At 35.4% G+C, this 72,089-nt stretch overlaps 1 protein-coding gene and 2 pseudogenes across 1 annotated transcript; all 3 read left to right on the top strand.

Moving 5' to 3' along the window:
* The first annotated feature begins 22,312 nt into the window (after window positions 1-22,312).
* On the top strand, window positions 22,313-33,649 carry LOC138939555 (tigger transposable element-derived protein 6-like; annotated as a pseudogene).
* Window positions 33,650-39,630: 5,981 nt separating this feature from the next.
* Window positions 39,631-57,964, top strand: LOC138939479 (uncharacterized). Its single transcript, XM_070307310.1, has 4 exons — window positions 39,631-39,783; window positions 39,986-40,135; window positions 40,470-40,604; window positions 57,778-57,964. Exons 1-4 carry the CDS (start codon window positions 39,714-39,716, stop codon window positions 57,921-57,923), a joined length of 501 nt encoding a protein of 166 aa, XP_070163411.1. The 5' UTR covers window positions 39,631-39,713; the 3' UTR covers window positions 57,924-57,964.
* A 2,767-nt stretch (window positions 57,965-60,731) lies between these two features.
* LOC138939554 (uncharacterized) lies at window positions 60,732-64,068 on the top strand (annotated as a pseudogene).
* The last annotated feature ends 8,021 nt before the right edge of the window (window positions 64,069-72,089 follow it).

The raw sequence follows: 72,089 nt of genomic DNA, 5'->3' as shown, positions 1-72,089 counted from the left end.
GAATACAAGGGCTAAAATGTCTGGTTTATATAGATGACATTGTTATATATGGATCAAGCCTAAAGGACCACAACAGAAAAAAGAACAAAGTACTATAGATACTTCGAGAAGGTAATCTAAAATTACAGCTGGACAAATGCGAATTTTTACGCAAAAAAGTGATTTATTTAGGTCACACTATTTCGGAGAATGGAATATCTCCGGATCCGTCAAAATTAACGACAATAAAAAAATTTTTGATGCCGAAGAAAGTGAAGGATATGCTATCTTTTATAGGACTAGCCAGATATTACAGGAAGTTTATAGAAGACTTCTCAAGAATAGCCAAGCCACTGACTAAATTAACAAAGAAAACAGAAAAGTTCGAGTTGAAGATGGAACAGCAAAATGCTTTTGAAATATTAAAAGAAAAATTAATGACTGCGCCAGTGCTAACGTATCCAGATTTCAATCAAGAATTTATAGTGACCACTAATGCTTCCGACTATGCAATCGGAGCAGTATTGTCACAAGGAAAAGTAGGTAATGACCGACCAATTGCTTACGCCAGCAGAGTTTTATCGCGAGCGGAGCAGGATTATAATACAACAGAGAAAGAATTACTGGCAATTGTATGGGCTGTAAAACATTTTAGGCCATACATATACGGTACGAAATTTAAAATCGTAACCGACCACAAACCATTAATCTGGTTATTTAATGTAAACGATCCCGGATCGAGATTGATCCGATGGAGATTAAAACTCGAAGAATATTATTATGAAATCATTTATAAAGCGGACGAGCGAACGCGAACTGAGCCGCAATGTAAATAGAGACGCACATGAAACAGAAGAGGAGCGAGAAGTCCTCGCAATAGAAAAAGAAACGAACTCCGACAAAGAGAAAAAATATACGAAGGAAGAGAAGAAACAGATATTATACAAATATCACGACGCACCCATAGGAGGACATCAAAGAATCTAGCGAAAAATAAAAAGAATCCGCCTAAATCATAATTGGCATGGATTAACACAAGACGTCAAAAAATATATAGAAAAATACGAATTTTGTCAAAAAAATAAATTATCGCGAAAAAATAAAGTGCCCTTAATAATTACAGATACACCGACTAAACCTTTCGAAAAATGCGCGTTAGATATCGTAGGACCGCTAATGACCAACGGAAATAAATATCTATTAACATTTGAAGATAATTTATCAAAATTCAGTAAAGCGATACCGATTCCAAATCAAAAAGCGAACACGATCAATAAAGAATTCATTATAAAATTGTTCTCGAACATGGAATTCCGGAAAAAATTTTAATAGATCAAGGCACAAATTTCCTAAGCAAAATATTTAAAAATACATGCAAACTATTAAAAATAATTAAAATACAAACAACTGCCTATCATCTGGAAAGTAATGGCACGTTAGAACGGTCGCATTAGCTGAATATTTAAGACATGATATAAACGAAGATCAGACAAATTGAGATGAATGGATACCGTTCGTGATGTTTACGTATCACGACGTCACATATAGCTACGGGATATACACCCTTTAAATTAGTCTACGGGTACCAAGCGGATCTACCTACGTCACTGACGAGACCGCCTAAGCTGACATATAATTACGACGATCACGCGCAAGAATTAAAAGAAAGGCTACGGGCAACCAATCAGCTCGCAAAAAAGCATGTTAAAGAAGAAAAAATTAAAGCTAAACAACAATATGATAAAAATACTAGGGAAATAAAATTTAAAGTCGGCGACAAAGTATTAGTATACGACGAGACATTCCGACGCGGACGATCTAAAAAACTTGAATTTCTATGGATCGGACCATATACGATAATTGAAAAGAATTTAAACGTAAATTACACAATCAAAAAGGGAAGGAAAGCAATCCGCATGCACACAAATAAACTGGAGCAATTTATCGAAAATTAAAATAAACTTATCTTATTTATTGCGGAAACGACCGGAACATCTCATCCGCTCAAAGAAACGATGCAAGTTCTCCACACAGGCGCGATTCCGTCCTCCACAGCCGGGACTTCCAGGAAAATTCCCCGCCGTAAGTGACTTTTACCAACTAATGAACTCAGTAACCCACAGCCTCGAAGAATAAAGACTGCAGGTAAACGGAAATCCTCGAACTGACGACTGTCATAAAGGCGGTTAATGCCCAACTCCACTACCAAAGAACGCAAATCACTGCGCGGATAGGGCACCACTTTCTCCACTATACGATCACTATTTATAGTATCGTAGTAATACGGAGTAATACGGAACAAATTTGACTCCAAACTATAATACACGGCCGCGCAATCTCGGTCGAAAGGATCAAGAGGCAACTCCGGTCCGCAAACCGGGACTCGGCGATAATCACCAGACTCAGCCCACATAGTATAAAACGTTAATAAATTATCCTACACTGTCGACCGTATAGAAATCGTCAGAAGACTGAACGAAAACGCGACGGTCCGCCGAAAAACCTTTAGAAGAATCTCAGAATCGCAGCCTCAGAAAAGAATACTAACCAATAACAATGATACTCACGGGATCTAAAACTAAAGTATATAATATTACAGAATACTCGTCAGCTGGAACAGCCGACGGATTGCGGGTCTCACGGAGTCATATGAAAGGGACTCACAATATGAAATTCATAAATTTCAATACAACCCGGGCTACGTCAAGGAAACATGGAAATTAATAATCAAATTAGATTAACAATGTTAAACGACAGATACGAACAAATATTGAAGTATTTACAACAAAGAGAGACGATGTGTGATATAATGAGACTACAGAATCACTACCATCGAGACGCATGCAATAATTTTGATACTATAACAAATTCAGACAATATATAAACCACCAACTAAGAGATGCAGAGGATTGATAGACGGAAGGCTCGATAGCAAAAACATTATTCGGAACAATGGACGCGATGAAAAACACATTAACAATCAATTCAATTTATTATAAGCGAGAAAATAAGCGACAAACGCTACAATATATAGTCCGAACTCAAATAAAAGTAGTAAATAATACTATAGCATATTGAAAAATTAGAAAATATAATAGATCGAAATGAAAAACTTTTACAAAAACGGTATATACTGAACGCGCCGAAATAAATGAATATTTTATAATTGTTACGTTCTGGCAACTCCACGATTCCTTCCTTCCGCGAAGTTGCGGCAACGACAGTCGATCGGTGATAAAAATGAATCGTTCGATAAATAGAGCATCTTGCGCCACACATTTCTTTAAACATTTAGTCACTTGTCAATATCTACATATATCTATGAGTAACCGTGAGAAAGACGCGAGAGACCGGTAACAAAACCGCGCCGGAATGAAATTTCTATAACGAAATATTTAGTAAATACAGCTGCGTTAATATTGATAAAAATAATCATAAGGAAATAAGACCTTTCTTAATCGGATCACATGGGCAAGGAAAATCTAATGCTCAAGAGACTCTGAACTGATATCGAGATCACCAATCGACGATCACCACGGGTGAAAATTCGAAAAGTACGAGAAACACCCCGCCTAATGAGAACACTAGCACAATTTTTAATTCGTTACAATGAGGAATCCCCACTCCTGCACAATTCCAATTCGTTGAAGTTTTTGGAAGATTCCCACTCTTAAAATTAGAATACATCCCGAAAAGAAAGATATAAAAAGAGGACTCGAAGGGCTTACACACCTTTCTTTCCGGTCTTCAGCTTTCTGGTCGCAGTCTTACTCTGTGCTTTTGCACCACAATTCACGAGTTAGGCACTTGTGCCACCAGTGTCCTCACTTGGCTGGTTCTCATCTCCAGAGCAACCACGAATCGAACATCGGGTTGCCGACATGAGATGCAAAGCGGAACACCGTACGAATTCGCTATCCCTCCACCTCTGAATTACTATTTAAAAAATTAAATTTAATTCCATAATTTTTCTTTTTCTCCCTTTTGTCTTGTTTCTTATTTAAATCAAACTTTCCGAAAAATGTTTCATTCTTTTAAATCACCAACCCGTTCTGGCGATAAGTCATAGAAAAAATTAAATCCTGATTTTAATCTAGCACATATAGCAACCAATTTTATATTTCTGACCGTTCTTAACATATACACTTATTGACTTATATATATTGATTTTGATTTTCTTTTCTTTTTATCCTTTAATCAAATATATTTTTATATTGTATTAACCAATCAGAACTTAAATGTTAACAATAGAATCTTTCCCTTGCATTCTGATTGATGTTTTCCGTATTAATGAACTAAAACACACACACATACATACGCACGTACAATAATTTTTCTTTTCCTCCCTTTTGTCTTGTTTCTTATTTAAATCAAACTTTCCGAAGAATGTTCACCGAGAAATTTTAATCAACAATATTTTATTTTTATTTTTATATAATCATGTACATCTATCATTTATTTTAAAATATGAATAAATTTATACTTTGTTTATTTAAAATCAAAATAAACCTTTATTATCCCCCTCATTCCTAGTTGAAAGATTGCACTTGGTCCCATCCCGTGTAAAAGAGATTAAATTCTTTTACCGAAAAGGACCACCGAACAAACGTCTGAATAACTAGCGTAATAACGACTCAGTCGTTTACCTGCTTTTCAGATCTGTCAGTTTGTTCGACCCGATTCCAAACGTCACGAGACGTTTAAACTTCGGGATAATAAAAGATAGTTGTTGCGCCTTTCCGTCAACTCATCCTTTCCCGAGTCTGGACGTAACAATAATAATTACCGCAGTTATAACAGAATTAATACGCGACGCAGAAAATACAATCGAATATTTGATATATATACGCAAAGGAGCAATGCATCCGAAATTGCCGGAATACCGATAGAGACGATAATTATACATTTAAAAGAAGCGACACAACAATTACAACAAGGAATGTATTTCCCATTTAAAGTTCACGCGGAAGATTGGCTAGCGATAGAGGAATATACTACAATAAGCGCGTTTTACGATAAAAGAAATATTTATACCATATTGCGATTCCCATTAATTACATAACCGAGTTACGAAATGTAATTACATTTTCCGTACTGATGAATAATAACATATTTACTGTAACTGAAATAAATATTAAAATAATTGCAATAGATAAAGAAAAATTAACTTATCTTAGAATAACGGAAATCGAGTTAAAAAATTGTATAGAAATAAATTCAAAATATACGTTGTGACGTTGCCGTCTCGCGCGCGTCCGCCGGATACCTCTCCGATCGTGAAGCGCGGACTAAAAAGCCACGCCAATCGAATAATTGCAAGAACCGTACCGTTGTCTCCAGAGAGGCGTTATTAATTGAAATTTCGGGCTTTAAATTAATTTCGTTTATTATTTTTTTTTCGTACAATTATTTCTTGGGAGCCTCCTCGGCGCAGAAAGAGAGAGCGGAAGATCGCTAAAAAATGACAAAGAATACGACCATCAATCAAGGACGATCTTTGAGGGGCAAGAAGCCAGTAATCCGGGAATCCAAAATATCTAACGGCCAAATTAGCTACATCACGGCGGGATCAGGACCCGCACACGTGATGCGCAACGCACGGGACAGCGAGAGGATCCTCGCACAAAGACCCAGGCTCATGCAGATTCGGTCCCCGCGGAGAGGCTGCAATCATGCTCCCGATGGTGAGACTCAGCCCCAGGAAAGACGATCGAAAAGATTGCAGCGATATTTCCGACCAAGTCGTCCTAGACCTCGCGACGGCCCCGCGGAAAGGGCCTCAACGAATTATTGTTTAAAATACCGAGGGCGCGTGCACCTCCGATACGACCCGCCGCTCGCCGGCCACAGCGCGTGATAACACGCGATTGATCGCGATAATACGCACCCTGTGTGCGCAGCCCCAGCTGGCCCACAGGTATTGATTCTGGATCGTGACGATCCGGGATCAGACTGGCGCGGGCGTGCGTAAAGAGAGCAACCGTTTTGCGAAGACCATCACGTGTCAATTCGAGAGCCATTTCGAGAGCGGTGCTGCGTGAGCGAATTGAGAGGACCCCGGCGATCTCCAAGAGCGGACGAGCTGTGAACGAGAGGACGTCGTCCTCCCGAACCGTTCCGACGAGGGAAAAAGTACCGGTGAGGTTATCCTCCGCCAAATTAACCACGCGTCCTCGCGTCCGGAAATCATTTCGTTCTGTCGTCGTCGCCGTGAATTCGTATTTTGGTGTACGGGCTAAGCCCGATTCTTTAGTGTAGATTTTTGCGTCACGGCCACGTCGTCAAGCGATTCAAGCCCCGGAGCCTCGAGAGTATCGGTTCCCGCGGATTGAGACATTACCTCGCGTTTTAATAACCGTGTGTCATCTCTCTGGAGATTCGGATTCCGTATATCGTATTTGCGTTGGTTCTCACACGTTTAACGTTTAAGTCTCGATTATGTTATATGTCGGTCGTCCGAGTGTGTGTGTCGGTTGCATAAGGATGTCGTTCTCTTTGTATGTCGTTTACGAATCTTTGCGTCTAAACTTTGCGTGCACGTCTAGTGCGAATTTCTTTTGTGATTATTGTACGCGTTGCACAAGAGTGTGAGTCGCGTAAATTCGATGTGTTATGTCGGTTGTGAAGAATTGCGTTTCAGAATTGTGAGCGCGTTTTGTACGAATTCCCTCGATTCTTGCGTGAAGTGTGCGCGTGTGTGTTGAGTGTTCGATATTGCATATCACATCTGTCCGCAATCTAAACCTGTTCGCGTTGCGTTAAATGACTGTTAGTTCTAAGTTACGTGTTAATTTTGAAATGATAATAGCGGGCGGTACGGTCGCCTTTGGGAGATTTGATACCGAGAATCGGATAGGTTCTCACCCGAATTCTATTGCGAAATTAATTATTTGTTAACTTCGCGGTGCGAGGCGTATATAACGCCGAGAACAAATTACGGCCGATTTAATGGGCCGACATCGGCGTACACTCTTCGGGGTTTTCGTGCCCCATTTCTAATATCTAGTCTCGTCCCGCGTTTCTTTTACCGTCGCCGAATATCCGTGCGGTTCATCATTATTATTCTCAAGGAGCTTCGGCTCCCGCTATCATACTAAATTTGTTATTTCTTTGTCTAATTATCAAGTTTATTTTCAGTTGTGTTTGTCGCTCCTAGTTGTATATGTCGCCTCTTGCACAAATTATCGTGTTAGATCAACACTCGCCCTGCCCCTCTACAGTTAGGCGAGCTAGTCAGCCCGTGGCGAATTTCGACGATTGCTTTCGCGTCTATTTCGCGTTTATTTTGTGTGTTTTGCGAATTGATGCGTGAAAGACCGTATTTCTCTGGCGCTCAAGATCGATTTTCGCGATTATCTCTCGGATATCGTCACGGTACGCGAGGAACACCTAACATTCCCACTCGGCACGTGGATCTTTTTTTCCATTTTCCCGTTTTTGTCCATGACACTCCGGCGTTTTCCGTTCGGCGAACTAGCTCCTTTTCGTCGGCGCAACTTACATCCGCGCAACGGGAAGATCGAAACGGCAGACGCGTCTATCGTTCGGCCGCGAGACGGAGATAAAAGTCGTCGCAACGTGTGAAAATACGATATCAATATATCATTTGAAACAAAACGTGCAAAATACAAATGTATACACTATCACAACAACACAATTATAACACACAACTTATAAGCTCGAAAAATGGACAATACAACAGCCGCACACTCGGTTATATGCAACTGCGGCCGACTAACAGATAACGATACAATGCGTTAATCGACACGAGCACAAAAGAATAATTAAAAATATAGGAAAAATCACATTAAAAGGAAAATGTAAATTAACAACAACAGATATGACGATACAGTCAATAAAAACAGTATATGAAACAAACTGAGAAACCTACTTACCAGAAATAAATATCACGTTTCTATAGATATACAAGACGCATGATAACGACACACTAGAAAACATAACCAAACAGAACTAATAAAATTAAAAAATAAACTAGAAAAATTAAATAATAATCTACAAAACAACGAACAAAATTTCGGTAAATATAGCGAAAAAGGGACCCGCCCCAATGACCTTGACCTTGATATATGCTGTCAAAGACATAATTTTGAGTAACTTTTCCTTCTAATTTAATCGTCGCTCGTTGTTTAATAAAAAGATATTAACAAAAAAGTTTGAAATATATCAAAGTACATGCATGGATAGGAAGCACGTGCGTGCACACACAGGGGGAGGGGTGCAAGGGGGGCCGAAGGCCCTCGCATGCGTGCGTGCGTGCGCGTGTGTGTGTGTGTGTGTGTGTGCTTTCTGTTCGTCCATGTACTTTGGTCAATTTAAAGCTTTTTTTGTTAATAACTTTGTAATAAGCAATGAGCGACGATTAAATTAGAAGAAAAAGTTACTCAGAATTATGTCTTTGACAACATATATCAAGATCAAGGTCATTGGGGCTGGATCCCCTTTTCGCTATATTTATCTTCGTTAGAATAAGAAAGGATATAACTAAGAGAAATAAGTTGTACCCCCGTTTTTCTTTTTTCAACGGGGAGGGATGTTATAGCCCAAAATAGCTATAAACAAATTAGTATAATTATTAATTATTAAATATTATTTAATATACGTTTTCCGATTGTAACTCGAAGCCGAGGAAGATGTATAGAGTTACGAGCGCAATCGCTGACAAAGCGAGCCACGCGCGGAGGTCACGCGATCGCAAGACTTGATGAACGACACTCCGGAAATACAAGCAAAGAAACTTTACTTTGAATTGACGTAGGTTGCATCTAGGTTTTTTCCATCCAAACGAGCGACACGAACGCCTATGGTCCTGCCGTTAAACTATTTCCTTTGAAAATTAATCAAACAGCAGGTGATGAAACTATCCTCGAACAAGCGCCAGGCAGTTCTAATCGTAAAATTACACGAAACAGTCATAATCATATAATTATATCCAGCAGTCATTCTTAACAAAAGCAACCACGAGACGGACAATTGTAGTCGTTTTAATAATAAAGAACGTCCCAGCTGACCTCGCGACGGCAGCCGCGATATCAGGTACGCAAAGCAACTCTATATCGTGATAAGCTGAGTTGAAGTGCGAAAAAGAAAAGAAGGGATAATAACTGAATAAATGATTTTTATTCTATTCAAACTACATATTAAATTCAATGGCGAGACGACCCAACATGATCCTGAACTCCATAGTTCCTAGTGGCCCACAATCCCAGTAAAAAATCTCATACCTCCACCGTGGGGCACAACAATATTATCACAAAATTAAAAAATAAAATACTATTTATTCCGAGTCAGATTCCAGTTCTAGCATAATGGTACTAATCCTGATACGAGCGATTTTTTGCTTTTTCTTCGACATATTCTTCAATTGACTGTACGTACTCATGCAAAAGTTTTAGGCAATATCATCGTATTTGTCAACAGATTCACATAGTCTTTTCACACTCTGTAATCTTTCAGAAACAACTTGTAAAACATCATCTTCGGTACTTGCAGTAGTTTTTACAGTTCTTTTTGTTTTGTTATTTACAATGTCTATATGTGTTTTGAGAGCTGAAGTCTTGGCATTCAGTAAATTGGCATTATTTTCATCCAATAGTTCTATTTTTACTTTTAATAAATCGCCTTTCGATTCTTAGAGCTCATTTTCTATTTGCGTTTCAAGTTTACTTTTGTTATTCTCTATACTTTTTAGATATTTGATCACATCTGGATCGTCGGTCTCTAGCGTATTCTACATAGCATGTTCTTCAGATAGTGACAAGCTTCTTTTTAAAACATTTCCATGTGTCCTGGAATAATAGGAAAATACTTTTTTTCACGTGCGTATTTACCGTATGTGGTATATATAATGTTTAATACATCATACCTTGATAGTATAATCGACTATCTCTAATTAAGAAATATACAGATGCAGATAAAAGCTTCTATTCGCATCTGTATGTTTCTGTTAGGCATTTTAATTATACGGATGAGTTAATTTTCAGCGGACTGTAGTGTATAAGATAAATATAAATACATAATATAATAAATTTCGTGAAGATACTTGAATGGATAATAAATTACATACCTTCTACTTCGAATATGAGGTTCTAAGAATTGCAAAGCTTTATACAGATCACTAGGAGTTGATTGTCTTGAGGATCCCGAGCTGGATGGAAGCCCTGCTTTTAAAAATCGTCTCTCACGAGTGAAACGTTCTCGCAATTGGCCCCATCGGTGTTCACAATCAGCAGCTGCATAAAAATATGTATGATTTAATTATATTATACTATACAGGGTGTCTTTTTAATCTTAACAGGCAAACATCTCAAAACCTGTAAATTTTAGAAGAAAAGTTTTTAGACAAAAGTTGTTTGGTTCTAAGAGGCAAAAAAGATAAGAATATTTTTATTAGTTATACCTTAGGTGGCATTATTAAGGTCATATCAAGTTCACATTAAATTTTTTAATCCACAACCTCTATTTTTTATTGCATATTCTTGTAGCTTATCTCGAGAGCTTTTCAAAACACTATTATAAAGTATTTTTTTATTAAGTACTTTATTTTATATCTTAATCTCACATATCTTGATATAAAAAGTAAAATATCTCGAAAAATATTTAGTTTTCGATAATCTTACCGTAATACTTTTATGTAGAAAATAATGAGAAAAATCAATTAGTATAAAAAAATAATTTTTTAAAGAAAAAATATGTAATTATTTACAATGTAATTTTTTTAAATTATTTGTTTTTTTTACACTAATTGATTTATCTCATTATTCTGTAAAAGTACATAAAAGTATTATGGTAAGATTATCAAAAACTAAGTATTTTACGAGATATTTTATTTTTTATATCAAAATATGTCAAAATAAGATATAAAATAACTCAAAAAGTATTTAATGAAAAAATACTTTATTATAGTGTTTTGAAAAGCTCTTGAGATAAGCTACAAGAATGTATAATAAAAAATATAAGTTGTAGATTAAAAAATTTAATGTGAACTTGATATGACCTCAATAATGCCACCCAAGGTATAACTAATATTCTTATTTTCTTTCTCTCTCAGAACCAAACAATTTTTGTCTAAAAACTTTCTTTCTAAAACTTACAGGTTTTGAGATATTTGCCTGTTAAGATTAAAAGGACTCACCCTGTATAGTGTATTGTAGTATAATTAAATCGTACATATTATTATGCAGCTACTGATTGTGAATACCTATGGGGCCAATTGCGAGAACGTTTCATTCGTAAGAGATGATTTTTAAAAGCAGGGCTTCAGCTCAGAATCCTCAACAATCAACTCCTAGTGATCTGTATAAAGTTTTACAATTCTTAGAACCTCATATTCTAAGTAAAAGGTATGTAATTTAATAGCCATTCAAGTATCTTCACGAAATTTATTATACTATGTATTTATATTTATCTTATGCACTACAGTTTGCTGAAAATTGACTCATATAGTTAAAATGCCTAACAGAAACATATAGATGCGAATAGAAGCTTTTATCTGCATCTGTATATTTCTTAATTAGAGATAGTCGATTATGCTATCAAGGCATGATGTATTAAACATACATACTTATACATACTTATACATACCACATACGATAAATACGCATATGAAAAAAAGTATTTTCCTATTAATCCAGGACATGTGGGAATGTTTTAAAAAGAAGCTTGTCACCATCTGATGAATCTGCTATGTGGGATACGCTAAAGACCGACGATCCATGTGATCGAATATCTGAAAAGTATAGAGTAACAAAAATAAATTTATATAAAACGCAAATAAAAAGCGAGGTCTACGAATCGGAAGGCAATTTATTGAAAGTAAAAATAGAATCGTCGGATGAAAATAATACCAATTTACTGAATGCCACGACTTCAGCTATCAGTAAAACACATATAAACATTGTAAATAATAAAACAAAAAGCACTGTAAAAACTGCTGCAAGTGCCGAAGATGATGCTTACAAGTTGTTTCTGAAACATTATAGAGTGTGAAAAAACTATGTGAATTTGCTGACAAGTGCGATAATATTGCCTATAACTTTTGCTATAGACAACATCATCGAATACGTACAGTCAATTGAAGAACATATCGAAGAAAAAGCAAAAATTGTTTGTACTAGGATTAGTAGCATTATGCCAGAACTGACAGAATAAACAGTATTTTATTTTTTAATTTTGTGATAGTATCCAAAAAAGTTAGTTTTGTTTTCTATGCTATTGCAATATATTTTACACAAAAAAAATAACTATGTTAAGTTTTAAACATACATATATTATATTGTTAGATCCATCGACTGCCTGAAAGGATTACTTTCTTATAGGTATAAGCTGCAAGAAATATACTATTTATATGTAGATAAGATATATATAAATCCAAGCTTTGCAATTAGAATGGTGCTTTTAAAAAAATTAATGAATGTGATTTTATCCAAAGAAGTAATAAGTTTTAATTTTATAATTATTGAAGTACTATTATACATTGTAACGATACGTTACCAGCCTCGCGGGCCGACCAGCCGCCCGCAATTTTGAGGCTCGGCGCCTATGGCGCCCCTAAACTTCCACACCCGTGTCGCGGCCCCACCGTGGGGCCGCCCCACCACGCGCTCCCACCACGCGCCGACTCGCGTGAGTGGGAGGTGGGAGGCCGGCCGCCGGTATATAAGGCGCTCCGGCGAGCGTAGCGTTACCAGTGTGACCAGAAACAGGTCCCGCGGCTCACGGCTCAGCAATGGAGGGGATAACGCACACAAGCGCGAATCGCGTACATGTGCGCTCTGCGCTTCGGTTAGTTTCGGAGAGTAGAGAAGAACAGACATATGTTTCCGTCTTCTTCTCACTTTCTACCGAGCTGGCAACGATGGTTGCGTTCCGATATTCACTGCCAGTACTGAAAATCTATAGTCCACGTCACGTGCACTATAGATTTTCAGTACTGGCAGTGAATATTGGAACGCAGCCGAAAGCAATGTTGATTGCTTGGCTTATTGCATACGATAGCGTTAAATGTTTTTCTGACTCGTGAACTTTTTATTATGCATATATGTATATATATATATATATATATATATATATATATATATATAAAATATTTTTTTGTTATGCTATATTAGTATAGCATTGGCTATAGTTTATAAGTTTTATTGTGATATAGTAAAAGTAATATATTTACATATAAGGACATATGCAATTTTTTAATTACTTTATATTACTTTAATAATTACTTTATTAATTATTTACATAAATATGTGTTTGTGTAAGATTATAAATATTACAATAATATAAGAACAAAGAGTGAATGGACTTTCATACCACCCATGAGGTTCCACTAATGGCGCGTTAGATTTTTTTATTACATGGATCTTTGCCTGGAGCCCTATTGTACCACATTTTATTCATGTCTTATATAGAAATAATATATTTTACATATCTACTTTATCTTATACCTTATGTGATATCTTTTACGGACAAGATTCGCGGATGATAAAATTTATGGAACTATTCCAATTGTAAGTCTCAAATTTATTTATATTTTTATCTGTTATATTTATATATTTATATTACATTCTTCATTGTATTTATTCATTATATTTATTCATTATATTTATTCATTGTATTTATTCATTATATCTATATATATATGTATATATATATATATATATATATATTTCATTCTTAGAGTCTTTGTTGTTGACAATTCTATATAGAAATGTGTGATACATTAAAAAAGAAACCTAAGCGAAGCTTTTCAGAAGCTTGGCTTAGTGATGATCGATTTAAATTTTGGATACGCAAAGTATCATTTGACGATAGCCTTTTCCATTGTATTATATGTAATAAAAATTTTTCGTGCGGTTTATCGCACGTTATAAGACATGCGGATTCTGCGTGTTATAAAGAAAATGCATCATTATTAAATAATAACAATATAAGTTCAAATACAATAATACGAAAACGTTTTAAACAACAATGGTTAGAGATCGATTTGTTTAAGCCATGGCTACGCGAAGTATCAGATGACGTTAACTCATTTTTCTGCGCGTTTTGTAATATATCTGTTATTGGTGGTTTGTCTCAAATCTATCGTCACGCAGAATCCAAGCAACATATTATAAAATGTAAAGAAAATGAAACAAACAAATCCAGTGAAGATATGAATGTGAACGAATCACTTTTGTCATTTGAAGAGCGAAAGAAATCAGCAGAAATTCGCTATGCCGCATTAATTGCTGATATGAATATTTCGCATCGAACGGCAAAAGATATTCTTACTCTTTTTCAAGAAATAGGAAAAGATTTTAATTTTTTGAAAAATATGAGTATGGGCCAAACAAAATATACAAGTATAATTTCAAATGTGTTATGTCCGATTGAGACGGATCGTATAGTTAACAGCATTCAAAACACTAAATTTTCAATTTTTATTGATGAAACATCTGATATTTCAAATGAAAAATGGATGACGTTTCTTGTTCGGTATGTTGATTCGAAAACATTACACATTCGCTCGCAATTAGTAAAATTAATTAATATTGATGCGAGAGACTGCAGCGCAGAAAAATTGTTTAATGCTTTTAAAGCTGAAATGTGGAAATTGAATATTCCATTTTTAAATATTGTTGCTTTATCATGTGACAATGCATCCGTAATGACGGGAAAACATCTTTCATTTAAAAAAAAGCTGAAAGAGATGTGTAAAAATTTAATTACACTTCCATGTCCTTGTCATTCCACTGCATTAGTTGCGCATGCCGCATGCGCTAAAATACCGGATTATTGCGAGGAATTTTTTAAAAAAATCGTGAATTTTATTAACGGTAGTCCAAAACGTTCGGCAATTTATCAAGAGTTCTGTGAATGTTTTCAGCAAATAAACCTAAAAATTTTAAAGTTGTCTGATACACGGTGGCTTTCTCATCATTCATGTGTTGAAAGACTTCTTGAGTCTTGGGATACTATCAAGTTATTTCTGAATGAAATTACCATAAGCGAAAGAACAAAGTCTGGAACATATTTATTATCTATGATGCAAAATCTAGATATAAAAGCCTATTTCTTATTTTTACAGCATATTTTAAATTTTTTTAAATTCATTTAATGCATTTTTCCAAGCTGTAGAAACTAGAATACATTTATTGCAGCCAAAGTCAGTAGAACTTTTAACCACAGTTTGCAAACATTTTTTAAAGTCAGAGCATTTGAATAATTTATGTGATAATATTAAATTTGATGAAAAGGAGAATCAAAAATTGTTAGAAGAAGTTTCTTTAGGATCTGAATGTGAAGACTACCTCGATGAATTAATGAAGGAAGAACATGCAGATATAGTTGCAAATATTCGAAAGAATTGTTTGCAATTTTATGTAACTGCCGCCGAGGAAATTTATAAAAGATTACCAATTAATGATAAATTTTTATCAAAATTAAAAGTTTTCGAACATAACCTAGTATTATTAGATATTGATAGAGAAACATCATTCAATGATGTTTCTTTTATCGCTGAAACTCTTGGCGGGTTTGACGAAAACAGTTTGAAGAAAGAATGGCTTACTTTACATCTAGATTTTACAATAACAGAAAAGGAAAAGCTATTAAAATTAAGCTTTGATGATATGTGGAAACAAATTTTACAAAGTCAGTATTCCACTAATATTGATAAATATCCCAATCTCAAACGTCTTTTGAATGCTGTTAGATCACTTCCAAATTCGAATGCCGATCCAGAAAGAATGTTTTCTGTTTTAACAGATTTAAAAACAAAAAAACGAAATAAACTTTTGTCTTCCTCTATAAATGCTATTTGTGTTTTGAAATCAGCATTGAAAGCAAGAAAAGAAACCATTCTAAACATGGAGATTGATGAGAAGCATTTATCTCTCATGTCGTCGGACAAATTATATAACACTCCTCCTAAAAAACAAAAAAGCAGTCTTACATTATATGCTGCAGATATTTGTGATATTGCTGGTCCCTCAACATCTACCGATATGCAATAATAATGTTCAGAAGATAATGACTTATATTTTATGGCCATTATTATTCATATAATATAATATAATAAAAATAGTTGCTTTACTTATTTTCTTGTAAAAATATCATGTCGGTAATAGATATTATGTCTCCAAAAGACACCATATTTGTAAAAGGCGCGTCTAAAAATTTTCATGTCTGTAATAGACATTATGTTTGCAAAAGACATAATAAAGTAAATATGTAAAAAAATATTATGTTTACAAGAGACATCAATAAAATGTGGTACAATAGGGCTCCAGGCGAAGATCCACATAATAAAAAAATCTAACGCGCCATTAGTGGAACCTCATAGGTGGTGTGGAAATCCATTCACTCTTTGTTCTTATATTATTGTAATATTTATAATTTTACACAAATATATATTTATGTAAATAATTAATAAAGTAATTATTAAAGTAAAGAAATAAGAAATCGCATATGTCCTTACACGTAAATATATCACTTTTACCATATCATAATAAATAATAAAACTTAATATAGCATAACGAAAAAATGTTTTATATAACTATGTATATATATATACATATATATACATAATAAAAAGTTCACGAGTCGGAAAAGCATTTAACGCTGTCGTATGTAATAAACCAAGCGCCAAGCGATCAACATTGCCTTCGTTGCCAGCTCGGTAGAAAGTGAGAAGAAGACGGAAAACATATGTCTGTTCTTCTCTACTCTCCGAAACTAACCGAAGCGCAGAGCGCACATGTACGCGGTTCGCGCTTGTGTGCGTTATCCCCTCCATTGCTGAGCCGTGAGCCGCGGGACCTGTTTCTGGTCACACTGAGCGTTACCAGTTCCCGATCCCGATTCCTGTCACGTACAACTCTCCGGATCCTGAACCACCTCTCGCGTTACACCAGGCTACGGGCTTCCCGTAGTTAGGCCGGGCTTCCCGGTTGCTGGGACGGCGCACCCTGATACCTCGCGTTACACCGGGCTACGGGCTTCCCGTAGTTAGGCCGGGCTTCCCGGTTGCTGGGACGGCGCATCCTGACACCTCGCGTTACACCAGGCTACGGGCTTCCCGTAGTTAGGCCGGGCTTCCCGATTGCTGGGACGGCGCATCCTACTAGTCGATAAGTTCGCACCGCGTTATACCGTAAGACCGTTTGTATATATACCGTGACCCGTTTGTATCGTAAGACCGCTTTGGTCTCCGTGTTCTAGTAGCTTCTAGTACCGCTTTGTACATATACCGTGACCTGATACATTGTAATACCGTTGTACCTATACCGTAATCAGTAAGACCGCTCCGGCCTTCGCGCCCTGATAGATTCTAGCACCGGTTGTATATATACCGCGACCTGTTCGTATTATAAGACCGCATTGTACATACCGCGACTTTTAATTAGAGAGTTAATTAGACCTTAGGATTCCCGCCAGTGTCGCGCCGTTTCTATCTTCACCCACGGCCCTCAAACTACTACGGGAGCGTCAGTCCTTTTAAGGAAGAACGCCGAGAACGCCGACGCCCCGTCCTTTTAAGGATAAGGCAGTCAGGCAGTTGGAATTACATTGAGGGCCCCGCGACACCCCGTAGTGTTTAAGATCTGCACTGTACCACAAATAATAATCGTAGTTAGTTGCATGCGAACACCGCGAATGCAGAACACGGCCGCTCGAGCCACGCTCGCTTCCCGAGCTCCACGCGCAAAACTCTGTACGCACCGTGCTTGCACGTTGCCTTGCGAATAACAACCGCTCACGCACGAAACTCTGTACGCGCACCGTTCCCGCATGTTGCTTCGCGCATAGCTTTGAGTGTTAAATCTTTCGTAATAACAGCTTGAATAAACAGACTTGTTTAAACCGATTACCCGAAGGTAAAGTAAGTTGGAGTTTCCCCCTTCTCCCGAATCCTGGCACCGGCGAGCCTTGATCCGCGGCGTACGGGAAAGGTGAAACGTTACAACATGTGTAAACAAATTTGAACGCTTTCAAAATTGTCATTAATGGTTTCAAAACTTTCAAACTAGTTGTATTATAAATTTTGTGTAATGTACGAGTTTCTATTTCATAAATAAATGTTACGTAAATGAACGCAGCGTGAAAATGTTACAAATGTAGCAGTTTATAATCAAGACTTGTAATGTAGCTGTTATAAATAATAAACATTAAAAATAATGTCGATTGTCAATGTTCTAAATAGTCAACATCTTTACGAATTGTACGATTAAAACGATTCTCTGTGATGCTTCTTGCCACAAAATTGCGCCTTCTGGAGAAATAAAGTATTCGGCAAGCGTGTCACGTAAGGTAACATTCTTGCGTGTATTATTAGACCCCATTCTTCCCATTCGGCCCCATTAAAAGATCTTAAAGATGATATTCTCTTCGCATTGTGTCCACTATCCAGATATGACATTTCCTTTGTTGTCCTATGTATCAGCGTAATTTGAAGGGCAGTATGTAGCATTTTCTGTTTTTGAGATTAATTCTGATTTCCGGAGGAAATTATAAAGACACAATCCTGCACACACAATCCATTCCGTGGTATCAACATGTGCAACAATCGTTGATCGAAGGATTCGCCAACGATTGGCCAGAATTCCGAAGGAATTTTCAATAACACGACGTTCTCGAGAAAGATAATTGAAAATTTTTTTGTGTTTTGCTTCATTTGGTTCCAGGATATGGTCGCATAATATAACTCTTTAAAGGAAACGCTTCATCTGCAACTATATAATATGGAAACTTTGTGTTAATTCCTGGTAAGCAGCTGTCGTTTGATATTTCCAGTTCGTTCTTATCGAGAGTTATTCCAAAAGCCAATTCTTTAAAAATTCCTTCGTTATTTTGTGAATCAAAAGCATCAACATCAACAAGAGTAAAAATATACTTGGCATCACAGACTGTCATTAATATAATGCTGAATGTTTTTTTATAATTGGAGAAACTGGTTCCAGTATTGTAAGGAGCTTGTATAACGATGTGCTTCCTATCAATGGTCCCGAAACAATTCGGCATGTTCCACAATTCTTGGAAATCTCATGAATACCTTTTGAAATCATTCGTAATAAGTCTTGGTAAACATATAGGCGATAACTTATCTCATATAATCTTGCAAGTTTCACGGATAACTTTGCTTACAGTTGATTTTGACACATAAAAGTTCCATGTAACAGTTTGCATTCTGCAACCATGAGCAAAATAACTACGAAATAAAATATTTCTGTTATGATAGTTCAAAAAACACACAATAAATTATTGAAAATATTACAAAATATATTTACTAGGAGTAATACATAATCAATGTTCCGGCGACAAAGTCTCTCGAATACTTCTTTTTGCCAGAGGCTCTTGCACTAATTCTGATAGTCTTTCGAATTGTGAAATAGTCATTCTAGTAAACTTAAAAAACTGTTCATCGTCATTGTTTTAATAAATTGGAAGAGAGTATGAAAATGACCTTTTATCTTTCGCTGTAATAACATTAGTCGAATCAAATATTTTCGTTTTGAAACTTTTTTCTTTTTTTCTATTTTGATATAAAAAATAAAATATCTCGTAAAATATTTAGTTTTCGATAATGTTACAGTAATACTTTTATATACAGAATAATGAGATAAATCAATTAGTGTAAAAAAAACAAATTTATTAAAAAAATTCATTGTAAATAATTACATACTTTTTCTTAAAAACAATTATTTTTTTATACCAATTGATTTATCTCTTTATTCTGTACCTAAAAGTATTACAGTAAGATTATCGAAAACTAAATATTTTACGAGATATTTTATTCTTTATATCAAAATATGTCAAAGTAAGATATAATATAACTCAAAAAGTACTTAATAAAGACATTTTATTATAGAATTTTGAAAAGGCCTCGACAAGGACTATAAGAATATGAAATAAAAAAATAGAGGTTTCAATTTAAAAAATTCGATGTGATCCTGATATGATCTTAACAATTCCATCCAAGGTCTAACTAATATTTTTGTTTCCTTTCCCCCTCAGAACAAAACAACTTTTGCTATAAAGTTTCCTTCTAAAACTTACAGGTTTTGAAATATATGCGTGTCTTGATTAAAATGACTCACCCTGTATATACCTATATACAAGGTGTCCGACAAGTAAGTGACAAACAAAAGGTGGAGCTAGATTGGATCAAACTGAGTCGAAAAATCCTTGTAACAATGCACCCCTCATTGTTAGCTGGCAGTTGACCCGCCAGAAGTCTGCCGCTCGGCGAACATCGGCCGGGCAGTGGCAGAGGCGCTTAGCGCCCTTTTTTAATATTTTCATAATAACCGAACGGTATCGGAGATGCCGTGCAGCTGTTATACGGCTGCCGTTACGGCCCGAACTCCGAATACCGCCGAGCGCCTCCGAAAAATACCGAGCGCTCCGATCCCGAAAACAACGCGTCGTTACCCTCACCAGAATAAGCGACGCGGTTACCGTTATGCGCTCGGTATAAAAAGGCCGCCGGACTACATCTCGGCACCAGACCGGTACCTGAATCCGCTCAAGCAGTACACTCCGAGATACGATATCAGATCCAATCCTAAATTCGCAGCAACGACGGAACGAGGAGGTTGACGTATTCGCAGCCTCCGCCGAGCATTCTCGGTTTCCGTGCAGTCTCCGAAATCCTCACGCAATTCCGACCAATTCGACGAGAGCGGAGTGTTCGCCGCTCTCCTAGATTATGATCTAATATCCGACCGCTCCAACAAGCCGGACCGTGGGTTTGCGAATTCGTTGCCCCGTCGAGGTATCCTCGACTCCGCGTACGGAAGCAGGGACGGAGAGTCCGCCCGATCGAGGGTACTCGATCTCCGATCGCCTCCCCCGTACAACTGGGAATACGCGAATAACCACACGGCCACGATCAACGTTTTTACGATACACGCGAAACTAATCACCGCGCCGAAATACCAGTCGCATACCACTCCATTGTATTCCGCGCGCCGTCAAAATAAACACGGTCTTGCCGTACACGTGCCCGACCGACCGCGCCCTGTTTCTTATATGTCTCGCGCGCCGTCAAAATAAACACGGCCTCGCCGTGCGCCGACGATTTCGAAACTAACGCCGGAATTACTAGCGCACTTTCATTATCACGCGTTCCCGATATTTCCGCACCGATTTATCACGTGATAATTATAGCGCTCAAATATCTCTCGCGCTCTTCTACCCGTGCTCTGTAAGAGCACCCGCCACGAACTCGCTTCGCATTGTACTGTGACCACCGCCGGCAGAAAATAAATAAACTAAATCACATCCAACGATTACCGTGTGTCTCACCCCTTTCTCGAGCCCTGATCCCGATTGAGCTAATCCACGCGCTCGCGAAAGCGGACCTGTTACATGGTGATGATGATGATGATATTCTTTATTGTTCCCCTATGGGGTTACAATTCTTCCTCCATATCTACATCTTACTTTACACACTTATATTTAACGTTTTGTACACACATACACACACGTTTCCTATCCCTCTTTTCGCTCTTGTCCCTCAACTTGTGTACTTTACTTATCCTTATCCTATCCTCTTACATCCTAACTCCGCGTACTTAACTTAATTTACAAGGAGAATTCACGAGCTGGGAAATGAAGTTCGGGATGAGGCTTCGTGTCGTAATAGTAGTGCCCGAAACTCATACCATGTTCAAGCCATAGGACCCCATAGGCCTCCAGTTACGAGAAAAAGCGCCTCAAACTTTTTGTAGGATTTTATAAACCTAAAAGTTTTCTCCATTTCCAAGCGGCCCGGTGGCCGAAGCGGTAGCGGACCAGCGTGGTAAGCCAGAGGTTCCGTGTTCGAACCTCTGCTTGTGAACTTTTTTTTTCATAAATTTTTTTTATGCATTTTATTTTTAAGTTTGTTTAATATTATTATAATAATCATACAAATATTTATTATTATTACAATTTTATTATCTTTATTATTAATTACGTTAATATCATAATAGTAAGAATTATAACGAAAATAATATTTTCGTAAAATCTATCGTTGTAAAATATTCATAGGCGATATAATACATTAAATATTATTTGTCTATACTTTTTATTTTCAAAAGTTATACCTTGAAAAAGGTCAGGCAGGTATACAATTTGTTCCGAGGCTCCGGTTACCTGGCCAAGTTCCGTTATTCGGGCCACCTTTTGAATGTAGGACCTTTACCAACCATCAACGATACTGAAAAGTGGGGGTAACCAAGCCGTTAAAACATAAAAGCATCTGCGTTAGTTCATTTTTGGCGTTTGAAAGGAACAGTTGAGTCTTGAAGTCTTTCTTGTACGTAGCAGTCAGTGAAAACGTTTTGTAGTGATAATGTCTGGAAGTGACGAAATCGCCGGTCCTTCGGTACCGGATTCGGAGAATATTTCAAAAGATTCTCTGCATAGCGAAGCATCGAAGTTGCTATTGAAGGATGCGGTTGTATTTTGCGAAGGATTGCTAGCTGAAAACGATTTTATTGCGCCAACATCTTCGACGGAAATTTCTCACGATGCTAATGGGACGGGAAATTTTTGAAAGTACTGTACAAATGCTGACTGAAAAAGTGCTCATTTCTGACGAGGAACTCATCCACATAAATGAAGAAGTTAGCGATGAAGCTTTTGAAAAGGTTGAAGGAGAATATTCATCGGACGAGTACGAACCACCAGAAAAAAAGCCTAGAGAGACAGACCATTATTCGCTAGATTACAAAATAAAATGTATTAACATTGCAAAAGCACATCCTACGTGGAGCCTGAAATCTTTGCAAAGACATGGATGTCATCGTTTGAAAAAAAAGGAGTATTTATCCCGATGGGAAGAAGAATGTAAAAAGGGCGGATCTACATCAGATAAATATTCTATAATAGATTCGTGGACTTACGACCGTTTCGTTGAAGCGAGGCAAAATTACCAGCAAGTTACGACCCAAAATTTAAAAGAATGGGCTTTGGCTGCTGCAACACAATTTTCAAACTTTGAATTTAAAGCTTCCACTAGTTGGATGGGAAAATTTAAACAAAAACGCAGAATTCGTCAATGAAAAGTTGCAAAATTCGTATCGCGGAAGGAAACTGTAACAATTGAAGAAACCTTGGCTGCAAAAGAAAGTTTCCGGATACAGGCCCGAGATTTAATACCTAATTTTGATGAAGACTTCGTTATTAATACTGATCAAACAGGTATGTGAAAAGTGAAAAAATCCCGTAATAACTAATGTCGATTTTAAAAACTCTCTAATATAACTTTTTTTTAAAATATATCTTGTGTCTTTTTATGGATTTCTAGGATGCCAGTACCAATCTACGTACAACAGGACTCTCACCGATAAAGGAAGCAAGACTGTATTCGTAAAGAGGCTGGACATGAACAAAGTTACTCATTCGTACACAGCACAAAATAGCATCACTCTTTCTGGACGAGTGTTGCCCCGTGTGTTTGTATGCCTGCAGGAGGCAACAAACAGATTTGGACCCAGGATTCAGAAGATGATCGATGAATAATATACCAAAAAATATACGAATGTCATTATCACGTCATCGAAATCGGGGAAGCTGACCACAGATTTGTACAACGACTTTCTTAACAAATCTCTGAAGCCCTACGTCGGTAAAAACAAGTTTTTGCTTCTCATCGACTCCTGGGGAGGGCAAACAAAACCAGAACTGTACGATGAAACTTTTCAAGACGACAAAAAATTACCTACCTGCACTATAAAAGTAATTCCACCAAAGTGTACTCCTCTAGTACAACCCTACGACGTTTACTTTTATAGACAGGTGAAAAATTTTATTAAACGTTTTCAAAATTCTGCCACTTTGATTGAAAAAGAAAAAGAAATTACTTCCCGCGAAGATTGCATTAAAATCCAATCAATAGTGCACCACCAATTATCATCTCCGATCTTTACTGATATGATACAATACGCCTGGTTCGCCTCGAAATTAACGGACGACAGAAAAATTTTCACAAATGTTAACGAAATTTGCTTTTCGCTAGTGTTATAGCCCGAACAGGCTATACATGAATTATTAAATATATTATTCTAAATACATATTATTTTATATGATTGCCCAATGTGTAACGTGAATACAGATCACGTTACGAGCGTTGACCGAACAAAGCGCTGACAACGCGAGCCACGCGCTAAGCCCGAGCGACCGTGCAATCATTTCATTGCGAAAACGCGGAAATCAGGGCAAGCGGAAGAAGGACATTGCGAAAATGCAACGTAGAAGTCCTACTTAAAAGCGAAATAAAAAGGAATAAAGAAATTGCGAAAGTGCAAGCAAAGAAGTCCTACTTAGAACTTCTTAGCTTGCATCCGGAGATTGCCAAAATCAAGCGACATGACACACAGCCTTGTCGCTAAACGACCCCCTCCCGGGAAGCCAAGGGGAGTTAATAAAAAGGCCCACCGCTAACGAACGGCGGGCAGTCTTTACCGTTAATATTACGCGGGCAATCCTTATTCCTTTACGCGAGTAATATCTCTAACAACCGCGAGTGTCAAAACGAATATCAATAATTATTATAATATTAAATAGCCACGCAGTCGGCAGAAATATACACGAAGAAGTGAGAGGCGAGTCTCGAGACCGAAACTCGACTCTAGACACGCGCACGTTAAGATAACCGTTATCGTGATACGCGACGTAAGCAAAAGTGCGGGAACATTGTAAATAAACCAAACCACAAATAAATCTGATATTAATCTATTTATTTAATGTGGAAAGTGTCCGAATTATTTAAATAAAAACAGTGAAGTTCTCAGGCGGAGCCCAAATTCCCAAATTCCTTCCGGCAAACGATCCCAACTACCGTGCCCCTCCGGAGGCACAACATAATTTGGTGGCAGCGGTGGGATCTGCCGGGGCATCGCCAGAACTAAGCAAGACCTGCAAAAGACACGGTTGTGTTAAAAAGCGGGCACGCCAACAATCAATTCAATTGAAGTTGACGGACGGAAGCAGCAGCTAAGCCTTCCCCAAGACCTGCAAAGCACCCAGAGTGTAAACAGGACAGGCACGCCAGCACACGTAAAACGTAAGCTGACGGAAACTACAATCAACAGAAGACATCGCAAGGACAACAGAACGAGCATCGCCACAACAGCTGTAGCAGAAACGTGAGCCGCCAAGCATCGCGACCTACGATAACTCTACAGACAACGCACCGACGCCGGACAACGACCGCCGTACGACGAGCATCGTCAGCCGTATCAGCCGCCGAGCGAAGGACTGCAGCGTCAGCAACCTACTGACACAGCGAGCGATCATGCGAGCCGTTATACTATTGTAAGTCCGAAAAAATTTAATAAATATAATAGCGTGAATGTCGGAAGGTTCTAATATATCGAAACCGATAGCGAACCGATCGTGGTTACTGAGTGAACCAGCCCGACGAGCGATTAAATTAAGTTTAGCACCGCGAGAAAATCCTTATAACGTGAGAAAAAACTTAGAAACTCAATACTCGAGCGAAAGCGAGCCCGAGTTACCGGAAAACGTCGTCACAGAACGCGAATTTCCGTTTAACAATTTTGACGAAAGCCTATTCCCGCGTAATACGACTGACCCCACTGACGACACTCAACGCGAGACTAGACGTACGCGACCGTATATTAGTAGAACTCCAAGTAGAGTATCCCTACGGCGCGAATTTTCATTAACTTCCTACGAGAGCGATCTATTCGATCCGGAAGAAATTTATAGCCAACAAGAAAGTAATATGGCCGAATCGCGAAATCCGCAAGAAAACACTCCCGCGAACCCGCCACAAAGCGCGGTAGACGAGGAAATAGAAAGAATGCGACGATCCATTCACCAAATGGACCGAAATATAGTGGAGGCTGATCACACACCGCCCCACGAGAGAAACCGCGAAGAAAGAGGCGACGCGCACCTTCTCGAAATATTAAATGAAATACGCACGGAAGTAAAATCATTAAACAGGCGAGTAACGCGAGTAGAAGACGCGATTATGGAATTACCACGTCACGGATATAACCGGTCAGAGGACGGTAACGACGCGTTTAATGGAACATACGGACGAACCGCACGCGACATCAGAAGTCGACGAAGCACCGCTCCGAATTACTTACCGTTAAAAGAAGCAAGAGCAATGATTCCCGAATTTGACGGAACATCGCGACATAAGTTATTAGAATTTTTAAATCCATGCACGTACGCCGTTCAGGACATACATCCCGCGGATGAAGAATCATTAATCCGAGCAATATTATTTACAAAACTGAAAGGAAAAGCCATGCAGGATTTCGAGACACGAAATATTCAGACGTTCGCCGAATTAAAACAACAACTCGAGACTTGTTACCAGTCTAAACAAAGTACTACGCACTTACAAATCGAGTTCAATTCCTTAAAACAAAAGCCGAATGAAACTGCGCACGCTTTCGGACAACGCGTTGATCTACTAGCGATGAAATTATATGATTCGATGATCGAAGGAAAGGAGCATTCCGCAACCTCTAAACGCACGATTCAACAAACAATCCAAGAGCAGGCGTTAATAAATTTCCAAATCGGGTTACACGACGAATTATAAGTGCTCGTACGCGCGCAGCGATATACGACGCTCCAAGAAGCGATAACGGGCGCGAGCGCCGAAGAAAAACTCAGACCGGGAACAGCGAGAACGAGTGGTTTTGCTAATAAAAATAAAACCGAATTTAGTTACTCGCGAAATAGTCGAAATCCGACACCGCAATGCTTTAAATGCGGAAAAAACGGACATTTCGGACGCGATTGCCGTAGCAGCCGATACGCACTCCCGAAGCCGGAAAAATCGCGAATAAACGCGAATAAACGCGATAAGTAAATACTGCTCGCATTGCAAAAGAACAGGACACAGCCGCGACGAATGCTGGAGTCTAAAAGGGAAACCGAAAAACAATACAAATAAACTAAAAGTCGGAAATCAGCAAAAAACGCGCGACGAAAATATACGCGATCGAAAGAAACCGCGACAACAAAAAAGAAACGCCGATAGCGCAAGTAGCAGCAGCGAAGACGAGCAGGAGGAAGCGAGAAAGAGACAACCGCGACCTGCATCTGAGTATCGCGTTACGCATATTAAAGATATGCCACGTGCAAAGAAAAAGACGGACTTATTGCTAATAACATTACCAATGCGACAAGCGAAAAACGAAAAAATATAGATGTTGTACGATTCAGGATCGACCATCTCACTAATAAAATTGAAACATTTAAAGGACGACACATTGATACACGAAGATAAAATCGCGCTCACTGGTATAACCGGACGTAAAATACATACCATCGGAAAAATGTACGCCACAATCAAGACAGGAAACCATAAGGTAAAACATGCATTTTACGTGGTAAAGGACGACATTCCGATCGAATATGAAGGAATACTAGGAATTGATTTCCTTCGACAACATTCGGTATCTTGCGATTATAATAAAAGTCAATTAAAAATAGGAAACGCCGTACTAAAATTCCATTCGCTTAACAAAACGATTCTAAAACCGCGCAGCGAGACCATCGTAAAAGCGACAACAAATCAAAATCGAATAGGAATAGTACGAGCAGAAGAAACAGCTCCAGGAATCTACCTTGGAAACTGCTTAGTAGAACCAAAAAATTACACGTGTCCCGTTAGTATTATAAATACAACCGATATGGAAGTCGAGATACAGACGCCAAACGTCACCCTCGAAGACATAGAACGCGAGATCGAATCTAAAATACATACGGTGGAAACAAGAAAAAATTTTAAGTATACTAACTCGAGACACGGACAAATATGACAACTACTATGCACGCAACATTTAAATACGGAAGAAAAACAGGCACTCCTACGGATATGCGAAGAATACTACGATACATTTCAGTTGGACGGAGAACCACTGACGTGCACGGCGACGGTAGAGCACGAGATAAACACGCGCGCCGACACTTCTCCGGTGAACACGAGACCGTATCGTCTTCCCGAGAAGCACAAGACGGAAGTAAATAAACAAGTGCAAGAAATGCTAGAAAATGGCATAATCAGAACAAGCGCGAGTCAATGGAACCCACCCTTATTGGTGGTACCAAAAAAGGCCGACGCATCCGGAAAACCTAAGCTCCGAGTAGTAGTAGATTTTCGGAAGCTAAACGATTTAACAATAGGCGATTCATTTCCACTGCCCAATATCACCGATATACTGGACCAGCTAGGAAACGCTAAATATTTTACTACACTAGACTTAGCGTCAGGATATCACCAGATACCGATGGCTGAGCAAGATAAACAAAAGACAGCTTTTTCAACGCCCTACGGACACTATGAATTTAATAGAATGCCGTTTGGATTGAAAAATGCGCCAGCAACATTCCAGAGATTGATGAATTCAATTCTAACAGGAATGCAAAGACTTAAATGTCTAGTTTATTTAGACGACATCGTCATATACGGATCGAGCCTAGAGGACCACAATAGAAGACTCAAGGAAGTACTACAGAGACTCCGAGAAAATAATCTAAAATTGCAACCAGATAAATGCGAGTTTTTGCGCAAAGAAGTAATTTATCTAGGTCACATTCTCCGAATCAAAGCTAACCGCGATAAAAGAATTTCCGACGCCGAAGAAAGTAAAAGATATACAATCTTTCATAGGACTAGCCGGATACTACAGAAAATTCATAGAAGATTTTTCAAAAATAGCCAAGCCACTAACGAAATTAACAAAGAAAACGGAAAAATTCGAGTGGACAATGGAACAGCAAAATGCTTTTGAAATATTAAAAGAAAAATTAATGACTGCGCCAGTGCTAACGTATCCAGATTTCAATCAAGAATTCATAGTGACCACCGATGCTTCCGACTACGCAATCGGAGCAGTATTGTCACAAGGAAAAGTAGGTAATGACCGACCAATTGCTTACGCCAGCAGAGTTTTATCGCGAGCGGAGCAGAATTACAATACAACAGAGAAGGAATTACTAGCAATTGTATGGGCTGTAAAACATTTTAGGCCATACATATATGGTACGAAATTTTAAATCGTAACCGACCACAAACCATTAATCTGGTTATTTAATGTGAATGATCCCGGATCAAGATTAATCCAATGGAGATTAAAACTCGAAGAATATGATTATGAAATCATTCATAAGGCCGGACGAGCGAACGCGAACGCCGATGCACTGAGCCGCAATGTAACAAGAGAAGCGCATAAAATAGAAGAGGAAGAACGAGAAATCCTCGCAATAGAAGAAGAAACAAACTCCGACGAAGAAAAAATATACACAGAGGAAGACAAGAAACAGATATTATATGAATATCATGATGCACCCACAGGAGGACATCAAGGAGTTGAACGAACGATAAAAAGAATCCGCCTAAATTATAATTGGCCAGGAATAATGAAAGATGTAGAAAAATACATTGCAAAATGCGAATTGTGCCAGAAAAATAAATTATCGCGAAAAAATAAAGTACCGTTAATAATTACGGATACGCCTACTAAATCTTTCGAAAAATGCGCGTTAGATATTGTAGGACCGTTAACAGTTACAACAAACGGAAATAAATATCTCTTAACATTCCAAGACAATTTAACGAAATTCAGTAAAGCGATACCGATTCCAAATCAAGAAGCGAACACGGTTAGCAAGGAATTCGTTACAAAAATTGTACTTGAACACGGAATACCGGAAAAAATTTTAACGGATCAAGGCACAAATTTCCTCAGCGAAATATTTAAAAATACATGTAAATTACTAAAAATAAATAAAATACAGAGAACTGCCTATCATCCGGAAAGTAATGGCGCGTTAGAACGATCGCATCGAACATTAGCGGAATATTTAAGACACTACATAAACGAAGACCAGACAGACTGGGACGAATGGATACCGTTCGCAATGTTTACGTATAACACGACGCCACATACAGCTACGGGGTATACACCCTTCGAATTAGTGTACGGGCACCAAGCGGATCTACCTACGTCACTGACGAGACCGCCTAAACCGACATACAATTACGACGATTACGCGCAAGAATTGAAAGAAAGATTAAGGGCAACGAGTCAGCTCGCAAAAGAGCATATTAAAGAAGAAAAAATTAAAGTCAAAAAACAGTACGACAAAGGTACTAGAGAAATCAAATTTAAAGTCGGCGACAAAGTATTAGTTTACGACGAGACGCTCCGACGCGGACGATCTAAGAAACTTGAATCCCTATGGACCGGACCGTACGTAATAATCGAAAAAAATTCCGACGTGAATTATACAATTAAGAAAGGAAAAAAAGCGGTTCGCATGCATACAAATAAATTAAAACAATTTATAGAAAATTAGAATAAGAACTTACTTATTCGTTACTGGAACGACCGCATCCGCTCCAAAGCGCGACGCATTTGTTCAATAGGACGGAGATGGTTGCGGAAAACGCGCCCTCGAAGGCGTACCGGCACATCCAGCCAAAGTCGACGCAATAATGAAATGAACCCATCAGGAGGTTCATAACTAGGAACCAAAAAGGAATCATCGTACCCATCGTCAACCATATCCATATCAGTCTGAGGCACAATAACCAACACCGCACCCTCACCAGTCTCGTCAATCTCGCTCTCCAAGGAAGGCAGATAACGCGAACGATTGACTAAATTCACGCACACCATGTTAGTCGGATACTCAATAAAACGCGACTGAATAAAAACTAACCGACGCTAAAAGCTAGCAAGAAGAAAGCTGAAACTCATAAAATGAGAGCCGATAAGACGGTTATATGAAACATTTTAATATAAAATTGCAGGATACTCGTCAGCTGGAACAGCCGACAGGCCGAGAGTCGCACGGGGCAACATGAAACGGATTCACCTTACCAAATCCAAGAATTCCTACACAACCCCGGCATATATTTCGAGAAAATCGGACAATTACAGCAAGCTATAAAAACGTGGAAATTAGTTATTAAATTAGATATAACAATGTTAAACGATAAAGCCTGGCAAATAAATCGCTACATCCAACAAACCAACGAGATGTGCGAACAAATAAAATCGGAATTCCACCGTAAACGTACCTGCGACAATTTAAAGGAAATCGTAAAAAACGAGTCGAAACAGTTAACAAAATTAATGACTCTAATAAATACGCTATATAAGACACGGACGAACGGACGTAGAGGTCTCGTCGACGGAATAGGCACAATGGCGAAAACATTGTTCGGTACAATGGATGCGAATGATAGAGAGTTAATAAATGAACAATTAAATCTCCTACAAAATAATCATCAAACCATTCAACATGTCGCGAAAAATCAAATAAAAATTTTAAATAGTACTATAATACATCTAGATAAACTAGAAAATATACTAGATCATAACGGTAAACTATTAAACCATTATGTTCGAGAATACAGTACTCGCGAAGAAATAACCGAACATTTTACGGTAATCATCGCGATGATAACAGATTTAATTCGAGACGCGGAAGATGTAATAGAATATCTTACGTATGTACGCAAGGGCACGATGCACCCCGTACTAACACCTATTAGCGATATTATGACACAGCTAAAAGAAGCAGCGATCCAATTACCTCACGGTTTATATTTTCCTTTCGAAATCCGGAACGATGAATGGTTAGCAATAGAAGAATATATTAAAATAACGGCATACCGTGAAGGATCAATCATATTAACTGTATTGCGATTCCCACTAATCTCACAACCAGTATATGATATAATAAAAGTAACCCCATTACCTACTTACGATCATAAAAATATATTTACGCACGCGGAAATAAACCACGAAATAATAGTAGTTAATAGAGAAGGATTAATGTATATTATAATGACGGAGGACGATTTAAAAAAGTGTATCCAAATAAATTCCAGATACATATCCGAGAAAACACAACCAATACACCGTATTAACTCAAACGCGCCGTGCGAAATACAAATGTACTTGCAACCACAAAACCAGAATGAGGCTTGCAAAAGTAAACATGTAATTGCGATAGAAACGATATGGATACCGTTACAACAGCCACTTACTTGGTTATATTCAACTGTACGCGAACAATCAATAATAATTCAATGCGAAAAGTATAACGAGATTAGAAAAGTAATTAAAGGAACAGGGCAAATTACTCTTCAAAATAAATGTAAATTAATAATAACAGAAATGACGATCCAACCAAAAGAAGTCATACAAGGTAGCGAAATAGAAACGTATTTACCGGAAATTAATATTACATTTATACGGGACAATACAGACATACTAGACACGAAACAACAGAATATCGTACAGCATTCAGAATTAACAGAACTAAAAAATAAATTAAAAGAAATAAACAACGATTTGCAAGACAATAACAACAAATTCTTCACACAAAAACAATTCGTATATCCTATGGCGACAAGCGGAATAACCACAATAATTATAATAATATTAATAATTTATATAATTATGATAAATAAAAAGAAATATACGAGACGACCGTCAGTCAGGATATACGAAGAAAACGAACCACGTATATCATACGGATTCCCAAGACCCATACTAAAACGTAGTTTAAGCACACGATTTTAGAATAAGAAACGATTATATTCATATTATATACGGGAAAAATATTGTATATTAGAATAAGAAGAAATTTTGTTTTGCGAAAAACGTCACTTTTACACCTCCGTTTTTCTTTTTCTTACGGGGGAGGGATGTTATAGCCCGAACAGGCTATACACGAATTATTAAATATATTATTCTAAATACATATTATTTTATATGATTGCCCAATGTGTAACGCGAATACAGATCACGTTACGAGCGTTGATCGAACAAAGCGCTGACAACGCGAGCCACGCGCTAAGCCCGAGCGACCGTGCAATCATTTCATTGCGAAAACGCGGAAATCAGGGCAAGCGGAAGAAGGACATTGCGAAAATGCAACGTAGAAGTCCTACTTAAAAGCGAAATAAAAAGGAATAAAGAAATTGCGAAAGTGCAAGCAAAGAAGTCCTACTTAGAACTTCTTAGCTTGCATCCGGAGATTGCCAAAATCAAGCGACATGACACACAGCCTTGTCGCTAAACGACCCCCTCCCGGGAAGCCAAGGGGAGTTAATAAAAAGGCCCACCGCTAACGAACGGCGGGCAGTCTTTACCGTTAATATTACGCGGGCAATCCTTATTCCTTTACGCGAGTAATATCTCTAACAACCGCGAGTGTCAAAACGAATATCAATAATTATTATAATATTAAATAGCCACGCAGTCGGCAGAAATATACACGAAGAAGCGAGAGGCGAGTCTCGAGACCGAAACTCGACTCTAGACACGCGCACGTTAAGATAACCGTTATCGTGATACGCGACGTGAGCGAAAGTGCGGGAACATTGTAAATAAACCAAACCACAAATAAATCTGATATTAATCTATTTATTTAATGTGGAAAGTGTCCGAATTATTTAAATAAAAACAGTGAAGTTCTCAGGCGGAGCTCGAATTCCCAAATTCCTTCCGGCAAACGATCCCAACTACCGTGCCTCTCCGGAGGCACAACACTAGACTTTCTCAAAACTCCTTGTACATGTAAGCAACCATTATTTATTTGTTGCTCACATTGCCGAAATGTCTATTGTTTTGAATGCTTTTATGATAATTATCATTCGGGTCCTTGTAAATAATAAGCAAAAATCAGATTGTGAATAAATATAAATACAAATATAATCCCTATTCTTCTTGACTTCATTATTATTCTCCCATACATAATATTTAATGTATTATATCGCCTGCCTGACCTTTTTCAAGGTATAACTTTTGAAAATAAAAAGTATAGACAAATAACATTTAATGTATTATATCGCCTATGAATATTTTACAACGATAATTTTACGAAAATATTATTTTCGTTATAATTCTTACTATTACGATATTAACGTAATTAATAATAAAGATAATAAAATTGTAATAATAATAAATATTTGTATGATTATTATAATAATATTAAACAAACTTAAAAATAAAATGCATAAAAAAAATTTATGAAAAAAAAAGTTCACAAGCAGAGGTTCGAACACGGAACCTCTGGCTTACCACGCTGGTCCGCTACCGCTTCGGCCACCGGGCCGCTTGGAAATGGAGAAAACTTTTAGGTTTATAAAATCCTACAAAAAGTTTGAGGCGCTTTTTCTCGGAACTGGAGGCCTATGGGGTCCTATGGCTTGAACATGGTATGAGTTTCGGGCACTACTATTACGACACGAAGCCTCATCCCGAACTTCATTTCCCAGTCCGTGGATTTCCCTTGTTAGTCTAACTTAGCCTATTTTGGACCTCCGTTTCCGCTGTTCTTTTCCCTTTCCTCTCCTCCCTCCCTCTCTCTCTCTCTCTCTCTCTTCCTCCCTCTTTCTCGTTTCCTCTATCTCCCTCATCCATTCCTCTCCCTCTCCTTCTCCTCCTAGTATCCTCTCCTTTGCCTCCTGCCAACTAGTCCCCTCTTTTTTCTCCCTTTTCACACACCTTTTCCATACATGTTCCCACGTCTCCTCCTCCTTACCTCACATCCTACATCTTTTCTTTTCCTCCCTCTTCCAATATAATCCTTTTCTCATTTCATTCCCCACTCTGAATCTCATAACCCTTTTCCACCTTTTCTCCGTCCATTCTTTCTTCAAATACTCTGGAATTCCCTCTCCCTTTATTTCCCTATACCCTTTATTATATTTCAACTCATATTTTCTTCTCCCTTTCCTTATCTTGCCTCTTCCTATCTTTTTCCTCCAATTCCTTATATCCTATTCTTTCCTCTTCCCCTTCCTGTACTCTTCTTTCTCTCAAGAATTCCTTCCTTTCTTGTTCCCAGCTCCCTATCACTCTCCCTCTTCTCCATCTTTTCTTTATCTCTTCCCAGCATTTCCTTGCTACTTACTCTTTTTCGATACCCCTTTTCCTTCCTCTAATCTCCTTTCGAAATTCCATACCCTTCTCCCTGCTCTCCCTCTCATCAATCCTCTTCCCACTTCCTCCCTTACCATATATCCTGGCGTCCTCCAGCCCAGTCCCATTGTCCATCTTATATACCTGTCATGATTCCCTCTATCTCCCTTCTCTCCCTCCAACCCCAAACCTCCGCCCCATATCCCATTACTGTCCATACTACCGTGTCGTATAGCCACATTCTCCTTTCCCAGTCCTTTCCCCATAATCTCTTTCCTATTCCCCACACTTCCCTCATCACCGCTGCTGCCCTTCTTCCTCTTTCTCTCACATGTGCATCTTGCCCCCCGTTGTATGGTATATCCTAAATATCTAAACTCTTTCACCTTCTCTATCTTTTTCTCTTTCCATCTCCAGTCTACCTTTTTACTCCTACCCCCTCCCTTCCTAAACCTTATTACCTTTGTCTTTTCCGCATTTAATTCTAGTCCTTTTCTTGTTAAATACCTATCCAACCTACTCAACATCGCTCTCATGTCTTGCTCCTCTTCCGCCATCAACACTACATCATCCGCATATGCTAACGTAAATACTTTCCCTTCCCCTAATTTCACTCCTCCCCAACACCCTTTTGCCATCTCCTCTTCCAAGACCGCCATCAAGATGTTAAACAGCGTTGGGCTCAGTGGACATCCCTGTCTCATCCCTTTCGCCGTCCAGAACTCCTCTCTTATTTGTCCTCCTACTCTTACCCTACTCCTTGTCTCCCTCATTATCTCCTCCACTCTCACCACCAGGCCTTCTCTCACTCCCCTTTCTCTCATTGCCTTCATCAGAATCTCCCTGTCCACCGAGTCAAACGCTGCTTTCAAGTCCACAAATACCGCTGTCATTTTCCCACCTTTCCTTCCCAACTGTCTATTCACTAAATAGTTCAACGCATACACCTGATCTATTGTTCCTCTCCCCCTCTTAAACCCCGCTTGACTCCCCGATAGTAGCTCCCTCCCTTCCACCTCCTGTCTCAACCTTTCCCCTAATGCCGCCGTATATATCTTATATAGCGACGGCATCGCGGACCTGTTACATCCTGAACCATTTTTTTTATAACGCTTAATAAAGGAGTTATTATTAAGTAAAGTTTGGCCAATCAGCGCCGACTTTTAGCCGGGTGCACGTTAGTGAGCTGCGCACCATAAAGTGTGCCCCGCCGCATACTACCAGACGCGCAGCTCACCGACATGCGCTTGGCTAAAGGTCGGCGCTGATTAGCCAAACTTTACTCAATAATAACTCCTTTATTAAGCGTTATAAAAAAATGATTTAGGACTTTTTGACTCAGTTTGACCCAATCTACCTCCATCTTTCGTTTGGTCACTTACTTGTCGGACACCCTATATATATATATATATATATATATTATGTTTATATAATTACATTTATTTCTATTTATTTCTACTAAAAAGTATTTAACTTACCCTGGCATGACAGCTTCTATGATTCTTTTCTTATTTCTAGGTGCATTCAAAGCTGCGTTCTTGAAACGTTCCAGCTGAACAATGAATATACCCAATGGTTGCTGCTTAACTACTTTGTCGATCATATTGATTTCCCTCTTGTAGCGAATGCACCAATTTCGAAACAAGTCGCATTGCTTATTATCTCGGATGATATTTTCGTCAAATTTCATATCCTCATTATAAAATTTCTTGATCTCATTGAAACGCTGACAGTAACGATTCACAGCATTGAAATTTGTCTCTAGAATATCGTTGAGTTTGTTCTTTAAACCCAAAATTATTGGATCTTCTTTTATGATTTTGAGAATTTCCAAAGAGCTTTCGCACGATTGATCTCCCATTTGGCGAATTATTATCGACCTTGAATAAAAATCTTTAAAATGTAATAGCAGATTATATTTATTACAGAGAAAAAAGTTTTCTTGCATATACATAAACAGGATGGCCCATTTAAAGTATTACAAACTTAATAATTCTCAAATATTTAACCAATTGAAAAATTGTTCAGAGGAAAGTTGCATGTATGGTATGTGTGCGTGTGTGTGTGCGTGAGTGCGTATGTACGTGCATGCATGTATGTGTGTATGTATGTGTGCATGCACGCGCGTGTATGCATGTGTGTATGTGTCTCCAACGATTTCTTTTATTCATATAAAAATAAATTCGTCTTTATTTTTCCGTAAAGGAAAGCGGAGATAACTTCAGAATTTCAAATTGTTTGCGAAGGGTCGCGATTTAAAAAAAAACGTTATATACAAAAGAATGTATTCTGAAAACTGACAATATACTATGTACAAACTATTTACATGCTTTAATTTTATAGCGATAATTCGCGCAAATTAAACTAATACTTAGAGCGAGCAATTTCGATAGCAGAGAAAACTTCGATCGAGCGGTTGCGTTCCGAATTCGAAAACGATCTCTGTCGGGCTGCGCACGCTCTCCGCTTTTATTAACGTGATTTTCTCGAAAGATCTCGGTGCTTTGAGGTGACAAATCCGTTATATTTCCGTATCACTTTCTTTATTATTATGTGTTGTTATAAGGAGATGACAAAATAGTTCGTCTCATACAGAATTTTGTCGAAGCACGTATATTTTTTTCATTGATTTTGACATGCCTCGAGATTATCTCGAATTAACTTTCGCGCTGTGAGATACAACCTTAAAAACTTACCTTTTTAAAAAAAAGTAAAAAAAGGCGCCAAGTGCATACGCTAGTTGTGCAAAACTGTTATATGTATTTATAAAACAATATTATTTTAATTTAATCTGCACAAAATAATGTTATTATAAATTATTGAAAATAAAATCTTATAAAAATATTTTAACAAAAAAAGTTATACAAATCTATTCTACAAAAACAATGATATAAAGAATTGCACCAACAGAAAAAAATTTGTTATAAAATTTTTTTTTATTTTTTCTAATGTTAAGAAAAATTATATTTAATAAATCGCAATATAATTAAATTAGTAGGGCGTAAAGCTAAATAGAATTATTTTGTAATTAACTAAATGTATAATATATACACATCTAACACTTTGGGATATATTTATTGAAAAAAAATTTTAACTTTTAAATTTTAATAAACTATAAATCGCATAAAACAAACTTACATTAAAGCAAAATATAAAAACTTGGCGTGCCCGGGTCGTTTTAAAATACATTATCCTAGATTTATTTATGTTGTACAATATCTCATATTATGTGAAAATTACTTGCATCATTCATATAATAAAAGTATTATATTAATATAGGGGAAAGTTGAGTAAAACTGGGTATCTTTGTTTTTTCGTAATAAATGCTGGTATCTATGGCTAACCTGTGTTATTAGTTGTAGATTGGCGCCATCATTATTTTAAAACAAACCGTGCCTTTGTGCACACGATATTTCCCCACACAGAGCTACATATCTAATCGATATCTACTGGATATCGACATATCCATATAATGTCCATATCTACTATGGGTAATCAATAGATATCTATTAGATATCAAAAATATCTATATCTCCCGTATAACCAGCTGGGATATCTAGTGGATATCCACATATTATCCACACATCCATGTTAACTAAAAATTTATTAAAAAATATCCAGTAGATATCCATTAGATATCATATAATGTCTACATTCACGTCCACTAAATATCTAACAAAGATATCTAGTAGATATCCACTTATTATCTACATATCCATGTCCACTAAAAATCTAACAAGGATATTTAGTGGATATCCGATTATTGTTCACATATCCACGTCCACTGAATATCTGACAAGAATATCTAGTGGATATCCACATATTCTCCACATATCCATGTTCACTAAAAATCTAACAAGGATATCTAGTGAATATCCGATTATTGTCCACATATCCACGTCCACTGAATATCTGACAAGGATATTTAGTGGATATCCGATTATTGTCCACATATCCACGTCCACTGAATATCTGACAAGGATATTTAGTGGATATCCGATTATTGTCCACATATCCACGTCCACTGAATATCTGACAAGGATATTCATTAGATATTTACATGTTATCTACATAATATCCATGTCCACCAAATAGCTACGAAAGATATTTATTAGAGATCCACGTGTTATCTACATATTCATTTCTTATTCGTAAAAATGTTTGCCAGAAATATTTAATAAGCATATATCCATCATTAATTAGAAATTAAAATCTAAATAGTTATATTTGAATTTTTTTTATATACGTATAGTTAATATTATTATTAACTATTCGATATTTTACATTTCGTATTATGTGCGTAATACGCATACGTTTATCTTCTTGGTGCCTATATTATAATTATGGTTCTTTATTGGGTGAGTTTATACTCACGAGGTGAAAATTAAAAAGTGAACGATTTACTAATAGATTATCTACGATTTCATTCGTCGAAATCTAGTGAATCTCTCACTTTCGTAATTTTCATCTTGCGAGCAAACTCACCCAAAGAACCGTAGCACTCTTATTTGTATTTAGGCGCATAAATGCAATATACATGTGTGTACATATATATTCCTGAACATGAAAATCCCGATGGTTGTGCGCGCCGCGGCTACTTTGTCATTAATTGGCCACTTTCCAATTCATGGCGCCCTTAACTGCGCGGTGTTGTTCTGCGCATATGATCTGCCACGCAATTAGCTAATCGGTGAGCTGCTGAGTCAAGCATCCGGTATCCGGTAAAGAATGAGGAAGCACGTAGCACGAGGCCATTGTTACGTGATTGTTACGCGAGACGTATGTATACCGTGTGTGAATCAAGATAAATCCATGAAAATCCAACACATTATTTGTATATTGTGCATCGGTTTGGGTGTCCTTTTGTGCACGAATTTGTTCTGTAAGTATATTTTCTTTTCCTTTTGATTATTCTGTATAAAGATATACTCAAAAATTATTTTGCGTTTTGTGACCACGTTGGCTAATCGTGATACGTAATACACGTAATAATGTGCGTAATAATATATTTCATATATTTATTTTAGCAGTAGCAAATACATATATCTAAATTAATTTGATATAACTAAATTATTTTGTTGCAGTGCAATTTCAACAGTCGGAAAGACCGAGTCTTACATTATATTATGGCATCGGCATTTGCCGGTATATAGTTTCAACCTTCCAAAAAAGATCTCGAACTAGTGCTTCTAATAGATCTTCGTTTCAAAGAATTTGGCATCGGAATTTGTCAGGTATGTTTCTGATAAGTTATTTTTAGTATAATTAAATATTTTTTTGCAATCTTGCTTTTTTAATTATAAAAGTTTTGCTTTATATGTTTGCCTTTGTTTTATCTTTATCTATAACTAAGGACGATAATAATTTCATATATATATATATATTATAATAAATTCATATATTCTTGATTTGCGATACTTCTCATTCAAAATTTTTGTCAGTCACATTAGCTGTTTTCGTGTCATATTAGCTATTATTGCTTTAGATTGAATAAATACTATATTATAGTGTTGAATATATTTTCAGAGTTACATATATATCTAAATAAATTTGAATATTCTGTTGCAGTGCAATTTCAACAGTCGGAAAGACTACCGTGTCTTACATTTTATTCTGGCATTGGTATTTGCAATACAGTTTTAACCCTTCAACAAAGATCTCAACGTTGTGCGTTTCAAAGAGTTGGACATCAGGATTTGTCAGGTATATATGTTTTTCATGTCATATGAATTAATTTATAAATTATTGTATTGCGTTTTTCTGATTTTTGTCTTGATTGTATATTTTATTCCTCATATATATTTGATACTTAATACGAGGGATGAACTGTTAAAAAATGTACAATGATTATCATTTTTGGCAAGACAACACATTCTGTTACTACATTCTGTTACTAACATTGCCATTGTATTTATTCCATTAGTGATGATGATGAGAATTTATTACTAATATTCTTCTTTTATTGTTTGTAGTATTGCTGTTATTGCTGCAATATTAAGTATTTCTAGGATATTACTTCTTTACTTATATTGCTAGTACTATCTCAGTATATTTCTCTTAAACATTTTTTACAATTTTATTTATTTTATTCATTTAAGCACCCCAGCAATAGTAATTTATTAAAATTAACTATTATGAAAGTTAGAAGATGTTATAACAGGGTGTATAGTCTCGGGAAAAAACCTGGCAACTTCTGGAACTTTGTTCAATCTTGAAAAATCAGGGAATGGAATTTGATTGGAATTCAGGGAATTTTAAAAAAAATCTTTTTGGTAATTTTATTCTTATTTAGCAGAAAGCTTAAGAAAGGCTTAATTTTAAGAAACATATGTCTAACATATCTTGGCAATATTGAAGTTTTTATTAAAGTTTTTTGTGATTTTTTTTTATTGACAATATTTTTCGTACTAATATTTTATATAAATTATAAATTTCATGGAAATTTGTTCAATTTTTCAATAGATTATATTTAAATAAATTAATCTGCTTATTTATTTAATAAATAATTAGATAAATAATAATTTAATAAATTTATTTAAATAAATTAGTATTTTTTGAGACGTTTATAATAAATTATTTTTTGTTTTATGTTTTTATTTTTATCAAGAAATTCTCAGGGAATTTTTTTACAAAATTTAAATAGACACCCTGTATAAACATTATTTGTCAGAATATGTTTTCACATGGTTAACTTTTACATAATCAAAATTCAAATTCATCAGTTCCTCGTAGTTTTTCAATTACAGTTAATGAATTATTTGCATTTAATTCTAATATGCATGTCAGCATTAAAAATTAAAATTTTTTTTATTAATGCTGTTATATTCTTTTGACGATTTTCTCCCTTAAGAGGATCCAACAGTGACGAGCGAACTCCAACCGGTTAGCGCCCTCATCTAAGCGTAACTAAAATTATCGATAATACCGACCGAAATTATCGATAATATCAATAATTTTAGTTCCGCTGTTACCGATAATATTTCTGCATGTTTTATGCATATTTGAAAGAGAATTGTGTTCAATATGATGAAATCGGACAACATCGTGTATTTCTACTGCTCTATTGCCTCGCACGCATATCTAAGCGTATCTAAGCGTATAGATAACAGTATAACATAGACACGTGTCTGCCTTTATTGCATATTTGAACACAATTGCACACATTACTTACATGGACTTATATATATATATATATGTGCGTGTGTGTGTGCCTTTCCATATATCTTTCCAAGAGGAATAATATTTGGCCATGTATCTGTGTGTGTGTGTGTGCATGTATTGTTTTATATATATATATATATATATATATATACATACATACATACATACATACAATGGCACAATACATATATATGTATTATAATATATAATAACGGTTATATTGCTAATCTTACATAACTATTAAATCGCATCCGATTCAAAATATTGTAAAGCAACCAGCACACGTAAATCGCCTCTGGAATACTTTCTACAATAACCAGCACACGTAAATTGCCTCTGGAATACTTTTTACAATAACCAGTACACGTAAATCGTCTCTGGGATATTTTTTACAATAACCAGCACACGTAAATCGCCTCTGGAATATTTTTTACAATAACCAGCACACGTAAAACGTCTCTGGGATATTTTTTTACAACAACCAGCACACGTAAATCGCCTCTGGAACATTTTTTACAATAACCAGCACACGTAAATCGCCTCTGGGATATTTTTTACAATAACCAGCATACGTAAATCGCCTCTGAGATATTTTTTACAATAACTAGCACACGTAAATCGCCTTTGGAATATTTTTTACAATAACCAGCACACGTAAATCGCCTCTGGGATATATTTTTAACCAGATCGCTCATGCAAACCGCATCTGGTATGAAATATTTACAATCAGTTCACGAAAAGATCGCTTCTGGGATCAAATATTTCGGCAATATTTAGAGCGCACATGCAAACCGCATCTGGTATGAAATATTTACAACCAATTCACGAAAAGGTCGCTTCTGGGATCAAATATTTCGGCAATATTTAAAGCGCACATGCAAACCGCATCTGGTATGAAATATTTACAATCAGTTCACGAAAAGATCGCATATAAATAATATATAACACACATTTAGTATGCTTGGATCAGAAAGAGACGGACAGAGAAGAATGGGCAAAGAGAAAGAGGATATGAATGTAAGTGAGCAAATGTCTATACAAGTGCCAAAAGTAAGAAAAAAAAGGAAATAGTTGGATCTTTCTCCGTAGCAATACTTTATGCTCACTAATATTTATCGACTGATGTGAATTATTAATCGATATATCGTTGTACAGCCATTCCCTCGCTTATTCATTTCTATTCTCTCTCTCTCTCTCTCTTTCTTTTTTTTGCCTATGTCTGTCCATTTCTTTATAACAAAAATACTATATGAGAAAAATACTAAATACTATTTGCATCATATACATATAATGTGTATCTTCATGTATTGTAGTAATTCTAAATTCTATTTAAAGATTAATTTTATGTTACAATTTTTTTATACATATGTCTTTATGTTGTTTTCTATTTAGAAATTGCTTTAAAGATATAATCAAAAAATTAAAAAAAAATTGAAATATTACATTTTTATATAATATTACATTATCATACTTATATTTTTGTGTAAACTGCACGGAAAAAAAATTCAATTATATCTAGCGACATATTAGTATATAATATACATTAAAACAATTCCTTCTAGAATTATGGTATATAAATATACTAATCTTTTGACTCTTATTCTTTTTAAAGAAAGTCTGCGGGCAAAGCGAGGCAAGCATTTCTCATTACATTTTCGCCCCATTATATGAACACACTATAACTACACAAACACAACACTCGTTTTTTAAATTCGACGCGTTATAACGCGTTATAACGGTTGAGCACACTTTTGCAGTTATCTCTCGTTACGCGTATGTACACAACACGCGCGACTGAGACTGATCGTGAGACTGAGTACTGTCGCGCACTGATATTATCGCATGTGCCTGGCTATGTGCGTGTAAATAGTACAGTCGCCTTATTCCCCGATACGTACATACATACTTAGATACGTGCATGCTACAAATATCGCGTAATAATAAAAACAAATGCGCATCTTTATAAACGAATATTCTGTAACCGAATAAAAAGTTATTTTCATATTGATTAAAATTAATTCGACATAAAAACATTATTTATTAATATTTTACGACGTGCCATTTTAATCATAATAATGTAATTAATGCATTTAAATTATTTTCGGATATATAAAATGCGAAATACAGACATTTGATTTTCTATAGTAACATGACATATATACAGGGTGTCCGGCGTCAACCGCATCACCGGTCATGTGCAGGTAGAGCAGGTGAAACCGAGGAGAAAAGTCCTGAACCAATTTTTTATATAACACTTAATAAAAGAGTTATTATTGAGTAAAGTCTGGCCAATCAACACCGATCTTTAGCCGGGCGCACGTCGGTGAACCGCGCGCCTGATAGTGTGCGCCGCTGCACACTTCACAGCGCGCGGCTCACTGAAACTTTCATATTGTATTTTATTAGTATAAAAATAATTATAATGGATTAATGAGATTCTTGCGATTAAAATAACACCAAATATGACATAAATCGGATAATTTTAAATGAAATAAGCAATCATAATTTTAATAACATAATTGATTAAAAATTATCCAATTTATGTCATGTTTAGTATTATTTTAATCGCAAGAATCTCATTAATCTATTAGAATTATTTTGATATCGATAAAATACGAAAAACAGAAATTTTACGAACGATATGTAACCCGAGATATTATAGATAAAGAGAGCCTCGCGAACGAGACTTTGGAACTCTTTGATGTTTGTCATCTCGCTTGCTCCTCGTTCTTTATTGTATTCTTTCATCCCCATTATTATATTCTTTTATTTCTTCGACTTTTATTCTTTCTATATTCTCGTCTTCCTACATAATAATACATTAATTTATTCGTCTTTATTTTATACAACGTAAATGAGATATTGTGTATGTCATAAATAGAAAAAGTATTTAATTATGTGTATTTTTGTATGTACATGTGTTGTATTTAACTATAGTTAAATAGAAAAAGAAAATAACTTGTGTATCTCATTTATGATGTATCAAATAAACATAAATAAATAAATTTATTTATTTTCATGTAGGGAGACGAGAATAGAAAAATAAAAATTGAGCAAATAAAAGAATATAATGGGAATAAAAGAATACAATATACAATAATGAACGAGCAGAAAAAGAGAGAGAGAGAGAGAGAGAGAGAGAAGCGCGAGTGAACGCGTAAGTGAATATGCGAGGAGCATGAAGCTAAGCGATACGTAGTACATAGCGAGCGAGCGATTAGAAAGAGACAGAGCGTATGATCGAGAGAAAAAAGATACTGCAATAATGTTAGTGCGTACATGTATATTACTCTACACGCATGAAAGAGACAAAGGTAGTACGATTATGTCTGTCCTTGTCATGTAAGATTGCAGCTCGGTCTATCGCGACATCACGCAACTAATCTACTGCTCTGTTTTACTCTTGAGCCTCTATCTCGCACACACACATATGCACGAAAGTATTGCATCGTAAAATCTTTTTTATAAAGCTTCTAAACTCACTTTTCTAAGTTCACTTATACTCTTTGATGAAATGCCGAGTGCGGAATTTACTGATTAGGCACGTGTAGATTACAAATTTGTTATATTAAGTAAATGTTGACGCAGAAGCCGATAACAAAACTGTAATTTTCTCTTTTTTTTTAACTTTTCATATGAAATGTTAAACTCCGCACTCCGTCATTATGTGTACCTTAATTGTGGAAAAGGATTTGTTGATATCTATAATCAACAAAAAGATTTTGCAAAATAAAGAATATTCGCGTTCTGTCGGTAATATTGGATCCCCTTAATAAAAAAATATGTGCTTTTCAATTTAAAATTTTTTAAGAAAAAATTTAATGTGTTTAATTAAAATAAGAAACGGTAATATTAATTTAGCAACTTTGTTTAAAAAATATAAATAATAGTTTTTTTCCTGAAAGTAAGGAGCATAGTAATTAAATATTTACTGAATACACACTTCTTAAGATAAATCTAAAATTATAGTAGTTTTCTCAAATAACACTACCGTATTAATGTTGATATATTGTAACGTATTGCAATGTGTTTCTAGCATATTGCTAATATTGTTTGTTTTATTCAATTACACAGTGCAGTGGTACAAAAAATTACTTTTTCTTTCTCTCCGAAGTGCGATAGTACGTTTCCTGAATATTTTTTTTGCGCTGAACACGATGTCGTTGTCAGACTTTGTCTAGCACGTCAGGATTTTGAGTAAATTGAAATAAAAGGGGCAAAAAAGGGGCATTTTTGATCATTTGTAATATTTTTTTGCGGTTAAAAGAAACTGATTTCTAAATAAACTCGACGGCATCTGAAAATATAATTCAAGAGCTTTCAAATAAATTTTGGTTCATAATCGTACGATTTGTTTCATCAAGTTATGACTGTTTGAATTTTAGACATTCTGTATAATTTACAAGAAAGGTAAATATTACTTAATTAAAGTTTACCTAAAGTATATACTTGACTTGTTCTTTAAAAATAAATTTATATTACAATTATTTTTTATTTGCTTCTAAGTATATATTTACCTTTCTTGTAAATTATACAGAATGTCTAAAATTCAATTTAGGTATAACTTGATAAAAATAATCTTACGATCATGAACAAAAATTCATTTGAAAGCTCTTGAATTATATTTTTAGCTGCCATTGAGTATATTTAGAAATTAGTTTTCTTTTAGCTGCAATAAAATGTTAAAAATGACTAAAAACCCCATTTTTTGCCCCTTTCATATCAGTTTACTCAAAATCCTGACGTGCTAGGCAAATTCTGACGACGGCATTGTGTTCAGCGCGAAAAAATCCTCAAGAAACGTACTATCACACTTGGAAGAGAATTTTGTGCATCACCGTGTTATTACTGTTTTGCCGCAATATATTTTTAATGAAATATATAATATGGTTGATGCTTAGACTTAATATTACAAAAACTTATTTTATGAATGTTTTTTTTATGAAACTCCAATTTTTGATGTAGTGGTAAAATTTGTTAAGAGTTGTTTAGTGTTTTTAGTTTTTAAATGGTTTATAGTCCTTTATTATTTCTAATTTGAGTGTATTTATATACATTCATTAATACAATCACTTTTACATAAAATGCATGATGTTCTTATCTCATTGTACTTCACTATGTCTGATGTGGTGACAGAAGTGATACGTATTAAATAATCGTTAAATAATCGTATAGCAATTATACATATTACAATTTTGTTGATGTAATATACATTTTCTCTACTTTCTACATTTTAATTGAAAAAGTATACGGTATCTTTTTATTTTATTTTATAATTATTTAAATTTTAATATTAATTTAATATTAATATTTCTGAAATCGTGTTAAAGTCATATTTTTAAGGTTATCAGATTTGTCTAATAAGAGAACAGTCGGAAGTGTCCCTTACCAATTTTGATGCACTTTAAATATGTTGTAGAAAATCCAAAAATATTAGATCCGTATTTTTCTTTAGTTGCGTATCTCAACGTCTAGGGGTTGAAACAACTTCTTGAAAATAACAGATTTTTTTATTTTTAGCAAATATTTTCGAAAATATTAAGTATATGAAAAAATCTTTTGCACAAAAGTTTTATGGTATATTTATTATACTTTTTGTAATGGTGTATTCACAATTTTTCGAAAATGTCAAATTTTATGATTTACCTCTCCCTCCCACCCATATAATTTTTGCAAAATTTAAAAATTGTATAAAAAAAATTGCAGAATATCAAATGCTAAATCCAATCATGTATATTAATATTATGTTTCAACGATTTAATTTTTGTGAAAACGATAATATCATAGTATTATATAGGCGCCGCGCTATAGGTAGGTGTTATGTTATTTCTTTTTAGTTGCCCTGACATGTGTTATATGATATGATCCTATTAAACAAAACTTCACAAAGATAAACAAATATGTCAAGTACATAAAAAATATCTTTCAAAAAAATAATGTACCTCTAACAAATAATATATCTTCTAAAAAATGACAAAATATTTATTTGGAATATAATAGTGTAATTTTATATACCACATACAATACAAAATTAAACATATTTTGAAAATTAGATTTTTCTTAATAAAAATAAAATGCATTTTTATTTTTTGAGAAAATCTATCATACCTAATATTTTTATAAGAAAAATTGATTTCAGACAAATATTCAACACAAATTCTCACAAACTGAATTGTTTCTAGTTGTAAATACTTGACTAATTAATTATTGATTTTGTTATGTCCAGTGGACTTCACGATTCTTTTCTTTCATGTAATATTAAACGTTTACGATCTGGAACTCTTTGCACTAGCCATAACAATAAACCAAAGGAATATCTAGCAGGCGAGACTAATCTTTCAGAACTATAAAATTCTTTTTTCAATGAGACGGATCAATAAATATTCCTGAACTCAAGCCCACGTCAAAATTTGAGAATTTTAAACAAAGATAAGAAACCCTCGAACGCTAGACACCCAGATCATGTGCGCGCGGACAGATGATGAAACATTCAATTCTAAAGCCGCGTGATGGGCTTAAGAGTTTAGAACAAAAGAATAAGGAGAGGAACACGGACGATGGTTTACTGATGAAACCCGAATCCGTAAGCAAAACTCGCGATACTTGACACCGCGTGCTCGCCTGCCAGACCACCGTCTTATGATATCTGTTTGAAATAAATTCCAACAGGAATAATAAATGTCAACTTAGCCGATCCTAACGGACTCTCCAAGAGGCTGGAGTTAATTTCTAAAAACAAAAGCCTACACCAATGGGCGCAACTTCTGGACCTTCTTCTGGAAGGGTAACACCTCCTACTCATGAGAGGGGTAGATAGTAAGGATTTGATTTGTTAAAAAAGAAATTTTGACTGCCTAATGGAAAGGATACGTGGGGAGACGCTAAGATTCGAAGATATGCGAAAGCTCCTCTCAAAAATTCATTCCGTCTTCACTCTTCAAACGATTCACTACATAGCTAGCAATCAGCTCCGAGACTAGATATTCGCGACTCAGAATTGTACAGAGAGCAAGTTTAAATAAAAGTGAAGGACTTAGTGCTAAGTGCCAACAACCGTGGTCATCCAGCAACTCGACAGGGCCGAGTTTCTGAGCCATCACTCCCGAGTCCATTCCGATCTGCAGCAACAGTCGCAGCTAATTAGCTACTACAATTATCAACGCATCTTCAAGTAGTAAGTGGGTTCAACAATTTCAATTTCTATCCTCCCTTTTTTTTATTATTATTATTTTACGTCTCGTATTCTGAAATAATTCTTGGATTAATCAATATCTCGTTTCGATACTTCGTTCTTAGACCTTGATTGTCTCTTGTGTAATTGTCTCTTTCTTAATCCTCATTCTTCCTCCTTCGAAACATTACCTCGAATCTCCCTTTCGACTTCTCCTTAGTCACCACGAGTTACCTGTACTTTCCAGCGCGACTCTCGACTTCTCCTTAGTCACCACGAGTTACCTGTATTTTATAGTGCGACTCTCGACTTCTCCTTAGTCACCACGAGTTACCTGTATTTTATAGTGCGACTCTCGACTTCTCCTTAGTCACCACGAGTTACCTGTATCTTATAGTGCGACTCTCGACTTCCTATCAGTCACCCCGAGTTACCCGTATTTTACATCCCGACTTTCAATTACATTTGTCATCTTCTCTGCTCCCAGTTCGTCCGGAAATTTTCATACAAAGATATAAAAAAAATAAATCTTTACCCGGATCTGAAATCTAGAATTATTCAGTTAATTTAGTTTCCAAGAATTGTTTCACGAATTAAGAATTTCTTTACATTCGATTTTTTTTTATTTATTATTATTACTCATCACGACCCCCTTTTCTTAGTGGAAAGATTAAATCAATCTTCGTGCGCGACCATCAAAGGGTCACGAAACCGTCGGAATTGACAATTGAGAAAGGGATTGGCTCGGGTGGGCGCGGATCCTAATTATACTATAGACTATAAGAAATTTAACTTAGATAAACATTTCTTCGATTTAAGAACGCATCGGTTAATTAATATATATAACAAGCAAAAACGAACACACAAAATACACAACTTACCACCTTCTCTCCCAACTTCCTCTTTTCATTATTCTCCCCCTTCTTATTCCCCCGTCTCTTCCCCCGAGCGTCCCCCATCGCCTACCTTCCCTGAACACCTTCCATGGTTGGAAAATCTTATTCCACCTTCTCCTCTTGAACATCCATCTACCTCCTCCGAATCTCTTCATCTGGAGAATCCTGATCCCCCTTCTCCCTCCGGATATTCCTCCGCTTTCGATGATTTCCAACAATCTCTGAGAAACCCTACTCCCCCTCCCCCTTCTAACTGTTCACCTATCTTTCTTGAACAACATCAACCCTCTAGAATTCCTACTCCCCTCTCCTCCTCACGCCTGGAATCGCCCGACCTCTTAGAAGCGTCGCACGACTTAGACGGAGCCCTCCGGGAGTTCGCGGAAGAGTGTTCCGACCTCAAAGAGGAACCGGAAGATTTCAAATCGGAACCTTCCGATCCCGAAGGAGAATCGGAGTCTCCTTTCGAAGACCGGGATAGGGAAGACTGGTACCGATATCTCCTAAGTCAATTTCCTCCTTACCCTGTGCCTCTTACAGACGAGGATTATCGCGTCAGTCCAGATATAGTGGACCTTGACCAATTCCATCTGATCCTTCGAACCAGTCCACCTGGTTCAATGATCCTATTTTTTGTCCCTGGTTCCCGATTTCCTCTAGCCGTCCCTATCGAGGTCTTCTGGATGAAGTTCCCTTCCCCCTCTACCGTACTAATCCGGGATCTTTAATAGTCATCCCACCTTTTCCCTTACCTTTTAATTTTTCCTTTTCTCTCTATAATTTATAACTATTTGACTTTATATTGTAAATCTCCAACCGGAATTTAAATTCTACTCTCCCCATTTAATTCCGGTTGATCTCCTCCGTATTTATTGTAACACCCGCGAGAACATAATTTTCCTTTACCTACACTCACGCACACGAATACTTACAATTACACATTAGAATTTAAGAAGATGTATTTTACATATAAGTTTTCATAAACCAAACTAAACGTTCTTTATTAATTTTTAATCCTTTTAAAAAATCATTCATTTATTTTTTTTTAATAAATGTAACGTTAAACTTTAAAATTCGAGTAACTTATTAACCCGACCTCCTTCCTATTACCCGAAATCGCACAGGGTCCCATCCTGGATAATAAGGATTCAGTTCCTTTACCGAAAAGGGACCACCGATCGAACGGCCTTTCGATAGAGTAGAGCGACCCTTCCGGTCGTTGACCTATCTAAGGCCCTGTATGGTTCGTTCGACTCGGAAACACCTGTCTCGAAAAAGAAAGAGAGTGTGTTTCGAGGTAAGTAGGTTACGCCCTCCCGCTGACTCTTCCTTCCATTGAGTCTGGACGTAACAATTTCATATTTAGCTTTAATTTTATATTTTTTAAAGATACATAATTTTTTAGAAGAAAGTATTATTTTTTTAGAGGTACATTAATTTTTTAAAGAATATTTTTTATGTACATGGCGAATTTTTTTTTTCATCTTTGTGAGGTTTTATTTTATGGGATTGTCATGTAACATGTTAGCGCAACTGAAAAAAATAACGCAACATCTACCTACAGCACGGTACCTATAGAAACGATATTATCTCGTTTTCACAAAAATTAAATCATGGAAACATACTATTAATTTACATGAATAGATTTGGCATTCAATGCTTTTAAGTTTTTGTTGTAATAAAATTTTTAAATTTTGCAAAAAAAATGAGTGGGGCTAAATTAAAAAGTTTGATATTTTCGAAAAATGTGATTACACCATTGTAAAAAGTATAAAATACCATAAAAGTTTTGCATAAAACATTTTTTTATATATTTATATTTTCGAAGGGTTGTTTCAACCTCTAGATATTGAGATACATAGCTAAAAAAATTATGGGTCTAATATTTTTCGATCCTTTACAACATATCCAAATCGCATCAAAATCAATGAGGGACATTTTGCGACAATTCCCTTGTAAGTATATTAAGATTCTAATCAGGGCTGCTTTTGCGAAAAATCAAACTGATCCAGATTAAAATGACCCTGCGCTGTGATTGGTCAAATCTGAAATTTCATTGAATAAAATTTTAATGAGATTGAATCTTATTTTGATTTTTCGCGAAAGCAGCCCATTTTTTTACTATTTGCGATTAAAATATATTTGTTTTTTATTAATAATTTTACGGTAAAGATTTATCTTTATTGTTTTACAAAGATGTGTGTTATAAGTACACATTATGTTTTGTGTTTAGAACATAAATTGTTTTATTATTTATTATAAAAGTAATATAATTAACTTTAAAAAAATATTTAAATATCTATACACAACAGAAAAAAATAGTTATAATATTTTTGTAGGATATACCAAAATATCAATCTTGCCAAAGCGAAAATTACTGTCAGAGATGTCAAAAAGACATTATCATCGATTAAAATGCAATAATATCACAATTGCCGAAAATATGAATAAATTGTCGACGGATTTTGCTAAGGTACACGATGTACAAAATTCAAGCGATATTATTGAACACGTAATTACTGATGTCAATTACGAGCTTGATCAGGCAACAAATGTTGCACTAAGAAATGAACCACCACGACAATATTGTAATGTTCCTGACAATGAAAATATTGCATATAATCTTGATTATAATAGTAATTTAAATTTGGAGGATTTATGTCCGATTGCATTCACTTTTAAGAGGATGCCGGATTACCGACAGAACGCGAATATTCTTTATTTTGCAAAATCTTTTTGTTGATTATAGATATCAACAAATCCTTTTCCACAATTAAGGTACACATAATAACGGAGTGCGGAGTTTAACATTTCATATGAAAAGTTAAAAAAAATGAGAAAATTACAGTTTTGTTATCGGCTTCTGCGTCAACATTTACTTAATATAACAAATTTGTAATCTACACGTGCCTAATCAGTAAACTCCGCACTCGGCATTTCATCAAAGAGTATAAGTGAACTTAGAGAAGTGAGTTTAGAAGCTTTATAAAAAAGATTTTGCAAAATAAAATTTTCGTGCATATGTGTGTGTGCGAGATGGAGGCTCAAGAGTAAAACAGAGCAGTAGATTAGTTGCGTAATGTCGCGATAGACGGAGCTGCAATCTTATATGACAAGGACAGACATAATCGTACTACCTTTGTCTCTTTCATGCGTGAGAGAGTAATATACATGTACGCACTAACATTATTGCAGTATCTTTTTTCTCTCGATCATACGCTCTGTCTTTTTCTAATCGCTCGCTCGCTATGTACTACGTATCGCTTAGCTTCATGCTCCTCGCATATTCACTTACGCGTTCACTCGCGCCTCTCTCTCTCTCTCTCTCTCTCTCTCTCTCTCTCTCTTTCTTTCTGCTCGTTCATTATTGTATATTGTATTCTTTTATTGCCATTATTATATTCTTTTATTTGCTTAATTTTTATTCTTTCTATTCTCGTGTCCCTACATGAGAATAAATAAATTTATTTATTTATGTTTATTTGATACATCATAAATGAGATACACAAGTTATTTTCTTTTTCTATTTAATTATAGTTAAATACAACACATGTACATACAAAAATGCACATAATTAAATACTTTTTCTATTTATGACATACACAATATCTCATTTATGTTGTATAAAATAAAGACGAATAAATTAATGTATTATTATGTAGGAAGACGAGAATGTAGAAAGAATAAAAGTCGAAGAAATAAAAGAATATAATAATGGGGATAAAAGAATACAATAAAGAACGAGGAGCAAGCGAGATGACAAACATCAAACAGTTCCGAAGTCTCGTTCGCGAGGCTCTCTTTATCTATAATATCTCGGGTTACATATCGTTCGTAAAATTTCTGTTTTTCGTATTTTATCGATATCAAAATAATTTTAATAGATTAATGAGATTCTTGCGATTAAAATAATACTAAACATGACATAAATCAGATAATTTTTAATCAGTTATGTTATTAAAATTATGATTACTTATTTCATTTAAAATAATCGGATTTATATCGTATTTGGTGTCATTTTAATTGCAAAAATGTAATTAATCCATTACAATTATTTTCAGATATATAAAATGCGAAATACGAAAGTTTTATTTTCTATAGTAAGATAACATATATACCTGAAAGATTACAGATAAAAGGAGTCACGCGAGCGAGGCTTCGGAACTCTTTCATATTTGTCATCTCAATTACTCCTTCATTCTTTCTCGCTCTCGCTTTTGTCGACTCTTCAGCATCGGGGATCTTTCCTTATCTATAAAATATAAACATCTTCTATATAAAAAGTGAAACTTGTATTTTCCATTTCATCTGTATAAAAATAATTATAATGGATTAATGAGATTCTTGCGATTAAAATGACACGAAACATGACATAAATCGGATTATTTTTAATCAATTATGTTATTAAAATTATGATTACTTATTTCATTTAAAATTATCCGATTTATGTCATATTTGGTGTTATTTTAATCGCAAAAATCTCATTAATCCATTATATTTATTTTTATACTAATAAAATACAATATGAAAGTTTCAGTTTTTATTTTATAAGATGTTTATATAAGGAAAGATCCCCGCGCGATGCTGGAGAGTCGACAAAAGCAATAGCGAGAAAGAATGAAGGAGCATGCGAGACGACAAATATCGAAGAGTTCCGAAGTCTCGCTTGTGAGGCTCCCTTTATCTACAATCTTTCACGTTAGATTAATATATATAAATTATTATAAAATTTATATATATATATACAGGGTGTCCGGCGTCAATCGCATCACCGGTCGTGTGCAGGTAGAGCAGATGAAATCGAGAAGAAAAGTCCTTTACCTTTTTTTTCTATAACACTTAATAAAAGAGTTATTATTGAGTAAAGTCTGGCCAATCAGCGCCGACCTTTAGCCGGGCGCACGTCAGTGAACCGCGCGCTGTGAAGTGTGCAGCGGCGTACACTATCAAGCGCGCGGTTCACCGACATGCGCCCGGCTAAAGATCGGCGCTGATTGGCCAGACTTTACTCAATAATAACTCTTTTATTAAGTATTATATAAAAAATTGGTACAGGACTTTTCTTCTCGGTTTCACCTGCTCTACCTGCACATGACCGGTAGTGCGGTTGACGCCGGACACCCTGTATATATATATGTCATGTTACTATAGAAAATCAAATATCTGTATTTCGCATTTTATATATCCGAAAATAATTTAAATGCATTAATTACATTATTGTGATTAAAATGACATGTCGTAAAATATTAATAAATAATGTTTTTATGTATCGAATTAATTTTAATCAATATGAAAATAACTTTTTATTCGGTTACAGAATATTCGTTTATAAAGATGCGCATTTGTTTTTATTATTACGCGATATTTGTAGCATGCATGTATCTAAGTATGTATGTACGTATCGGGGAATAAGGCGACTGTACTATTCACACGCACACAGCCAGGCACATGCGATAATATCAGTGCACGGCAGTACTCAGTCTCAGTCTCAGTCTCAGTCGCGCGTGTTGTGTACATACGCGTAACGAGAGATAACCGCAAAAGTGTGCTCAACCGTTATAACGCGTTATAACGCGTCGAATTTAAAAAACGAGTGTTGTGTTTGTGTAGTCATAGTGTGTTCATATAATAGGGCGAAAATATAATGAGAAACGCTTGCCTCGCTTTGCCCGCAGACTTTCTTTAAAAAGAATAAGGGTCAAAAGGTTAGTATATTTATATACCATAATTCTAGAAGGAATTGTTTTAATGTATAGTATATACTAATATGTCGCTAGATATAATTGAATTTTTTTTCCGTGCAGTTTACACAAAAATATAAGTATGATAATGTAATATTATATAAAAATGTAATATTTCAAGTTTTTTTTTTATTTTTTGATTATATCTTTAAACCAATTCCTAAATAGAAAACAACATAAAGACCTTTGTATAAAAAAATTGTAACATAAAATTAATCTTTAAATAGAATTTAGAATTACTACAATACATGAACATACACATTATATGTATATGATGCACATAGTATTTAGTACTCATATAGTATTTTTGTTATAAAGAAATAGACAGACATGGGCAAAAAAAAAAAGAGAGAGAGAGAGAGAGAATAGGAATGAGTAAGCGAGAGAATGGCTGTACAACGATATATCGATTAATAATTCACATCAGTCGCTAAATATTAGTGAGCATAAAGTATTGCTACGGAGAAAGATCCAACTATTTCCTTTTTTTTCTTACTTTTGGCACTTGTATGGACACTTGCTCACTTACACTATATCCTCTTTCTCTTTGCCCATTCTTCTCTGTCCGTCTCTTTCTGATGCGAGCATACTATGTGTGTTATATATTATCTATATGCGATCTTTTCGTGAACTGGTTGTAAATATTTCATACCAGATGCGGTTTGCATGTGCGCTCTAAATATTGCCGAAATATTTGATCCCAGAAGCGATCTTTTCGTGAACTGGTTGTAAATATTTCATACCAGATGCGGTTTGCATGTGCGCTCTAAATATTGCCGAAATATTTGATCCCAGAAGCGATCTTTTCGTGAACTGGTTGTAAATATTTCATACCAGATGCGGTTTGCATGAGCGATCTGGTTAAAAATATATCCCAGAGGCGATTTACGTGTGCTGGTTATTGTAAAAAATATTCCAAAGGCGATTTACGTGTGCTAGTTATTGTAAAAAATATCTCAGAGGCGATTTACGTATGCTGGTTATTGTAAAAAATATCCCAGAGGCGATTTACGTGTGCTGGTTATTGTAAAAAATGTTCCAGAGGCGATTTACGTGTGCTGGTTGTTGTAAAAAAATATCCCAGAGACGTTTTACGTGTGCTGGTTATTGTAAAAAATATTCCAGAGGCGATTTACGTGTGCTGGTTATTGTAAAAAATATCCCAGAGACGATTTACGTGTACTGGTTATTGTAAAAAGTATTCCAGAGGCAATTTACGTGTGCTGGTTATTGTAGAAAGTATTCCAGAGGCGATTTACGTGTGCTGGTTGCTTTACAATATTTTGAATCGGATGCGATTTAATAGTTATATAAGATTAGCAATATAACCGTTATTATATATTATAATACATATATATGTATTGTGCCATTGTATGTATGTATGTATGTATATATATATATATATATATATATATATATATATATATATATAAAACAATACATGCACACACACACACACAGATACATGGCCAAATATTATTCCTCTTGGAAAGATATATGGAAAGGCACACACACACGCACATATATATATATATATAAGTCCATGTAAGTAATGTGTGCAATTGTGTTCAAATATGCAATAAAGGCAGACACGTGTCTATGTTATACTGTTATCTATACGCTTAGATACGCTTAAATATGCGTGCGAGGCAATAGAGCAGTAGAAATACACGATGTTGTCCGATTTCATCATATTGAACACAATTCTCTTTCAAATATGCATAAAACATGCAGAAATATTATCGGTAACAGCGGAACTAAAATTATTGATATTATCGATAATTTCGGTCGGTATTATCGATAATTTTAGTTACGCTTAGATGAGGGCGCTAACCCGTCGGAGTTCGGCCGTCGCTCCGGCATCCTCTTAATAACAAGAAAAATGCTGACTACAAGTTCGTCCACAGCTGCAACAATTAGGCAAGATTTAACAAACTGGGCAGTACAATTTCAAATATCACATACAGCAGTTACTGCATTATTGTCAATTTTAAGAAACCATGGCTTTGATAACTTGCCAAAAAACTGTAAAACAATGCTGAAAACACCATAATATACTAATGTACGGAGAGTTACACCAGGTGAATACTTTCATAATGGATGGCTTAAGATCAGGAATAATGCAGTTTCTACAAGAAGTCAAGATGACATTGATTCAGTTTCAGTGCAAATCGGTATAGATGGATTGCCAATTTCAAAATCCTCTACTAATCAATTGTGACCTATTTTAGGCTCGGTGAGAGCCAACCTTTCTGATATTTTTATCATAGGTTGTTATTATGGTTCCAAGAAACTGTATGATTGTAATGAATTTTTGCGTGATTTTGTGGATGAAGCAAAAATTCTAGCTGAAAGACTTGAGTATAAAGGAAAATCTATACGTGTATCCATAGATTCATTAATTGCTGATGCACCCGCAAAATCTTTTGTAACTGCCACAAAAGGACATACCGGTTACTTTAGTTGTCCAAAATGTACAACTGAAGGTGAATATATTAGTGGGAGAATGTGTTTCCCAGATATAAATTGTACTAGTCGGACAAATGAAAGTTTCCTTATACAAAGACAGATAGAACATCACACTGGATCGAATATTTTATCAGATATACCGAATTTTTGAATGATAAGTCACATCCCATTGGATTATATGCACTTGGTTTGCATTGGTGTGGTCAAGAAAATTTTGAATTTTTGGTTATCCGGACCATTAAATGTTCGACTGCCGGCACAATCGATAAGCAGTATTTCCAGATTGTCTATTGAAATGCGATCATCGATACCCGTAGAATTTGCCCGTAGACCACGGGAATTAAATTTTTTGAGCTTATAGAAAGCCACAGAATTCAGACTTTTTCTTTGATATACTGGTCCCATTGTTTTGAAAAATTATGTGAAAAAAGATGTCTACAATAATTTTTTAACATTACACGTAGCCATTCGGCTATTGTGTTCTCCAGATCTTTTACATATTACTTATGCGGAGTCTTTACTACAACACTTTGTGCAGTCATTTATAATCTTATATGAATCACATTATGCATCTTACAATATACATGCACTTATTCATTTGGCAGAAGATGTTAAAAAATTTGGACCCCTGGATACATTCAGCGCTTTTCGATATGAAAATTATTTAGAAAAAATAAAACAATATCTTAGAAAAGCTGAACGTCCTTTACAACAAATTCACAATCGTTTGACAGAATTGGAACATTGCTTATCGTTTGAAAAAAAAAAAACAGAAAAATGGGTGTACATGGAATACACAATGCGGGCCCAGTGTTGCCTGGAATGAATGGTCCTCAATATTCAACATTTTCAAAAGCAGATTTTACCCTATCTATTCATAATCCAAATAACTGCTGTGGTTTAAACGATGATTCGATTGTTATCATAGAAAATATTGTCAGTAATGCTGCTAATGATCTTTTCATTATTGGTCGAAAATTTATCAATTTAAGTGATTTATACATATACCGAACCATGTAATTCCTCCTTGTTAGGAATATATAAATCGACAGGATATGAACATTTATCGGCCCTATTCTTTTTTCGTTGATATGTATATTGTATATGTGGGTAAATTAATTTGAATAAGAGATCTTTCTCTTTAGGTTTTACTGTAGGTTATTACCCAACTATATCCTACTTGTAGGTGGATGAATAAACGAGTCGGTTATTTTTAAAACATATTAACACATTACATCAAAAACGGAGATTGCGGTTAAACGCAAATGATTTATTAAACAAGAATTTTCGCTTGCCCCCGCGTCTTTTTGTTTGTGTTGCGACGTCTATATAAAATCTGAACGGGCTAGTTTGTGTAGAAAGGTTCTCTTTCTCAGGCGTCCTTTTTAGTGAAGAAATTAATGGTGGAGGGTACCACGGAATTGGAGGCGTGATGCACTGCGGTCGCTCGATGTCCGGGGTTATTGGTCGATCCTTCCTCTCTTTTGGACAGGAACTCACGGTGCTGGATTTAGGCGAGCTAGCGCCGAAGAGTACCTGTAGCCGAGCCTCAATCTTCTTTTTCCGGGAGCTACCCGGAAGGTGGTTCCGGTCGGTTAGCGGCAACGGAGTTTTTGTTGTTGGAAGTTCGTCCCTGGCGTAAGCTGATCGATCTCCCAAAACCAGAGAATGTTGAGCGCCTGGAGCTGGAGGCGGCCTGGCGCCTTGGGCTGAAGGCGATTGGGTGCCTAAGATTGGAGGCGATTGTGCGCCTTCAGCTGGAGGCGACTGAGCGCCTTTTGCTGGGGGCGACTGAACGCCTTGGGCTGGAGGCGACTGTGCGCCTTTGGCTGGAGGCGACTGTGCGCCCTTGGCTGGAGGCGACTGTGCGCCTTTGGCTGGAGGCCACTGTGCGCCTGTTCTTCTCCGCTTAGCCGAAGTTTGGCTTAGCGGTGTAGGGCGAGTCTTGCGCCGTCGGGTTATTTCGGCCAAAGTTGGCAGCGTACTGACGCTTGACTGTCGCGGTATCTTGCTGATGATGCGGCGACTAGCGCCGTTACTTCCAACGTATATGACTAGCGACTTTCGCTTTAGAAGAATGGCGACTAGCGCCTAGAATTTTCTATGTCACTCCTCGTGCTTTTTTCCGCAGGGGGTCTGACTTATATTACGGCCGGACGGCTTTTCATTCGCGAGTTGAGGGCGCATTGCGTCGCCAAGCGGTGCCGCCCGCAACACGCGGATGGGCGAGCGCTTTCGAGAAGCGCTGAAATCCGAGCGCTTTCGAGAAACTCTTAAATTTCGTGAATATCGCGCTGCCGTAATTTTTGTGGTTGCAGTATGTCACCACAGTATACATTGCATACATTTTATTCATTTTTATCTTTCATATTTAATATATTTAATTTGGAAGATGGCTCTTCCGAACAATCTATACCATTTAGTAGAATTTGAGGATGGAATACAAATAGTACCTTAATTGGATACAAAAAGACAAGAAATGTTCGTATCCTAATTATAAAACAGATCATGATATTGTTGCATCCCTGCGGGTCGTCTGTGACCGTTATTCCTGAATCTGCTGTACCCGTCTCCGGGAGAACGTTACTAAGGGTTGTTGTTAAACAACGGCGTTCATCTGGAAAGAGATCGGCCATCTGAGAGTCTCGCGACGGATGCCATTCCGGGCGGACGTATTCGAGATTACGATAACCGTTATTGTTCTGTGTTCCTTGTATAATAGTGTTCTGTGTTATTATATTAAAGTTCCTTTCGTTCTTTCAAAGGAGTGTTAATTATTTACTTGCGGTACGCGAGTGTCGGTTGTGTCACGCGGATTCGAGTTATATCGATTTCGATCCGCGGACGCAACAATATTATTAAAGCAATAAAAAAACGGCAACCTCCTCAAGACAATTAGTTCACGTATCCAATTAAACGAATATTTGGTGTATATGGTAAGTATCACAAGAGTTCTTAATTTATTGTCTGTCTTGTTTGCAAACTATTACGAAAAACCTATTGTTTATAAAAATCATTATAATATACCATTTTTAGATTCCTACAATGAAGCACGTAGTAAAGTAAAAAAGGCTGAAATGAATTCCGACATTAATACTGATATTGATGATAAAACACAAAGAAAAGTCAGAGCTAGAAAACAGATTGAGACTGATGATGAAAGCGATACCGATGATGAAAGTGATGATAGCAATCCATCATGCTTACCAGCATATCCAAAAGCGCCTAGAGTTTATACAAGTAATATTAAAATTGTTTTTATCACGCGTGTCTTTTGAGATATATTTGAGATATGTTTGAGGTCAGTAAATATGGTTTGCATTGAAAAAAATTTAAAAGAAAAGAACCATTTGAATCTGGCTTTATAGTCAAGCAGTAACATATTTAAAGAATATTTTGAATTTTGATAAACCATAAATATAGGGCATTGATATACACTGTTAGTATTGAAAATTTATAGTTTACATTACGTATAAGGTATATTATAGATTTTTAGTACTAGCAGTGTATATCAAAATACGTCCAATTATCACGATATTAATATTGTCTCATATTTTCTCAATAATCTTATTCTATATTGTAAAAGGTCTTAAATATATATGTATATATATATATATATATATATATATATATATATATACACATTTTTTTACACTTTTACAATTTTATATATTCTTTTAGATATGTACAAAGGGGATTCAAGCAAACATATTACACAAAAAGAAGCTAAAGAATGTATTAAAAGTAAGACAATTTATCTTTAGTTGATCATTTAATACTTTCAACAATTTTCTGTATTATAAGATCGTATAAATTTATGTATGTACATTCATAATACAATTTTATATATTCTTTCAGATACATACAAAGGAGATGCACACAATGAAACACAAAAAGAAAATGAGAAATATATTACAATTAAAAGTAAAACAATTCGATATCGTACATTTTTAGACAAGATGTCTGTTAGCAATTATTTAGATGATTATTTTTTATTTTAAATCTGTTTTGTAATATCTTATAAATATTTGTATATACACTGATAATATAATTTTTATACTCTTTCAGATACACACGACAATACACTAAAAGGAGATGAATATATTGGAATTAAAAGTAAGAACATAATTTTATATCTCAATGTATAATATATACAGGGTGTCCGGTAGTTCGCGTAAAATCTTTCATGGGCAGGTAGAGTGGGTCAAACCGAGTAGAAAAGTACTCTAGAAATTCGCAATAATTAATGAGATATTAATTAATAAAGATCAACCAAGTTCAATATTACAGTTGCTAAGCGCAATACATAAAAAAATTTCGTCGCGTGCCTAGTAACCGTAAAACATTAGGCTGTCTCTTCTCGCTGCGTGCATAGTAACGTAACATTGGGCTGTCTCTTCTCGCCGCGCGCTTGTAGGCGCGCGTATTGGCCGATATTTATTAATTAATATCTCATTAATTATTGCGAATTTCGCAAAATGGTAGAGTAGTTTTCTACTCGGTTTGACCCACTCTACCTGCCCACGAAAGGTTTTACGCGAACCACCGTACACTCTGTATATATATATATATATATATATATATATATATATATATATATATATATATGTATAATTTATTTTTATATTTATATATATTTGTGTTATTCTTAGATTATCTTCAACGTATTGAGAGAATGTTAGCAGACATAAAATTTGACATAAATAATCTTGTTGAGCAACATCAACTTATATCGACTAAAATAAATTCAAATGGTGGCAATCTGACACCAGAATATCTTAGTCCTATGTCAAATGATGATGAATTAAGCAAATTGTCTTTCCCTCTGAAAACTATAGAAGAAATGGAATCTTTACAGAGTACGCTTTCTTCAAACGAGGAAAATTCAAAAGAACGTATGGTAAGTTACGTAAAGTGATATATATATACATATTAACATATATATATATATATATATATATATATATATATATTCATTTTTAACATATATCATTCATTTTGTATATGCTTTAAAAATTTTCAGTTTAATATATTGGCAGCTATTGGTGGAAGTACCTACGAAGAAATGTCTAAACGAACTTTTATATATTTTTACAAATGAAGTTGCTAGTTTATACAGTTGGGTAGGAGGAAAGGGAAAACGAAAACTTAATCAATTGGAAATAATGAAATTAATGTTTAGTAAGTTCAAATAGTGTTTATCAAACATAATTTGGATATTGAAATATCAATAAATATTAAAATTTTTACATAAATAGATCAGGTTATTTATTAAACAGTCTGGCAATTAAATATTCTAAAAATTAAATTTTTTTGAAAACAATTCTTTTCGTTTACTGCAAATATGATATCGCGAAGACGCATTTCTATCAATAGAAATAGTATGAAAGTACACTGAAAATAAAACATTTATAAAAACTTTTGTTTGTTTGTTGCAGAAGTTGTCAGGAAAACATTTCCTTGCGTCACGGAGAAGGATTTTGAAATAAAATGTAAAGATTGGTTCCGACACGCAAAACACAGATTTGAGAATAAGAAACGATGGCAAAATAATTCAACGCAGGTTAGGGTTTACGTTAAATATATTTATTAATAACTATCTATTACTGTCTTATAGGTCTTAATTCTGTATACACGGTTCTGTATACACATTTCAAAGATTGCGCATTCTTTCGAGACATTAAACTTCAAACTAAAAAGTATGGTTTGTTTCATTGTTTCAGCAATAAGATGCCAGACGCATACTGATGAATACTTATATGACGTGGATGTGTCTGTCATTTGTGTCAAATGTGTCTAGTGCAATTGTCGTACATGGGCTATCTCATCGTGAGATTTCCACTGTTTACGTATCTGCCATCGCCGCTCGAAATAATGGAAAAGTCTCATCTGAAGAAAGATATGGTATGTTTTATATAGCGTCCCAGAAAAACTGAATGTGCAAACGTACAATTATGACAATTGTGATAAGGATGATAAAGATCATCGTTAGTTTATTTCATAGTATTATTTGTTAGTTTTGCGGTCCTAAGAGAAAATGTTACTATCCAGTGTTATATAATTTTATAGTGGAGACAGAAAATTGTCGAAAAGGAAATAGATAATAACAATAAATGTATTTGATTAACCCCTTTCAATATAATGCTCTCTCTCTCTCTCTCTCTCTCTCTCTCTCTCTCTCTCTCTCTCTCTCTCTCTCTCTCTCTCTCTCTCTCTCTCTCTCTCTCTCTCTCTCTCTCGCTCTCGCTCTCGCTCTCGCTCTCGCTCTCGCTCTCGCTCTCGCTCTCGCTCTCGCTCTCCCCTCCCCTCTCTCTAGACATTGTATAAAAATACTATTTTTTTGTTTACGAAATTAATCAATTTGTTTTCTCTGCAAAAGTATTATTGTACATTCTACGGGATTATTTTAGATGATTAAGAATAATTGGTATATTTGAAAATCAACACAAAATCCTCTTGCAAAGGTTGAATAATAACATTTTATTAAATATGTATACAATATTTATTAATTTTAAATAAGCTTCTTTTACTAATAATGATTTATAGTAAATTTACGATGTTATATTAAATATTTTGACTCAACCCAATTAGATCAAACTAACTAAATTGTAATTTGTAATATGGAAGTTATTTACCCATACAATTACTGTTATTGTCTATTTCCTTTATTTCGATAATTTTCACTTCATTGTTTACTATAAAATTAGATGTTGTAGTTTTATATAGATGCAGTTTTATAGTAAGATATCTATACGTATATTGTTACGTTTTTATTTCCTAAAAGTTTTGATTTATTTATTTTACATACGATGATGTTCCCTCATCATTGTTTTTAAAATATGAATTTTGGCATTATTTTTTTCAAGGTTATTTACAAGCGAATAAATAAATATGATTAAGTTGAAGCGTAATTGTTAAGTTAAAGCGTATGTAATTATATGTATGCTGTATGATATATAATGTATGCGTGCACTTTTGGAGCAATATATATATATATATATTTTGCATTATAATTAATTACAAGTAGAATTAAGAGACAGAAAGAGAGATAGAGAGAGAGAGAGAGAGAGAGAGAGAGAGAGAGAAAGAGAGAGAGAGAGAGAGAGTGTGTGTGTGTGTGTGTGTGTGTGAGGAAATGATATATAAACTTTTTAAATTCCTGTATGTCTGTAAATTCCTAAGAGACTGAATCTAAAAGCGATACAAAGCATACACACACGCGCGCACGCCACACACACACACACACACACACACACACACACACACACACACACACACACACACACACACACAAGGTGTCACTTAAAGCCGCCCACTAAGTACATATAGTTATTTCTTACGAAAAAAATTAGCCGAAAAGTTGTAAGTAATTTTCTTCTATAATACTTAATAAAGGAGTTAATTGCGTACAATACGGCCAAACAGCGCCGAGCTTTAACTTAATGCACGTGAATCGTGCGGCTAATCATGTGTGCTCACTGCCAGATGCCACTCTTTTAATGAGTGTTATAGACAAAAATTACTTAGAACTTTTCAACTAATTCTTTATTAAAAAATAACGCTAACAATAAGTATTTAGTGGCGATCTTTAAGTGACACCTTGTATATATAATGTTTTGCTTTACTACTATTAATACACATATTTAAACATAAATTTATAAATTCTGTAATATTAGAATATTATGATCCGTACGCGTATTATGTTCCAAATAGCTAAACAGATTAAATATTAATTATTAATTATTTGCGTTTAAGTTTATCTAAATTCTATTTGTACTGCTTATTAATGAAGCAAGAGAATGTGAGATACGCATTCTGTACGAGAATGTGAGATACGCATTACATACATATGCATTTTACATTGAAAGAAATAAAAACTTTTTTAAAAGATATTTAAAACTGTTTAATTTTAATAAACATTATTACCAATATCTTTTATAAAATATATATAGAACATTGTATGGATATCCATGCCAAAATCTAATAAATATCAATTATATATCCAGTAGATATCTATATAAATATCGTCTGAATATTGATGTAGATGTCCAGTGGATATTGGCCTATATATTCTATGCATATTTATGGAACATTAAATAAATATCCACACAGAGATTTAATGAATATCCAGTATACATGCAATGGATATCTACATAAATATCCACTGGATATTGTATGGATGCTTAATGGATATCTTCATAAATATCCACTGCATATTGTATGGATACCTAGTGGATATTTATGTAGATATCCTATAGATATTTATGAGATCTCGAATGGCGGACATTTGGATATCCATAGCATGTCTAATAGCTGTTTCTGTATATCCTGTGGATATCCCTGGTAGACATTGAAGATATCTAGCAGATATCTAATAAATATCATTTTTCTGTGTGGGTCTTTTTTAATAAAAGTTCAAAGTTTTTAATCCAAAACAGATCGATATCGAAACAAGAATCGAGTCGTCGTGCATTTTTTCTATATGGAGCATCTGTTTCGATAAATATAGCATTGCATTCTATATATATCAGAGAGTATATCATTATTAGTTTTGATTGGCACTTTGTATGCTGGAATATATGTATAACCGCCGTATTTGTGACTTTTCTTATGTTGGGGCAAAACCAGGTACTTATAAATCTCTTGTAATGAAAAGAGGAAGAACTGTTATCCTGACTTTGTGTCCCTACAAAAAACAGTTGGAAACGAAAACTAACACTCAAAAAAAGAAACCACTAAAAAAAAACTTTTTAAGACCCCTAAAGTTAAAAAGTTAAATAAGGAAGTCCTGCTGCAATATCGAACAAGAGAATATCTTTATTTGTGATTTTTATCAATAGAATACATCTTTATATTGTATTTTGATTAAAATAAATTTAGATTTTGTAATTACACGGTGTTTTGCATATTTTCAAATGGATACCCGGTTTGACCCTACTGGTAGGACAAAACCGGGTACTTTGACTTCTCCACAAAATTTTGTTATTCTTGATAACCAAAAATTTTTTTTCAGCAACTGGCCTTATTTTCTCATAGCTTAAAGTTCACTAAAGACTACTAACGGTCGGCAAAATTTTTTTTATTTTCAGATTTTTTGTAGGAAGACAAATCCAAAAAAGTATCCGGTTTTACCCTATTTTCCCATATATTTACATTTTATATAAAATTTTATTAAGTTTCATACAAAAAACATGTATAAAAAAATATATATATATAATAATTTACGAATCTATTAAAATTTCAATTATATATATTTTTGTAGGGAGACAAATCCAAAAAAGTACCCGGTTTTACCCTATTTTCCCCCTATATTTACATTTTATATAAAATTTTATTAAGTTTCATACAAAAAATATGTATAAAAAAAAATATATATATATAATAATTTACGAATCTATTAAAATTTCAATTATAGATAATAATCTATATACAAGGTATCCGACAAGTAAGTGACCAAACAAAAGGTGAAGGTAACTTGGATCAAACGAATTATTATTGAGGAAATTCTGGTCAATCAGCGCCAACCTTTAGCCGGACGCACGTCGGTGAGTCGCGCGCCGTGAAGTGTACCCCTTCGCATAGTATCAGGCGCAAATAACTCCTTTATTAAGCGTCATAAAAAAAATGGTTCAGGACTTTTTGACTCAGTTTGACCGAATCTATCTCCACTTTTCGTTTGGTCGTTTACTTTTCGGACACCCTGTATATTATCATTCACAAACATTACTTAAAAAAAGATATATATATATATTTATATGTATATGCTACAATATCAATTCGTAATCAATATTTAGTTCAATTAAGAGGATGCCGGTGCGACGGGCGAACTCCGACGGGTGAACGCCCTCATCTAAGTGTAACTAAAAGTGTCGGTATATTACCAACGCTTTATAGTTATATTACCTATATCATTATGTAGAGTAATGGAGTCAAGGATATGTGCATACTTTGGAAAGAGCAATAAAATATAAGCTTTTCGCATTGTGTTAAATATGTAGACACAGAAAATATATTGAATTTCTACTCTTTTTCTGTTCTATCGTCTCGTAGAAGACTTTACATAGATATCTGTTTGTGTCACATAAATATTTTGAATACAAATCTATAATATTGCTCATATATTATCTCTTTTGAATTTATCATAGTATATATATATATATGATACATATACCAGCAAACATCGAATATATCTGCCATATAACATAGATGTAACATGTGCACTTTAATTATGTAGATGTTATATATGTACAACAATTATATCTTGATTTGCTGGATTACAATTTATGCAGTACAGTTCGAGAAAATTGAACTAAATATATTATAATATTTTAAAATATATTATATATGGATGTAAATATATTATACATATAATTTTGAATATGATGATACATCTTTATCGTCGATGGTATATCGGTATAATCGATATGATTGAGGACTAATGAGTAATATATAAACTTCTTCACTATAAAAATGAATGTTCATATATTCTTATGACATAAGTATGCACATATTAAAAGTTATATTTATATAAATATTAATCTAAATATTTATAAATGCAAACACATAAATACTCTGTCCGCAAAACATTGCAACAAAACTTTATGATTGTTACAATATTTTGGATATTTATAATATACAAAGGGTTCCTTCATCGGCAATTTTCGTGAGAACGCAACCAAAATATTTTATTTATTATTTTCATATCTGCGATTATAATTTGCAAACAAGATTGAGGCATCTTTTTTCTGGCCAACATTGTTACGAGTATCAGGATAGATTTTTTTAATCATAATTTCTTATCACTTTAAAAAAAGCAGCAGTTTATTGCTTCCTATAATATTACGAAACCGTTTCCTCATACTCGAGTATGTAAAGATCTTTACATCTTTGGAATATTTTTTCTCATAAGGATTGCCTCCTAATAACGAAGACGTATATATTTTCTCTCTGTAGCTACCAACTTGTATATACACAGTCTGATAGACTATTATATACGCGAAATTTGGTGCCATTAAAAAAAGAAAAAATACATCGCCAGGAATTATAATAATAATTCCTTCCAATAATTTGTAAGCTTTTATTACCATATATGATTGGTTGTAATCATATGAAGGAATACCAGATATTGCACACTTAGTCTTTCAAAAACGGAAGTTTCTTTAAATTTCTCCTGGAATAACTGTTTTTTAATAACCAGAATATTCATGCACAAACCGCATATGATATGAAATATTTTTTAAATCAACCAGCACACGAATAAAAATCGCCTCTGGGATAAAATATATTTTTAATAACCAGAGCGCACATGCAAACCGCTTCTGGAATAAAATATTTTTTAAACCAACCAGCACACAAATAAAAATCGCCTCTGGGACAAAATGTTATTTTTTAATAATCAGAGCATACATTCAAATCGTATCTAGTGTGAAATATTTCTTAAAACAACCAGTTCACGATTAAAAATCGCCTCTAGAATAAAATGTTATTTTTTTAATAAGCAGAGCGCACATACAAACCGTTTTTGGTGGGAAATATTTCTTTCGACAACCAGTTCACGAATTGATCGCTTCTGGGATACATTCTTCAACCAAAACGTACATGCAAAACGTTTTTGGTGGAAAATATTTCTTTCGACAACCAGTTCACGAATTGATCGTTTCTGGGAAATATTCTTCAACCAAAGCGCGCATGCAAAACGCATTTGGTGGAAAATATTTCTTTCAAGAACTAACTCACGAATTGATCGCCTCTGGCTAACTAATTACTGTGACACAACTATTATTGCAAAATAAATATGATCAATTTTCAGTGAAATATACAAATAAGCAAAAGATTAATTATACTTTAATAAATTTGAAATTACTATTACATATACACAAACATATACACACATGTAGATAATATATAACACACATATAGTATGCTCGGATAAAAAAGGGATGGACAGAGAAGAATGGACAAAAAGAGAAAAAAGATATGAGTGTAACTGAGCAAGTATCTGTACAAGTGCTAAAAGTAAGAAAAGAAAGGGAAATAGTTATATCTTTTTCTGTAGCAATACTTTATGCTCACTAATGTCTAGTGACTGATGTGAATTATCTATTGATACATCGTTTTACAGCCATTCCCTCGCTTACTCATTCCTATTCTCTCTGTCTCTCTCTGTCTCTCTCTGTCTCTCTGTCTCTCTCTGTCTCTCTCTCTCTCTCTCTCTCTCTCTCTCTCTCTCTCTCTGTCTCTCTTCCTTTTTGTTTTTTTGCCCATATTTGTCCATTTATTTATAATAAAAATACTATATGAGTATTAAATACTATGTACATTAAATACTATGTGCATCATGTATTTTTATGTGTATACAGTCATTCTAAATTCCATTTGAAGATCAATTTTATATTACAATTTTTTATATAAATATCTTTATGTTGTTTTCTATTTAGGAATTGCTTTAAAGATATAATTTAAAAAAAAGAAATTTGGAATATTATATTTTTATATAATATTACATTATCATATTTATATTTTTGTGTAGACTGCATGGAAATAAAATTAAATAATATCTACAACATATTAGTGTAAGAAAATGATTATAAATGAACTCTCCTATTGCCTCTATGCTACTATATAAAGCTCTCTATTATTTCTCTCGCTTCGCTTATTCTGCTACAACACTCCACGCTATCCAAGCTATCTTGTCCGCACGGGCACGATCCCCTCCACCTCGTCCTTCTGCGCGAGGTAGCAGCGCTGTGTGATCTATGGCGCGCTGCTTGGACGGGACCGTTAGTATTTTCTCACATTCGGCCGTCCTGCTCTGGTGTTTGTCCTCAGACAACGTCCACGGGATTTCGTCTACTCTGTTGCCGCGACAACTTCCACCGGCACGTTTGATGGTGTCGATGTTCCATCTAGTATAGCTGCTGATCATGTTGGGATACCATGCCGTCATCTAGGAGCAACCCAATTTCTGCTTCTTTGACGTCTCCTTGGAACGTTAATGTCGTCAGCCGTTGCTGACTAGAATCTCGTAATGCCTAACTCAGTCAGACGCCGTTGCGCCAACCAAGTTAGGGTCGTATTAACTGACTCAGGCAGACGCCGTCGCGCTGACTGAGATCAGTTCGTAACAACTTATCCAGCAAGCACCGTTGTGCCTCTGGAATCAGTTCGTAATGACTAGCTCGGACAGACGCCGTCGCGCCAGCCGAAACTAGTCCGTGACAACTAAAAAGGCCAACGCCGTTGCGTCAACCAAAATCAGTTTGTATAAGTAGGAGTATCTTGTTTACTCGCCTTGGACCGTAATCCAGCGTTTCATACGGTCGGCAGCGATAACTGTTCGACTTCGTCTGCACCCTTCGCGTAAATCCTCAACTTCGTAACGATCATTGATGAGAACCTTTCGGACTCGAAACGGTCCCTTGAACTTCGGATATAACTTCCGGCTGCTGCCTGTTGCTGGATCGCTTGTGATCTGTACTAAGACCAAATCACCATCGTGATACTTCGTTGCGTCTCGAAGTGATTTGTCGTAACGTTCCTTCTGCGCCAGCTGTTCCTGATCAATGTGCGCCTTAATGTCGTGACGTAACTCGTTTAAACAACCGATCTACAACATCTTGAATCTGAGACAAAAGTCGTGCCTCAGCGGCACTTCGCGTCTCGCAACCAATAAGTGCCTGCATTGGTGTTGTATTGATGCCTTTGTTATGGATCGTATTCAAAGCACTTTGTATTTGTTTAATTACCACAT

The sequence above is a fragment of the Polyergus mexicanus genome, unplaced genomic scaffold (genome assembly GCF_030449975.1).
Source record: "Polyergus mexicanus isolate NDT 795.1 unplaced genomic scaffold, iyPolMexi1.0 SCAF_14, whole genome shotgun sequence".
In the NCBI taxonomy this organism is placed as follows: domain Eukaryota; kingdom Metazoa; phylum Arthropoda; class Insecta; order Hymenoptera; family Formicidae; genus Polyergus; species Polyergus mexicanus.
Note: the sequence above shows the minus strand (reverse complement) of the source record. Positions and strands in the feature narration are given on the sequence as shown.

Excerpts from the sequence above, each read along its gene's own strand:
- LOC138939479 (XM_070307310.1), top strand. The coding sequence starts at position 39,714 with ATGAAAATCCAACACATTATTTGTATATTGTGCATCGGTTTGGGTGTC. Across the intron at positions 39,784-39,985 it reads TTTGTGCACGAATTTGTTCT|TGCAATTTCAACAGTCGGAA; the intron begins GTAAGTATATTT and ends ATTTTGTTGCAG. Across the intron at positions 40,136-40,469 it reads TTGGCATCGGAATTTGTCAG|TGCAATTTCAACAGTCGGAA; the intron begins GTATGTTTCTGA and ends ATTCTGTTGCAG.